The sequence below is a fragment of the Ctenocephalides felis genome, unplaced genomic scaffold, assembly GCF_003426905.1.
Source record: "Ctenocephalides felis isolate EL2017-DRISC unplaced genomic scaffold, ASM342690v1 CF-g0.4_SCAFFOLD_03571, whole genome shotgun sequence".
Classification (NCBI taxonomy): domain Eukaryota; kingdom Metazoa; phylum Arthropoda; class Insecta; order Siphonaptera; family Pulicidae; genus Ctenocephalides; species Ctenocephalides felis.
Window position 1 is genome coordinate 43,220,902 of NW_020539725.1, and position 60,948 is coordinate 43,281,849.

A 60,948-nucleotide genomic window follows, 5' to 3' on the forward strand; every position below is an offset into this window, starting at 1 on the left:
ACATAAGAGCTTTCGTCTTATTTCTAATGGCATTTCTCCACTTTCCAATAATAATACATTTGTTGGCGTTGACTTCATTGCTCCTATACATATTCTAAGACATCGATATTGAATCTTGTCTAAATCTTGAATTTTTCTGCTGTTACTAAATATCCAAGAGCCATAATCTAATTTTGGTCGAATTAATACTCTATATAGGTTTAATGCTGAACTTGGATGTAAACCATTCCAAGTTTTATTTAACATTCTTAATATATTTATACTTTTTTCTGTCTTTTTTTTAATACTTTCTATATGTGTCTTGAATGCCAACTTTTGATCTAGATAAATTCCTAAAAATTTATTTATTTCTTGAACTTTTATATTATAATTTTTTGTTTGAATGCTTGTTGGGAAATTTCTTTTATTATGTCTAGTGAATATACCAATCGTACTTTTTTCTTCTGATAATGTTAAACCATTTTTGCTCAACCATAAATTGTATAAATCAATATTGTTTGTCATAATCTCCAAAGCATCTTTTAATGTTTTCCTTTCTACATAAATCACAACATCATCAGCATATTGTAAGATCTTTGTTCCAGGTACCCAAATTTTTTCTAAGTCATAAGCATATAAAGCATATAATAAAGGACTCAGTATACCCCCTTGCGGAAGTCCTTTGTATAAGTATCTTTCATATTTTCTATCATTCATCTCTAAAACTATTTTTCTTTGGAAAACATTATAAATTATACTTCGTACAAAAATTAATGGCAAACCTAACTTTAATAATTTATCCATTAAAATATTAGGTATTACATTGTCATAAGCTCCCTTTATATCACTAAATAGTGCTACAACATATGTATTTCTAGAAAATGCCAAATATATGTCACTAATAAATATACTTAAATTATCCATTGTACTATGTTTTCTTCTGAAACCAAATTGAGTTCTTGGGAATATTTTATTATGTTCCAACCACCATTCTAGCCTCCTCTTTATCAATCTATCTTTTATCTTGGCTATGCACGAGCTTAAAGTTATTGGTCTATAGGCATCTATTTCATTTCTATTTATATTTGGTTTTCTTAATAAAATCACTTTATTAATATGCCAGTCATCAATTAATTCAGGCCTCTTCCAATATTTATTAATTATCTTTAGTAATATTTGTTTACCTTTCTCTGGAAGGTTTCTTAACATTGAATATTGAATATTATTTAATCCAGGCGCTGTATCCGTTCTTTTATTCCAGGTTTTTTCTAGTTCCCATTTTGTAAACGGTTTACTTAATAAATCATTTTCCATTTCCGCATACCCATTTAAATCTTCATCAACATTGTAACTAACTCCTGGTGGTGCTATTTTGTCTACTAGAACATCTAATACATCATCACTACATTTTGATACATTTCCCGATTCACCTATATTTAGCATAGATCTTACCATTTTGAATACTTTCCTAGCGGGCGTTTTAGGTTTTATATTATTTATATAATTATTCCAGCTTTCTCTTTTTTTCAATTTGAAAATTCTTCTTACTTTTGCCTTGAATCTATTACATTCCATAAAGTTTTCCCAGTTCGCATTATTTCTGTATTTTGCTTCTATTTCTCTTCGTTTTTTAATTAATTCCAAGCACTCATTATCAAACCACATTGGTCTTCTGGTTTTATTCCTCACCTTGTTAATTTGTATACTGCTGTTAGCTGCACTATCAATCCAATCTAATAATTCACTATAACTAACTTCTGTTGTAGAATTATCTATCTTTTCGCATTTTTCTTCTATAACGGATTTATATTTATCCCAGTCTGCTCGTTTACAATTCCATTTTCTTACTGATGTATTTTTATATTTGTCATTTTTCACATTAAGTTCAACATGGATTGGAAAATGATCAGATCCCAGTGACTCCTTTTGCACTTCCCACTTTATCTTGTTTATTATTTCTGATGAACATAAAGTTATATCAACCACCGTTTTTGTATTTTTGAATACCAGAGTCGGACTTCCATTGTTCACTAAATATAAATTGTTTTCTTCAATTGATTCCAATAGTTCATTACCATATCTATCACTATATGAGCAACCCCACGCATAATGGTGAACATTAAAATCTCCCATTATGATACAAGGTTTTGGGATTTTACAGAATAATCTATTCCATTGCTCTTTTGAAATATTCGTTTTTGGAACAACATACAATGATATCAAATAAATTTTTTCCTTATTAACGTTAACTTCTGCTGCACACATTTGACAATTATTATCTTCGACTGATTCAAAATTTATTTCATATTCCCTACTATCTATATTTTTATTTATAAATAATGCCGACCCTCCTTTATTATCGTTCCTATCTTTTCTTATACAATTATAATTTTTTAGATTATACTGCCTGTTCTTATTGAACCAGGTTTCTGATAATGCTATTATATCTAATTGTTTATTATATAACCACTCTTCTAAACTTTCTTTATTTGCATAAAACGATCTAATATTCCATTGCATTATTCTCATAATTTAATCCTTATATATATAAAAATTAATAACAATAATTAATTAATTAATTTAACATTACTTGACCAAATAAACAAATAAATACAATAGAACCTTAACTATCTTCTTATTATTTCTTTTTCAATATATATTTATAATTTTTAAATTTTAAATTTTAAATTTATACCTACATACTCACACATTAATCTTTGCTAAACAAATAATTAATCAATTCCTTCAGAATAAACCATTTCTAATGATTTTTTTTCACTACCTTTACCTAAACTTTCTAAAACTAATTCTAATTTTGTTTTTATCAAATTCATATTTTCTTCTTTATTTACATCTATCCCATATCTCTGATCCTCTAGTTTTTTAATTATATTCATAATATCACTTCTCAATTGTATCCTCCGTGCAGTTGATATTTCTCTAATCTCATTTCTTTTATTCCTTCTGTTTGAGTTAGTACTATCATTTCTTTCTACTAAATCTACCCCTGACCGATGTTCAAAATTTCTGTTGTAAAAATTTCTCATATTCTTCCTATTATATGGCTTATTTATTCTCATTAACACTTCTCTGTCATAATATTCTTCTTTTTCCTTCCAACTTGATAGTATTTGATACCTATTACTACTTGATGTACTTGAATTCCGTGCAGTGGTATTAATGATTTCTGGGTAACTAATTTCATATGTTTTAAACTGATTGGTGTTACCAACTGCTTCAGCGTATCCATTGTTTTGCACTATCTTTCTTGTTTCGGAATATGTTATATTCTGCATTGCCATAATCTCTTTAATTTTTTTATTTTTTAAGTAAACCTCACAGCCTTTATCATCCGCTAGATGATTTCGATAACATAGACCGCATATCACTAATTCACTTTTACATACCTCCATTTTATGTTCCTCTGCACACTTTTTACAACGTATTTTACTTTTACATTGGGCCTGTACGTGACCATACCTCCAGCAATTGTGGCACTGTATTACTTTCTGAATAAATGGTTCAACCCTACAACTGACTGAATGTATATAAACTCTTTCCGGTAATTTATTACCTCTAAATACAATTTTGACTCGTTGTGATCTAACCTTTTTTGTTTCATTATTTCTACCCTTTAAACATTTAATTGCTAAAACTTCACAATCACTTCGAATACTGCTCAATATTTCTTTTTCATCTATTTCTGGGTCAATATCAAAGATAATTCCCGATCTCATTAATTTGTGTCTAGGTATATATGCATTAATGTTAAATATTTCTAATAAATTTTCTCTTATTATTCTATTTGCACTCTTATAATTTTTCAATACTATATTTATTTTATTTTTACCGATTGATCTGATTTCTTCTATATCTTTACTCAAATTTATTAAATGTTTATGAAAGATTCTTCCTACTGCCATTGGGTGAAATCTTCCAATATTTTTATCTTTACTCTCAGCATGCACTATGAATGGGCCTTCATCCGTTTCTTGATAAAATTTCATTTCTTTAATAGTTTCCATGTCCTTTACACACATATTATACCAATTATTATTGTTTTCATTGTTTTCATTTACTACTGAATTATTTCACTAGTTTGATTTGCATTTGCCCCTTCAATTACATCTGCTTTTAACTTTTTATTTGTACTTTCCGATCTGTCATTTATTGAATTATTACCAGTCATTACATTATTTTCATTATAAATTCTATATGTTTCACCATCTTTCCTATTAATTATTCCCGATTTATCTCTAATATTAGTAGTATCATTTACCCAATGAATTTTGTCACCTTCTGTGACATAATATGTATTATTATCCCACTCCAATTCACTTTCACTACTTGTATTTATATCAACATCTGATAACGATTGTGACTCACCGCCACCCGGGTCAGGTGGCTCGGTATCCATAATAACCCGTTATAATTTCTTCTATTCACTACTATCAAAATTATACTATTAAATAAATATTTTGAACGATGTGCTCACTACGGCTGCCGAAACTCGACTGTCACAAATTTTCAAAATAACTATTTGGAATTTTAACTTGTCGAATGTAAGATTTATATAACCCTACGTGTTTTCATGGTGAAAATATTCGCAGAGTACTGTTACCAAAATAGCCTAAAGGTTTTTCTTACATAAGGAAGATGTTCGGTATAAAACGTTAGTTACTCTTACAAAAAAAAAAATAATAATTGTGAATTCATACAAAAATATAACCCATGGGTAGAGAATACCAGTATATTTATTATAAAAAATAGAATATTTGAATATTATACCCCTGAGGGTAAATAATTTGAAGAAACATTATGAAGAACAGCGTCAGAAGAACCGTTAATTGTCCGAGTCTTATAATTATATATACACATTATTTGCATTGAATTGCTCGAATTAAAGTTTTGGTATTTCTCGTATTATAGTGCACATTATTTCCGCTTTTAAATGCTCCTATGCCTTCAAACAAACAATTAAACTTCCAGGTTTATATCAAATAAAACAAATACCGCCCGTCTTTTAATAGTTGGCACAATGACATTATGCATATTCATTAGATTTCTCTGTTGGATTCTCTTAGAATAGTTTTAATTTGATTATATTACATTTTTAATTTTTTACTTATTACAACGTTTACTACTTCTATACTATACGATTTTAAATTAATTACTTATGAAATATTTAAGCGTGCAAAAAGTAAGCTTTGTTATATTTGACATTATCTTGTGAGATTGTGTCGGCTGGGAACCAGGTTATTTCTTTTATTGTTTAAATTTTGCACAATGTTGTATTTTCATTGCAGATTAGGGTATGGAACCGACATATTTATGTTTAGATCTGGATCACTTCAAACATTCCACTTCCAAGGTGATGGGAAATAGTTATTTATGCAGGTAGTCACGTAAGCAGTTTATTGGTAAAAATAATTATGAATTAATAACTTAATTGAAACGTATAGAATTTGATGACTTAAAATTCCGATAATGAGATAAACTAGTGGTGTAGGGCATCGTGTCTTAAGGCAAATTGCTGGATCTTCTTAAATGTGTTCAAATAGGTTATTATAAATACTGTAACTTTTTCCAATATTTGTAAGAATTATTTAAAATGCATTATAAAGTTAAAATTATTTATTTAAAGTATATAAGTGAGCTTTAAAACTTTAGCCAGAATTAAAATTGAAATCTGAATTATTTTATATGTGCAAAAAAAAACTAAAAAAAAAAATCGAAATAAAAAAACCAAAAGCAATTGTTTTGTCAACAGAAGTAGAAAGTTTTTGGAATCATTCAAATCAGATGCTTAGTTCTCTCAAAAACTTCCATTTTTTGTACATTTAGCTCTGTATCTTTGAAATGGCTGGACCTGCCTCTGCCAAAAACTAATCACCACTACTGCCAATTATTACAATTTGAATGTTTTTTCGATAATTCAAATGAGATACTCCGTTCTCTCAAAAACTCGATTTCTATTTACTGCACTCTTTGCTCCGTATCTCCGTAACGAATGGACCTGCCTTTGCCAAAAACTAATTAGCACACCTTTTTATCAATAGGCATCGAATGTTTTTTGAACCATTCAAATCGGTTGATCCGTGCGTCCGAAAACTTGGCAAAAAATTGCGGACACACACATCCATTTTTTCTGAAGTATGCCAAAATTTTCAGAAACCTCAGAAACGTGAAGATATGCAACAATTTTCATTTTCGATTTTCGGCCCTACGGGAAGTTAAAAACTAATTCATGCAGTCATTGCCAATTGGAAACTGCCTTTACATCGTTCCTTACATTTAAGATATTAAGAATTTTGTTATGAATGTATAAAGATAATCATGTCAGGTTTTTTGTATCTAATTTTTCTATTTAGCTAATATAATGCTATATACCTAGAACTTTATCTAAATTTAACTTTAAAATATTCGTGTGAACATGCATGAGATAACTGTTATCAAGGTAATCTTCTTTATTCTTTCATAATGTGAGCGCATTATAATTACCCATGTGTGAAAACATATTCCAATGAAGGCATAAAGAATCTAAGCAAAATGCGGAACGAAATGTTGTACTGATTGTGAGAGCTCTCTACAAATGCTTATGTACTAGGAAATATGCATAATATTTACGTGCAAATGTACTATACTCATATAATTATTATTATTATACATGGCAAAAAATTTGTTTTGTTTTACATTTGCAAATATAATGCTAATTCAAACTAGGGAACTGCATTGTCATAATACAAACCATGAAAGTAAATACGTAAAGTAATTAAGAATTCACTCATTAATTTGGTAAACACTATTAGTAATGTTTATTCCAATAAAAAGCACAGTTGCTCGTTTCAGTCGCTCTGAAAAATCGCATTTGCCCATTAAATAAAATAGTTTTTTTGTTCACATAATGTGCATTTATTGTTTTTCGCGGTTTCTACAAGAAAGGGTGGAGTGGACAACTTTGTTTCTTCCTCAAATATATTTGATGGTATAAGACTACAGATTTCACCTTCTTGTACAAGAAGGGAAAATACAAAACATTGAAGGTGAAAAGGATAAAAAATTGTGATATTTTTCATAAACTTGTCTTAGGAAAAAGCACCAGTATATATGAATGCTAATATAACTTTACATTCAGAATTTCATAATTATAATCCCTCTCTCCTTAACACTAATTTCAAACAAAAATCATTATGCTAGAAAATATTTCTACTTCAGCAGCGTCCACTGTTGTAAATGCTCTTTATCAGTTTTATAAAAAGCGATAAATTAATCAAGAACGATCAATAAACTTTCCTGGCGTTGTTATTGTAGATTTGCGCTAGTACACCGACAATAATTTGGTATCAAATAATAACATATTTAATTTTAAAAATATAATTATCATTCGACACAATACCGCTTGGTCATAATATTTAGTATTAGGAATGTTGAGAGAATAATGATATACAGAAACAATTAGCAAAGTCATACCTCTTTGTTTATTTACATTTCTGATTATCGTCAGTTAACTCTGCATGTTTTCCAGCGATTCATTGGCGACAGAAATTCTATAACATCCAATGTTTAAAAAACGAAGTACATTACGGTATAATAATATGAGTCACATAGACTGATTGTGAAAAAACCAAACGAAAAATAATACAATTAAAATTAGAACTGAAATTTAGTAAATCGCATTTAAATCATTCGATACTGTTAAAATTTTTAGTAAGTTGGTTTCTAGTCACAACTCATTCACTAAATCTGCATGAGTACATTACTCTATATCAATTATAACTTGTTATTTATAATGCAATATGGCACATTTTACCCATATTCAAATTGAAGAACAAACCAAATGCTACAAGTATTGACAAGTATTGATACAATACATAAATGACCTCTTCGATGACCAAGTGAATTACCCAAACGATATCAAAAGACAAACTTAGAAGAAATTATTACTACTACTGAAAACTAAACTTTCATAATTTCATAATTTCAGTATTTGTGTAATAATCTTATTAAAATATATTTGTACCTTTTGGAGCTGCCTTAGTTTAGCATTGGTTTAGTATATTGATATTAAATTTGAAAACTAAGAAAAAGAAATTGAAATCCAATAAGATAAAAGTTAATGTAGATTCTTTCAAGCTTTTATAATATATTAGAAGCTGTACATAATTTTGTATTATATTAGCTACTAATGTTTTGTTGTTCATCGCCATTGTGTCATGAAAGGGTGACAGTAAACCTTTCTGGTGCACAGATCTGGCAATTAAACATCCTGCACTGCAATATTAAAATAATAGAATATTCGCACCAGGACCGCCGTTCTCTCCGGAGTTATCGGCCATCAGTTTTGATGAAATTATTATCAATATTTGCTAAAAACGATTCTTCTCTAATGTGATGTAAAAAAATAGAAAAATGATAGGCAAGAACTATGGAAGGAGATAGTAAAGCAAAAAATCTCGCTCCCAACCAATTTTAAAATATTATTGACAAAAAAGAATAAATGGTGCGCTATATAATTATATACAATAAAAATAAAATAAAACTGCAAAGATAACTTATGAAATTTGTATGACTAATGAATGTGTATACAATGTAAAAGATAAACAAAAAAAAATGTGATACAAAGTCATAAAGTCTTTTAAAAGCTCGATTCTTTCTAAACTCACTTGTACATAATTTTTATATTGATCACGTTACTAATGGCACCTTCTTCTAGAAATAGCCTTTACGTTACATTTCACTTTCTACAAAAAAACTAATATTTCTCATAATTATTTTAATGTCAAAGTCATATTACTCTGCTCTTTCACTTTGAATCCCAACATCCAGTATGCCAGGTTATAACCTGTATACTCCCATAGTGTATAAAATTATAACATTAAACTTCTAAAAAATGTAACAATATTATAGCTGCTCCAAATATAAAAAACCGGCTCAAGCTTGGCCTAACAGAAACTCAACATTGAAGAATTAGTAAATACTTAAAATAACAAATTAAATTTGTAGCAATAGCAAAGTCAGTATTCGCCAGATCAATGCACTGATCCATGGCGTTTCTAAAAATACAATAATTATTTTTTTTAATTAGAAAAATACAATAAGACTATTTAAAAAAAATAAAATATTACTTATACACAAACAAAATACTGCAACTTAACATCAGCACTTGAGGAATAATAATAAAAAGTAGTAGTAATAAAATAAAATAGGTAAGAAAACACTATCAATGGATTACAACAATTGTGAAATAGCAAACAATTTTTTTTCCTTTGAAAAAACTATTATTTGGTATTGATACAAGATGAAGTTTAATTTGAAGACGTTGAAAATGTTTTATGAAAATAACTAAAAAAGCGTTTCACCAAACTTTTGGTCACTAGCTATAATATAATGTGGAAAGTTAGAAACTTTAGCTTAAGATTGGATATATTAATATTGAAAAGCAAAGATAAATGATTAAAATAGCTAAAATTCAAATATTTTTTTCATATTTTCGTAATACCAGTGTCATATTTTAAAATAATGTGAATATATGTAAATATATAATATTTATATATGCCTTAGAAAAAAACGTATAAATGTATCCCACAAAAAAAAAATAATAAAAAAAGAAAAAAAATTAAAAAAATAAATTAAAATAAAACAAATCATTCGATCCTTATTGATTTTGACGATCCATTGATTTTCAAATACTAAATTTAACTTCAAAACAAAATTCAATATTTTCACAAATTCACAAGCTTTCGATCTATAATTTCTTTATAGAGATAATAGAATTGGCAAGTTACATTAATAATTCAAATTATCAAAAACAGCACAATTTTATTTACTAAGAGGGCATTCTTAAACCAGGGGCTTTAACAAAAAATCATGAAATATCACGTGAGGGAGTGAGTGGCATAGCAAGATATCACGTGCATTTATTTTGTATCTAATCTATGTTTAAATCCAAACATTTTCAAAAAAAAATATTAAAAATTTTACCATTCTTCTCGTAACTAAAAATACACGTGATGTTTGGTGGAAGAAAGAGGGTAATTTTGAATATCACCACGTATCATCAGGTGGGAGGGGGGGGTCCAAAAATTCCTAAAAAAAACGATCACGTGATTAATGAACGCTCCCTAATTGTGATTATAATAACAAGCTAATTATGTATCTAATAACAATCTAATGCGGAATGAGTGCAAATCAAAATCAAATGCAAAAAAGTTAAATGTTGAATTCAATCGAGAAGAAACAATGGGATGCAAATACGCACCTGGCCGCGCCATTTGACACTGAAGGTCAAACAATAGTCTGGCCGCTGAACCACGCTTAGCGGAACGTACACAAAAAAGATGTCAAAAACCTCCGGTATGATGAATACAAAAGAGAGCTTCCTTCATACAAAAACACAATCGAAAATAAGACAAATATTCAAATAAAAAATAACACCGATTTCAGGTCTATACAAGTTAAAAATATAAATTGGATGTAGGATGTAGGTGGCACCTCGTAGGTTGCTGAACTACAAAAAACTTAATGACATGTAAAACTGAACAGCCAGCAATGAACCCAGGAAATAATTTTATGTAATTTAAATTTTTGGATCAAATCTATTTTAGTTTAACAACAATAATATTGGGACTTTTGATATGCCCTTTCTATTTATATTAATCAAAAAAAAAAATACTAGATGTCATATTTATAGACAGTTGTAATTACTTAATGAAATAAAAAAAAAATTATCCGTTCCAATTTTGGAAAAAAAAATCGAAAATACATTTCATTATTTTCATTGCATTGTGACATTACAACCATTCTGTTGCAATTTTGCTGGACTTTAGAAAAAAAAATAGTATGCATATGTAATGTGAGCTTGATATACCTGGTGTCCGGAATAATTCGTATGTCTGAATTATATAATATATGATGTGATATAATAATTGCTAACTTTGTTACTAATGAATGACTTATAACTTTGTATACTAATAAATTAGAATTTTCAAACAAATGATTTCGAATCTAACAATAAGTCAAACCTTTCAATTTTGTTTAGAACTTTTAACACGAGTATATTGTTCATCGATCTCCGTACCAATATATTGAAAAATTTTAACAATTTTGCGACACTCAAAATCTGTTATGCCAACAACGTACTTTTTCAAGTTTTTTGGGAACTGAGGTTCATGGTTGATACTAATCAACTAAAGTGCTCTATGAGCTATTGTGCTCACGATTAGAAATCTAGAATCGATTATGCTCAGAAAGATCTACCATATCTTGTACTCAGAGAGATCTACGATCTCTTGTGCTCAGAGAGATCTACGATCTCTTGTGCTCAGAAAGATCTACGATCTCTTGTGCTCAGAAAGATCTACGATCTCTTGTGCTCAGAAAGATCTAAGATATCTTGTGCTCAGAAAAATCTACGATCTATTGTGCTCAGAAAGATCTACGATCTCTTGTGCTCAGAAAGATCTACGATCTGTTGTGCTCAGAAAGATCTACGATCTGTTGTGTTCAGAGTTCTACGAAATCTTGGGCTCACAAGCTTATCAGACTTCTACGACTTCTTGTGCTAAAGAGCTTCTTTTGTACTTCTTCATTAGGAGGTAACCCAATGGTTGTCTTTTTTGAAGTATTGATATTTTTCAGGTATGCCGTAAAAGCTATCTTCACTTATAATTTTTTTCTGGTTTTATTTTCAAGTAAACTTGGATATCTCTACATTACTGCTCATTATCACGTTGTCGAAAACATAGATTTAAACCTGAGACTTGCAAAGTGATTATTGCAAATTCGCCAATTTGATTTTACGCAAGTTTTCAGTAAACACAGTTTAAATTTTCATTATTTGTTTAGGTTTAAAACTTTTATTATTTGTTTCTCTAAAGCTTTGAGATAGTAGACAGGTACTTTTTGCTATTTAGCAGTGATATTGAAACTGTGCCGAAAATGACTGAGAAAATATATTTTAAAACACAGTATACAACAAACTGCTAGAGTATAAGAAGTAGCTGAAATAATTCATATTTGATTGAATTCCTGTTTGTATACGAGAATAATGTAGCATGTTCAAAATATTTTTAACTCTAGTCTAAACTAATTTACAGCGTCTGATTTATGTAGAATCTAATAACAAGCAGAACTAAACCAAATACTTCTATAATGCTATTTCAATTATACCAAGTAAATGAAACACACATACACCAATGTAGGTTGAATTAGAGTTTTATTTGCGCAAAATAATTTTACATTTATTAATTAAAGTACTGTGGAAGTATATCACCATAATTCAAATCCACAATATACTGACAAGAAGTCGGCACTTCTGTTGGAATTTTTACAATGCTACGATTCAACCAACAAATAGTAATTTCTTGGTAGATTTTATACTCGTCCTGAAATTGAATCCAGGCAATAACTTAACGAAAAGTTTGTATTCGATGGAAATGCATGTTAGATAATATAACTATCAAAAAGCAGTTGGAATCAGGGTTGTTGCCGGTAACGACTGTCTGCTCTGCAGCGTCTAGACAGAAGAAATTTCCGTACTTTCACCCCGAACGTTCCATCCGTAATTTCTGCTAGCATTTATTCTCAAAGTAAATGATATACATATGTATATATGTATGCATATATATATATATATATATATATATATATAATTAAATAATTACTTGAAACCGTCCAAGAACAACTAGGAATAGTAAGGTGTTAAAATTAACCCATGAAGTTCGTTGACAACAAATTTTTACATCACTCAGCAATTTATTTTTGAACCAGATAAAACAAAACAAAAATTAAATAGGGGTTGCACAATCATTTGTCTGATATTTTAAATAAAAAAGTTAAAATGTGTTTTTTTTAACAACAATTTTATTTATTTCTTCATTTAATAATAATGAAACTTTTGAAGCATTCCGAGTATTAACTTATGAAGTATGTATATATTATGTTTATATCATTTATAAAATATTCCTGAAAGACTTTTTACATTATTTTCAGAAAGCTGAGAAAGAGAAGAAAGCTCGAGGTCGTCGAGTTAAAACTAAACATTATTATGATAATAATGTTACATAAATTTCAGTGTTACTGACACTTCCACGACAATTGCATCTAGTTTGTAAGCAGCCTATTAGTCATGTATAAACGGGACCAGACTCCCATGACTGTTTCCATAGTACGCAATAGTCAATTACTAGGAAAAAATGTTTTGCATTTATTTTATATGAATAAAATAAACTATGGAAAATTAATATAACCTGAGAGGATGTATAAACTATTTTGTATAAGCTCAGTAGTATTATTTAAAATTATACACAACTTCCAGAATTCAAAAAAAAATCTGAGAAACTTTAAAAGTAATCAATAAGTCGAAAGACCAAAAATGACTTGGATTGGATTATACCATGTTTTCTATAGAAAGTGTATAAAACTTCCAGTTCGATTTTATTAACAAAATATAGACAAACTAAAGGAGTTTATTGTTTTCATAATACCTCATTGTATATAGCATTCAAACAGCACATCCTTATACACTTAAAGTATTAATATTTTTGATTCTCTAGAAATTGTTTAGAATATACCTTACTTAGCAAAACAAAGTTTGGCGGGTCAGGTAGTATAAATATAAATATCATATAATTCTTAAGTGATTCTTCATAATTGTGCAATGGAGATCACATTTTTAACACAAGTGGATGCATTATCGAAAAGAAAGTCTTTTTCACACAAAATCTTGTTTAAATTGTTTGAAAAATAATATATATACAAAATTGATGAAAAGAAAATATACAAATACGCAATTTATTTTGCAAAAGTTTCAGATAAGTGCACAAAAAGTAATTGCTAAACAAGTGATAACAAGTTTACTAAATTGAAATATATGGAAAATATGAAATAAAGAGTATTATAGGCTTAAACCGTGAAGTAATATAGATAGTCAAGCGAATGTAATTTAATTGCAAATGATTGCAATCTTCTAATAATACATACATACATACGTACATACACATTTGGAAAGAGGAATATTATTAGAAGAATAGCAATAATTAGAAGGAAAGTATAATTTCAGAGAAAAAATTCTAACACTCTAGATCCTCCCCCTACGAAGTAAGGTCTAACGGCGGTTTCCGTGGGGACCAGAAGCAACAGATAAATGGAGGTTTTAGTCGATATTATACTCAGGCGGTAATGAGTCCGTCATACCCAGACAAAAGACCCAGCCAAGGACGGATAAACGCATTTCCTTAAAAAAAAAAACAATTCTCTGAAAGTCTTAGCTCTTAATATTGTCTTTTAGATATAATAGAGCGCAATTCAATCAAAGTTTTGTATGGAAATAGCATGAAAAATCTTCAAAAATTTTGCAGAGTGTCGAATTTTCAATAAAAAATGACACGAATTTTCACTTTTAATTCATTTGTCGCTAAGTTACACACCCAAAAATTTTCTTTTTAATTTTCAAAAAATTTTCCATGCTATTTCCATACAAAGTTTGATTGAATTGCGCACTATCTAAAAGTTAATATTAAGAGCTAAAACTTTCAGAGAATTGTTTATCAATTTGGAACTATTTGAGCCCTCGGGAGCAAGGAAATTCGAATATGTCCATATTAAGAACCACCCAAATATATATATCTGTGGGTGTGTTGTGTGTTGTGAGGTTTCTAATAATATTTGAAAATGCATATGAATGCGTAGAGAAACTCTTATCTTATTCAGAAAATGCTGTTTTAAAGCACTGTGTTTGAAGCCTACGAATCTGGTTCATTTAAGGCATTTAATTTGAATATTTGAAAAATTTTGTAAGCAAAAATATCATGACCATAAAACATAATTGTCACAACAAAAGCATAAAATCGTTTGTATCAAGCGATTTTATTTCTGATTCAAATTATTCTTGCGCAGCAAACCAAAACAAAGCAACATGTATCTATAAAACCTTTACGTAGTCATGATGAAATTTTGGCGAATACCATCACTAACAAAGTAAGTCCGTGACAAAGAGTTCAACAGCCACAAACAGCTCTATGCCGGGCAAAAGACGTAGACCGGCGAGCGCGGTGAGGCGATCGACAGCGCAAGCGGTGGCGGCAAATGAACCCGCAGCCTCGGCCATTGCCCTGCGCAACTTACTGTTCAAGATTATGCCACCCGCGTATATAAACGATCGTTGATAAAAAAAATTAAACTAAAAAATGTACTCAAACACCGAGTATTGCTATAAAAAGTCAGACCTTAGATATAAGTCGCCGGTTTTTGAAGTTACTTGGATCTACATTCTAATGATGATGATGCATCATAAAAAGTTAGATTAAATTAAACATTGTACGTAGCATTATATATATATATATATATATATATATATATGTATGTATATATAAAATAAAAAAATTATTATTTCATTAAACGTTTCGACACTTGATGTGTGTCATAATTCAGTAATCAAACCAGGAAAAACAACAGAAAAAATTAATTATGATGTAAAATTGATTGAACACTAAATTTGTGTAAAAGAATAATATACTACTATATTAACAACGAGAAATTAAAAAAACACATATTGCCCTCCAATATTTTATGTTTTTAATAGCGGTGCATTATGAGCACTGATCAAGGTTACAAAACAAGTGTAGTGATGAATCATCACTACATTATTTTACACAAATTTAGTGTTCAATCAATTTTACATCATAATTTTTTCTGTTTTTTTCCTGGTTAGATTACTAAATGATGACACACGTCAAGTGTCGAAACGTTTAATGAAATAAATAATTTTCAATCTTTTTTTAATTTGACGATTGGGTTGCAAAAATATTACAAATATATATATATATATACACATATATATATATATATATATATATTCGTTTATACATGTTTATATGAGTATGTGTTCTTGGAAGCAATTACACCCAATTCACGGAAAACAAAAAATAACAATTAACAATTTTATTCTGTACGCTTCAAAAACGCAAGAACACAAGAACGTGTCATCATTCAGCAGTCAAAATCAGATAAAATATATAACCATAATGAAGATCGAAAAAAAAGAATAATAATAAATAAAATATAACAGATGTTGGTAGACAAAAGATAAGTTAGGAAGAAAGAGGATACAAAATTATAAAAATACACTTCACACCATGTGACTATATACCGCCGAGAAGAGGCATAATGATAATAATTATATTATAATCGGACCTAATATCAAGCAGTAGTGATATCCATTTTTTTAAACATGTATTTTTTCCACAGCAATCAGAACTTAACGAGTCTTATGTAGTCTTTAACCCATGTGGCCTTATAGATGGCAACCAAAACGGTTGTCCTATCGCTATCTGATTATTGTATTATGTATTTTAATTCCTGAAATACTGTTTTCACATTGATGCAGCAATGCCGGGAAAAAACTATTTTCACTAAAAAAAACATAATTTACCTGTATTTTCAAAGGAGTACTCGGACTACCTTTATCAGGATGTCCGAGGCCTTTATTGAACCTGGATTAAATATCGGAAACTCTAACGACCAGACAACGGTAAAGTCCATTGGAAAATATAGATCTGATGTTTAGATTCTAAAGCAAGTTTTCAAGTTAAAATATTGTGTGAGCTATTGTGAATGATGCTTACTCGATAAGTTCAAAATGTAAGGTATGAAACCCACAACCTCTGACAATCTTATTAACTTTATACATAAAAATGTACGTAAACACACTTACGAAACGTTTTTAGAATAAAACCACTGTAAGTTATGTTTTAAGCATGTTGGGAGCAACCTGGGCATTTTAGTAATATATTTATATGACCCGGATTGCAAGTTACACCATAAACAGAATAAGGCTTACAAAGACAATACTTGTTAGCCTTAATCATGAATTTTGGATTTGCAGTATAAACTTACAGCATGTAAAGTTTAAGAAAACACATTTTTCATGATTAATTTCAAAAAAATGTTTCCAAATTAAATATAGGTCGTTGACTTTTTAGTGAATCGCACGGCTTATTCATTTATGCACTAAATTGTAACTGCATGCATTTAAAGCCAAATTGAATCCACAAATAGACATAATATTTCGATCAGCATAATTTTATAGCTTTAATCATAGAATGATAGCATCGTTTGAAAGCAATATAACATCACATGCACAACATAACATTGTGCATGGTTTACAGAACCAAATATGCATCTATAGCAGCAAATATTGCCATAAAATTTTAATGTTAAATTTGTATTCATAACATTAATTTACATCTTAAATGAATATTAGATTAACGATACAGCTGTGCACGTATGTGCAAATATTGCTCCATAAATTTGAACATAAAGTTTAGATTTATGAAAGTCACTTACGTCTAAGAGTTACATCTTAATAAAAATCTTGCATTTGAATATTACAATAAAGTTGCGAGATAGAAATCGGAATAAGTTTTATATTGGTAACAAGGTTTTACTGACGAAGCATATATTGCGTTATAAAATATTATTATTTGCACTGTTTAAAAAAAACCAGATCTTGTAATTTTAAAATCAAAACTCGACCAAAACTTATAGTTTATAAAAATTAAATATTTATAAAATTAAGTAGCTCATTCTGCATCTTAAAAAACTAAAGCTAGAAATTATAAAAAATACCGTGGCTTATCTTTTGGCTACACTGTCTTAACACTTTGTTGACCGGCTATTGATATCTCAATATTTTTTGCACCAAAAGTTTTGGCGCTAATTGTAAGACCAGGAATTTATTATGAAACTAGTGGGCGCATGGCATCATGCCTTAAGGCAAATTGCTGGAACTTCCCGTACGAAAAATTATTTTTTTTAAAAAAGATTAACATTTTTGAAAACAAATTACTCTAAAAAAATTAGATTTTTGAGAAACTATAAATTTTTGACAAAAATTTACTTTTTTTTGAAAAAAAAAAAGACTTTAAAGAAAAATTTATTTTGAAATATTTTGGAGATTCTGAACTTTTTTTTAAAGCAATCGTACTGCTTTAACTGCATAGAGACGAAATATAGAAGCGCGTAAGCACCGCGTCGCCGTCTTACGGATAAACATTGGTACGGAACCCATAGGAATGTAAACAAAATTTATACTTGTTAAAATCGAATACTACGAACCGAATGTTTTTTGAATTATTTAAATCGCTTCATTCGTGTTCCCGAAATCGTCGACGAATTTTTGTGTCCGCACACACATACACACACACACATACATCCATTTTTTCTAAGGTATGCCAAAATGTTCAGAAGGTTTTGAAACGTAAAGATATATAAAAATTTTCATTTTCCATTTTTTTGCGATTACTATAACTTGCCCTACGGGAAGCGGAAGTTAATAAGTAACGAAGTAATATTCTTATCACTATTATTTTTAGATTCTTATTAAATTGTTCCTAGATTTTTCTTAAGATTCCTGCACAATTATTATTCTAACAGGGGCCTATCAGATATTTTTCGGAGCCTCGTTAGGTGTCGATTGGATTTCTATCATTGTTTACCAGATTCCGTTTCTATCATATTTTTATAGGATTTTTATCAGATGTTTAATATTCCGATCAGATTTGTGTTGCACATTCATTACATTCTGATTAGATTCTTATCTGATTCTTATTAAACTCCTATTCCACTTATTGCATTCTAATTTGTTTTATTATTTGAATTCTTGTTTATTCTCATCACATTCCAAATTCGTGATAACTCAAATTTAAAATATCACAATATAATAAAATAATACTAAAATCTTCTAATTAGAAGTGGATTTTAACTCGGGACTTTATCGCCAAGTACCATTAAAATCATCGAGATTTTTTTTTTTAACAATCATTTACGAAGAAACAATCTGGTCTATCTCTGTTCAAAACTAATTGGCAAGATTCTCCAATAATATCTTTCGATAGTAGTTGAATTTTCAAAATTGGATAAAAAGTTTTGGCTAAAACGCGGGTGAAAATTCCTACACTTTTCTACAATTTACATTCAGACAATGACTATATCCTGCAATACAGTAATATTTTCCTTAAATACAAGATAATTACCGGTATTTACAATATAACATATATGAGTACCAATTAAATGTAAAAAAAATATTGGCTACGCATCTAGTGTGAATTGCAGGTCAATGGCACCAAATTACATGTGCGTGGGGATTTCGATTTAAAGAATGAGCATAAATATGATAATCACAATTAATGATATTAATTATCATTTTGCAAGTAGGTGTAATTTTGTAATATGTAACTAGTGGTGCATGGCATCGTGCCTTAAGGCAAATTGCTGGAACTTCCCGCACGGTAATAAAATATTCGAGAAATTTTAAACGTTTTCAATTATTACAAATATTGTAACTTTCATTATTTTTGCTATCTTGTTAGATCTGAGCAAATGAAATGTAAATCATAAATCATTTTATCTCCAGAACATCATTAACAATCGTCATTTCATTTCGAATTCAATTTCAAAAAAAAAAATAGTTGCCTAATTTTCACAAAATTGAAAAAGTGCCCCCGTATAGTCACAGTCTAAACGCATTTGCAAATAATTCTGTGCGACATTTTCACTTAAACTGTGCTTAGCTTGGTGGCATTTTCACATTTTTTAATAGTTTTTTTTTCACAAAATTGGAAAAGTGCTCCAGAACATAAACAGTCTAAATGCACTTGGGTAAACATTTGTACCAGAGTAGCGCTTAGACTGTGCTTAGTCTGGGTGATTTTTTTAATTTTTAATCCAAAATTACAAAAATATTTTTTGGAAAAAAAATTAGAAACATTTTTTTCCAAAAGCAATTATTCTGTTGAAACAAGCAGAAAGTTGTTTGAATCAATTTTTTAAACCATTCAAATCAGTTGATCAGTGCGCCCGAAAACGTGGACAAAAAAATGCGGACATACAAAACATACACGCGCACACACGCACACACACACATTCATTTTTTCTGAGGTATGCCAAAATGTTCAGAAACCTTGAAAACGTCGAGAAATGCAAAAAAATTTATTTTCGATTTTCGGCCCATTACTATAACTACCCTACGGAAAGTTAATTAATAAAAGGTGAACCAACCTTTTAAAATTCTATGTTATTTGTCAAATTAATTACTCAATGTCTTTCTATATAGACAGATTGTAATTTACAATAAAATAAAAAAAAAACTAAAAAATTGCTATATTTAGCTCCGTATCTCCGAAACGGCGAAACCTGCCTTTGCCAATAACCAATCAGCACGTTTCCCCATCAATAGGAATCGAGTTTTTTTTTTGCATTATTCAAATCTGTGCATCTGTGCACTCGAAATCGTGGTCGAAAAATTGTATAGATACAAAATACACTACGCACACACACATCCATTTTTTCTAAGGTATGCCAAATTGCTCAGAAACCTTAAAAACGTATAGATGTGAGAACAAATTTCAATTTCGAATTTTGGACGATTACAATAACTTACCCTACGAAAAGTTAAAAAATTGCACTAAAACAACTTACGTATTGTGTGTAGATTTGTGTTCCATTAGTTGTTGCACATCGGAGTTAAAGCACATCGGAGATTCGCAAGAAAAGTCCAATATAAAAAATCCCGTTTGTCATCAAACAAATTTAATTCCGAATGATCCGAATCACGAATCGAAAGATATACAAATGATATCTTAGCGATAACAACAAACTGTCGAAATATTTGTTGGCAAAGCAATATGCATACACAACATTAATACCCTTCTACAGTTCACGAAATGTATAACAGAATCTCTCCCGTCTCCCTCTGACGCGTCATATGATCTCTGTTTATATACAAAACAAACGTCCGCGAGAAAGAGTTAGCGCGCACTGTGGACGTCGTGCGCATATCGAATATGCGCAGCTGGAAACATAACAGCTGACTGCCATAACAAAGTGCAGATATGCATTTTTAACAACTATACTAAATATTTGAACTACCGTCTCGAACGGGAGATGATGACTTTAACAATTAAATTATGATAATAATACACACTCAAATAAAACAATCGCCAAATGTATAAATAAACGAGAACGAAAAACATTCGTGTTTACACATGTCATTTACGATTATATTTTAATTAAATATTTATCGACATAAATGAAAAAATGACCTGCATTAACAATAGTCGTATACAGGCTGGTTTGATTAAACGGAAACAGATATCAAAACAAAGACATTTTCGAATGGCTAAAATGGCTGTCTTGTTCTGTCACTCGGACGACGCAGATAACTAACGCATAAAACTAAATGTTACTAACCTCCATTATTAATTTGGCTTGAACTAAAATAAAGACCTTCTCAACAGGCACCACTTTATATACAGTTTATTGATAATCACTGTTGATGAAAACAATTATCCCGATTTAATATACGAGTAAACACTACGCATTGGCAAACTTAGCTATTCGATTATTCTCATCTAACTGTTCGAGCAACGCGATGCGCACACTTTTGCGCAGCGAGCACGCGCTTTGGATAGAAATCACGTACGTCATTACATGAATGCATTTATTCGAAGATTATAGTTATAGTCTATTTTAGTACAAAATCCAAATATTAAATCAAATATTAAATAATCAGCTTTAACGAAAAATTAGACAACTCGCAATGAATCAACTCGCAATTCATTAATTAACTATAACTATTTGCATGAGTAACTCGACAAGTAGGTCAATTAGTTTTCAACTTTGGTAACGAAATGCAACTTTTTATGCAATTTTAATTAACGTATTTTATGCAAAAACGCAAGGACCTGATGTATAATATAATCATGCATTAAAACGTCGTGCCATCTGTATCGTGTTCCAAGTTTTTACCTTTGATAAAAAACTTTTTATTTCAGCCAAGAGACGTCAGTTCTTGTGGGTCTTTGGTGTTTTTCACCTCAACGAAACGGTTAACGGATTTATCTAAAAATACTGTTTTTTTAACTATTGTTGATTTATTTCAATTATTAGATTTTCAATCATTTATTTCGAAAAGTCCAATTTTTTACTTGAATTGGTATTGAAAGTGGTACTATGTACTGCATACGGAAAACAAAAATGAATATAAAAATGATAGAATGATTCTTATCATACTCAATGCTTAACTTCAATTAAAATAAATAAAATATATCAAATAATATTATATCAATCTATGTGTGTAGCCTACAATAAAGTATATGTTTTATTTGATTACATGCAAGTAGCTTCGTATCTCATTATACATTATATATTTGTTATAAAATTTGAAACAATCTTCAACCAATATCATCAGCTTCCTGAGGGTAAGTTCATACTCTTACCCTCTTACATACTCTTCTTTTATCTATGGGTAAGTTATTGTAATCGCATAAAAATCGAAATTGAGAATTTTTGCAATTTTTCACAGTTTGAAGGAGATGTGCTGATTAGTTTTATAAGGCAGGCCCAACCGTTACAGAGATACGGAGCAAAGAGTGCAGAAAATAAAAATCGAGTTTTTGAGAGAACATAGCATTCTATTTGAATAATCCGAAAAACATTCAATTTGTAATGATGGGGAGAAGTGGTGATTAGTTTTTGGCAAGAGCAGGTTAAGCCGTTTCGGAAATACAGAGAAAAATGTGCAAAAATGGCAGTTTTTGAGGAAAATAAGCATCCGATCATAATGATTCTGCTTGGGTTGACAAAACGATTGCTTTTGGGAAAAGAAAAAAAAATTAATCGATTTTAATTAATTAATTTTTTAATTAATTTAATTTAAAAAAAAATAATATCCAAAAATTTTCAAAATTTTAATTAGGTACGGAAAGTTCCAGCAATTTGTCTTAATTAACCACTAGTTAATGTTTTTTTATTGGCTATTAATGTTCATTCGGAAAGACCAATATATTGGTAGAAGTAGTATCTTCAAGATTGATTATTAGCAAATATTTGTGTATTTACAATATTATCAACAAAACAATACTCTAGCATGAGTAGCATGATGGTAAGTTCACGTTTTCACAAAAATCAAGAAAAAATTTCAAAATTTAAGAACCGAAATGTATCAGTTTGCTATCGTGCTGTTTAGTTTTGGAAAAGATTAGCCGAGTTGTTTCTTCGTAACTAAATATCAATAAAAAAAAATGAAACCTAATATGGCTATAAGGTTTACGGTCTAACCAAACATCCTAAAATATTAGAGGCCTAAAATATTAGTGGTCGAATGATAAAAAATCATTGATATTTGGAATAATGAGCGGAATGAGCCATGCTTTTAGGACATACAAACACGTGTTTGTGTATTATCATCAATATAATTACATATATTATGTTGTAAGTTTTTTTGAAAAATATCAATTGGTTATGATTTGGCGAGATCACTACAATTAAATTTTGATGAAAACTTTAGTTTCGATTAAAATCTCGATGTTTATTGATTAATTTCTTTAAGGCAAAATGCCACTTACACATAGTTCGATTTTAAAATAACAACGTACAGAATTAGAACATTATATAGATATGTGATACAATAACTGATTTGAACCTTAAACATACAAACTCTCGTTCCTGAAATTAATGAATCGTTACTAAACTGTATATAGATTATATAATAATTATTTTTTAAGTATTCAAAATAATTTATCACGTTAATATATCAGACATTACGACATTTTACGAGGGCCTTATAAGTAGAATAACAAGCACATAAAAAATATTAACAAAGTTATTGTCCTGAAGAAAAATTGTTTAAGTTATGTCTCATATTAAATTTGTGCTTTTAATGGTTTCATTAATTTATATTTACAAAATTAAAGAAATAGATTGCTCGGTAAGAAAATTTATAATATATATTTTATAATTTTATTTTACTGAACTAAAAACCGCTGTCGTTTTAATTAGAAAAGTTTAACTAACAAGTCATTAATATATGTAATTTTTGGTCTGGATTCCGCTAATATAATACATATTGTATGTTTCATTTGTTAAGGTGAATATTGTTTGAATATGAATGAATGATAAATTATAATTTTTCTAACTTGTTTTAAAATACTGAAACTTGGAAAACAGTTCGTTATGTTAACTATCGATGTCTTATCAGAAACTATAATCAATAATCTTATTTTATTAACATGTTATTTTTATGTTGAAGATGATTAATTGAGATGTTTATTTTCAGCGTAATTACGCACTGACTCTTAGGTCAGCAAAAGTTGAATATCTTAATGAAAGCCAGGCTATAATCCACGAATTCAACGTCAAAAAATTAAATCGAACATTTTCAGTATTAAATTTTAATGCAACTACCAAAATCGAATATAAAATACTATATGTGAGTATAATGTGCAATGCGACTCTATTTATTATATCAACTAAAAGTTATCTAACTAATGCAATTCCTAATATTTTATGATGGTGATGTTAATTTATTTCATAAAATATATTTACAGGCACATATTCAAATGTACCACTATCGCAGCAACACTTATTTTCCGAGTATCATGAACAAAACATTTGATGCATGTCATATTTTGAAAAACTTGAATAAAATACCATATGTGCATTTGGTTGCAGAATTAATACATAATAATGGAAATTTTGCGAAGAAGTGCCCGATTAAAGCGGTAAAATGATATAAATATATAATTTGATTTTTATACAAAATCATCTTCATGAGAATTTATGGTAATTTTATTAAAGATAATTTTTTTTAGTCGCGAATGCTTTCTTATTGAATTTTGTTTATAGTGACTAAAAATATTGCAAAATTTTATAAATCAAATATTAACTCATAAGGAGATGAGTGTGATTTTTTGTAACTTTGTTGATTTATACGTATATGAAATGATTAAAAACTCTAATTTAGTACCATAATAAAAAAAAATTGTTTATGAATAAAACTTCCCTTAACAATATAGTAGCAAAAGTTCTCACGTCTAGTATTCATTTTTCATCCAAATTATGTTGTAAGTTGAATCATATTATCTATTTGATTTTACAAATATAGATTTAAATAAATATAATATGAATATTTGCAATCTTCTAGGGTGTGTACTTTGTGAAAAATATGCACGTGTATGAAGATCGTTTACCACCTTTTCTTTTGCCTTCGGGAAGATGGAAAATTCAATTGACAATTCTAAATGAAAATATGTCAGTTACTGGTACTGTAAATGCAGTATTTGATATAACCACTATCGTATCGAAACATCAGCAAATATCATAAATTAAATGTAATCAATAAGGGGAAAAATACATGTTCTCATTATTTTTTCTATAACTTTAAAATAAATTAAATTATGCTGTAACTTTTGATATGATCCCATTCATGAGTATCAATGATACCACAGGGTAGTCTTTTTGTAATGTCTTTTAAAAGACTATGATTATGCTTAATATAGATTGTAATTTACATTAGAAATTAGCTTTGAGATGTTATATTGTAAAAAGCTTTTTTGCATTATTTAACCAATAATAAATAAATAATTTTATGTCAATGCTACACTTGAAAGTTTTATTTTGCGTGAGTGAAATAACTTATGTAAATAAATGATTAATAAAGGAAAAGAAAATCTTGCTTCAAATGCGAGTCTCTTTTTTCTACCGGTGGATTCTTTGGTCTGTTTCTAGAAATTATTTCTTGCATACTTGGAATAGAATTTAAAATAAAATCACCTTTGACAGGTTTAAATTTATTTTTTCTTAAACCTGTAATACTTGCAAAGTTATAGCTATGTGATTTTGTCCAAAAATGAACAAAAGTAAATAATTAATAGAAATTCCATCAAACACCTAACATGAAAATCGATTGAAATCACTTGTTCTGACATTGAAATCACTAGTTCTGACTTCATTTTATTAGAAATTATTGCAAATATCAATAAATAAATCCCCAAATCCCCAAAAAACATGTGAAAAATACCTTCAAAATGAACTTATGAAGGCATATACACGTTTGACCTGATTACTGCCACAAGATAGACAATGACGCTCAACATCTGACAGGATTGAGAATATTTCTTAACGGCCACTAGACATTTTTCCACATACACCCCTTTTGTACTTATTGGCTCTATATTACTTTTTTGAAGTGACGTTATATTATGTTATTCAACAACTAACCGTTATGAGAACTAATAACCTAATACTAGAGAAAAAAAATTATAAAACATAAAAAATTAGGTCATGATATAATAAATAATCAAAATAATAATGATATTTCTGATAGTAATAAGAATTGTATAAAATAAATTTAATCGATAATACAAAAATGAATCGCATAATGTGTTGGTAAGCGCATAACTCAACAACGCCTAGACCAATTTGGCCAATTGTTTTTTTAAAATGTTCGTTGAAGTCCAAGGCTTACAGCGAGAAAAAATCGAATAATTTCCGAGAAAACCCTAAAAACAGCATTTTTCTTTCTCACCTACAAACGTTAGTATTTTCATATTTCTGCCATCGGATACGGAATATTTACTCGAGTAAATGGAGCGTTTTGGGTCTGAATTTTTTTGCTGTGCTCCAATTCGTATGAAATTTTGAACTTAGGTTTATCTTGCTCTGAACTTCAAAAGTGAAAATAATTTAGACTCCTTCGCCATTTCCCGGAGGGATGATATACCTCTCAGTGGTGTAATTTCATTTTTTTTAAATAACGTCGGATATCGATAAAAGAACTAATTATAAGAAAAAAATGTTTTATAATGTTTTTCAAAAAAGCAAATTTCATCATTTTATTTTAAGCAGTTCTAAATTTAAGATCCATATGGTTGGATGTATATACATTTCGGTATAGACTGTAGTGTAAAAAAACATAATAATTTTTAATTAATTGGTAAATAGTACAGGTTATTTAAAAAAAAAACTGGAACTTTTGAATTGTAAACAGAAGTACAGGGCAACGTATGTTGTGTCATCTAGTTATTCATGAAAATGTCATGTTAAACAAAAAAAAATATCTTAAAATTATTTATCAAAGCAACAAATTCGGGATTATATTTTGTTTCCATGGCGTTTTCACTTAAAAAATGTTTTCAAATATTTCTAAAATTATCAATATGAGTTACTTTTGCTCAATGTTTTTAGTATCAGTGCTTCAAAATCTACATATCGTATTTATCACGGAATCCGTTAAGACGACAGAATGTCCAGGACTAGCTACTAATATATTTACCATGGGCACGCTACTTTTGGTCGAAGATTTCATTATAATGCCGAAGTTTATAAAAAAGTTAGGCTTTATACCTGTCATGATTTTGGAACTTCTTCAAATGAAATTATCCAATGAAATTGTTGAAAAGTATGCCTGGAGATATTTGATTGATCTGAGCTATAGGAAGATGCCATTGATGATAGAAAAATATTATTATGAAGAGCCCGAATGGACACAAAGGTATATTTATGGTCCAGACAGCAATGAGCGGGTTTATGAAAAGTATGGAGGTGTTTTGCTGTCGGCTGCAGCTTTGTACGTTGTTGCCCTGTTTTATGCTTTAACCGCTTTTTTTATAAAGCGGCTAAAAAGAATGGCATTCAAAAGTGCTTCATACGTATTGGACTCAACATTATTGGGCTAATAGTGAGATTAGATGATAGAATTATGAATGAAACTGTCGACAAGTGTAATAATTTTATTCAAATTATATTTTGTACATAATGTTTTTTTACCTCACGAATTTTTTAAATGAATTTTATAAATTTTAATAAAAATGTCGGTTTAGCAAAAATCTTGAGATCTTTTTATTTCTTGTGAAAATTTAGAACTATGAATTAGAATAATTACAGTAATTCGTCTTAAATGAGCGAATGCATAATTATGTAGCAATATTTTCATAAATCTCTGCTATCCTATTATATATGAAGTGGCAAAATATGTGGACGATTGTTGTCATTGTTAACAAAAGTTGCATGCACTTCTCACCGTGTGATAATGATTGGTTAAGATGTAAGAAAATATATACACAATATGACAAAAAAATGGACAAATGTTAAAAAATGTTTATAATTAAACTACCTGTCGTAGGCCTACAATGGTTTAACATACTCGTTGAATTTGAAAAAAAATAGTAATTTAAATTAATAAAATAATTACTAAGAAATGACTCGGCATATCCTTATCGAAAACTCTGCAATCACGATTGCCAATTGATATCGAAACTGACATCTTTCGAACGGTTTTCAAATTTCAAATTAGGTTTAGCATTTTTTAAGTAAACTTGTTGTGAAATCTTTGCTGATAGCAAAATTAGTTAACGCAAGTTCTTATCGAGTTTCACCAAATGCCTTTAATTTTTGAAATCGGTTTTGAGTAAATCCCGATAAAAGACCAAATTTTGGTTCACATACTCGCACATATTTTTCAACTTCCCGTAGGGTAGTTATAGCAATGGGCCGAAAATTGGAAATGAATATTTATGCATTTCTCCACGTTTCGAAGGTTTCTGAACATTTTGGCATACCTCAGAAAAAATGGTTGTGTGTGTGTGTTTTGTATGTTCGCATTTTTTCGTCCACGTTTTCGGGCGCACGGATCAACCGATTTGAATGGTTCAAAGAACATTCGATTGCTATTGATAGGGAGATGAGCTGATTAAATTTTGGCAAAAGCAGGTCCAGCCGTTACGGAGATACAGAGCAAAGAATGCAGAAAATACAAATCGAGTTTTTGAGAGAACGGAGTATCCGATTTGAATTATTCAAAAAATATTCAATTTGTAATGATTGGGAGAAGGGATGATTAGTTTTTAGCAAAGGCAGGTCCAGCGGTTTCAGAGATACAGAGCTAAATGTGCAAAAATGGCAGTTTTTAAGAGAACTAAGCGTCAGATTTGAACGATTCAAAGAACTTTCTGCTTGTTTCAACTAAATAATTGCTTTTGAAAAAAACAAATTTTTGTTTCAAATTTATTGTTTTCAATTTTTTTTTCAAAAAAAAAATTTTTTGTATAATGAAAATAATTCAGATTTTAATTTTAATTCTGTTCCAATCTACTTTAAACAAATTATTTCAATTATGCAATTCAATTTATATATTTCTTATAAATATTAGACAATGTCACTATATTTATGATAATCTATTTGAGAACATTTCGTTACGGTGCTGGAAGTTCCAGCAATTTGCCCTATGGCACGATGCCGTACATCACTAGGTCTGTTTTTGGTTTCATACGAACCAGAATGATATAAAAAGTCTAGAAAACAAAATCCCACTTCTTAGGTTTCGGAAAATGAAATAATTTCATAATGAACTAATAAATTATAATATAATATATAGCATGCCGGCTTAATAAGTTTCAAATGCACGATTCTGCAAATTCTAAAATTAGCGATTATCGTTCTTATCAGGGTATAGTATCTAATTGTAGTACAACGATCCATTCAGAAAAGCTGCAAATCATGCACACCGGTGATGTTGCTATTCTATATATATTAAGTAATCAAAAACGTTTTTGTAATATAAATATAGAGTAGGATATCTTTATTTTAAACAGAAATACAGGCCCAAGTTCAGTTCATAATTAACCTATCATAATAATGATATTAATGGTTTTTTGAATCATTTTAAATGGCTAATTGGATTTTATGAAATCGAGATTTCAGAAAAATAGAAGTAGATATAATTTGATTTAATGATGATTTAATGTCATGTGATCTTCTATCATTCGATTGCTTGTTTCAAGCAGTTGTTTGGAAATTATTTTAAAATCTACAAAAAACGCCTATCAAACTTCTATCAGACTTTGAAATATGACATCACAATTTTTTGTTAGAAATAAAAACAATCTTAAAAATTTTAGAAAATATGGTTTTTGCAAACATAATTGAACTCAATAAATAAATTATAATACTTCAATAATATAATTGAATTCTGAAAAGTTTAAAACTGATCAATCTTAGGTTGGGCCCACAGATAAACCTTTACATTCAATATATGCATATGGAATAATTATGATAGTATAATTAATATTATATTACAGATATTCAGGTCAGGTACTTGGCAAAAATAAAAAATCAAGAAATGTTTATTAAAAAGTGATTTAAACTTTAAATCACTGCTCAAACAATGAAACTTTCTTCACCTTATATTATGTAGTGAGTAATCTGTTCGTTAGCCTTTCTTTTGCCGAAGCTATTTTTCTCCTAAAGTCGTCCTTGAAATTCACATTTGACATTTAAAGCGATAGTCTGAAAACAGATGGTTTACTAAAATCTCTTACAACATTTTTAGCAGATGAAAATTTCTAACACAATTCAACTCAATGATTTTACTTAGACATTTCCTAAATCTCAACAAACTATATAATATTTTTTGTGTGGGATGTTTGCCAAGGGATTGTGATACTGCAGAAAATTTATTTTAGGGCAGTTTTCCAAACGATCGAATAATGAAATCATAAAATAATTATAGATGTTTTGTGCAAAAATAATCGTCATTTATTATTATTATGGGGTTGGGGGTAGGGGTATTATAACTATGTGTAACATGACGGTATCATTCTATCTTATCATAACTTGATCATCATCCAAAGGTTTAATTTTCAAAAGAACCGTTGTCCATCATTTAGCATTTTAAATCACTTAAATTTATACTATTTAGAAATAATGTAAAAGATTTATTGATTCAACATAATATTTTTTTAAACAAAATACTTTATCTTTTTTATGAGAACTAAACGAAAATGATTTTCCTTCTCTTGAAATGTATGTAAATTATTGAATACTTAAAAATTTGAACATGTTGATTAATATGCTTTGTTAAAGTATTATTTCTTTGCTTGTCACATATTACATATGCAAAAACTAATTTTATTAGTTTTCAAATAAATAAAAATATTGTTATACAAGTTTAATTTATCAATTGTGAATAGTATTTATAAATAGAAAATAGTAAATTTTGTTGCAAACATGCATTTGCCAAATTAATTTTGTGATTTCTCATTTAAATAAATAAATTTTGATAATACTTATAGGGTAGAGCAGTAATAAGCATGTTATCGTCAAAATACTCGAAAATCTTTTGAAAATTTCATTTAAGTACACCAACTCACGACATTTATATATTACCTAATTATTTTCGTGCTCTTGTCTCAAGTTTATGAGATCGTAAATCTGCTGAAAAATATCAGAACGAAGCCTTTTAGTACGAAATTTTACTGTGTTCTATAAATATTCTATTACAAATTATATATTTTAACAACATTATATATGGTATACTAAAATATTTAACCATAATAGTGTTGTTTTGTTTTACAAATGTTTAAAAAAATCTCAATCTTTATGAATTATTAATGAAATACTTTGTAAAAAAATTATGCAACTGTATTATAGTTGCAAATATATTGTCTAATTTATTTGACGTAATTATCATAAGTAGGATATTGTATGTTGGAATTTGTTAAATTATTTTTGTGCATTTTATTCATTTAGAAATTCTTAAAAAACTGCAAATGAATTACAATTATAATATATAATAGAAAATACAAAGTGAATTAACACTAAATTAAATAATACAAAAAAACGTATCATTGAAAGTAGAAAAAGATAACTTGTATATATTCTAATTAATTATTTTAATAATATATTATGAATATCTAATTAATAATTAATAGCTAATTAATTATTTTAATAATATGTTATGCCATTAATTGATATAAAGTTAAAAGAGATTAGTATACTATAGATGAATTACGAAAAATCTTAGGATAGAAATGGAACACTTGAAATGATGTGAGATCGTAACAATAATTTAAAAATGTTTTTTTTTATTTATTATTTTGGCTTCTGATTTACATTATTATGCCATTACTAATTCAGAAATGTTAAAAGATAGTTTTGGTTATTGGTCTGTTTATTAAAAACGTATAAAAAGGAAAAATATAAGCATTTTGTATTCAAGGTTTTGCAGTATTTGTTTTTCTAATTCAGTCAAAAACTTTTAAGTATTCGATCGATTTATTTCCAAATTTAGAAGAACTATTATAAATATATATCAACCGGGCTGTATAACAATATTAATTGAGAATTGACACCTCTTATTTGTTTATATCTTAAGTAATCTAAAAACCATTTATTTAATTGTAAGATGATTATTCATGTTTTACACAAATTTATACATTTAATTATCTGAAAAGTATAGTATATTCTGAATACTTTAAAGAATGAAAATAGAAGCTAGTATATTGATATACCCTTAAGTCAATAATGGTTAATATATTTTTAATGACTTTAAACCGATTAATATAAATAAGCAGGTATTCGGATGATTTTGACGAAGCTGAGAAAAATCTTTTTGAATATTTTGGAAAAACAGAAAATAGGAGTTAGAGCAAATGACAAAATGAAAATAAAAAATTTATCAACTTCTTGTAGGGTAAGTTATAGTAATCGCAAAAAAATCGAAAATGATTTTTTTTTTATCTTTACGTTTCGAAGGTTTTTGTACATTTTGGCATACCTTAAAAAAACTTAGAAAAAATTGATGTGTCTGGGTATGTGTGAGTATGTATTTGCGGATACAATTTTTCTTGGACGATTTGGGGAACACCAATCAACCGATTTGAATAATTCAGAAAACATTAGATTCCTATTGATGAGGAGACGTGTTGATTAGTTTTTGGCAAAGCCAGGTTCATCCGTTCCGAAAATACGGAGCCAAAAAAATGCCAAAAATAGTATTTCAATTTTTGAGAAAACGGAGCGTTCGATTTAAATAATTTTTAAACATTTTATTTGTTTTCTTTGAAAATAATTAGTTTTCAAAATATTTCATAGTTTAAAAAAAATCAAATTGTTCAAAAAGGTAATTTTTTTCAAGAATTTGATAAACTCAAATATCTTTTTATTTCAAAGTTCTGAAAAAATTGAATATTTTTTAAAAATTTTAATTTTTGGTTCGGGAAGTTCGGGCAATTTGCTTTAAGGCAAGATATCATGGCACCACTAGTTTATTTATTTATTAAGTCTTGGCTAATATCAAAGCTTATGCCGCATTTTAAACAATTTTATAAATTTGTGTTATATTACAAATAGACAGTGTTAATGTTGTCTTTTATAGCAATATGATATATGCAATAGGTATGCTCATAGATAAGGAAATGGGTATGGCGGTATGGCCTATTTATTTATAGTATTCTATGTTCAGTTTTTCTGCCAATTTGCAAAGAAAATTATCATTAAGCTAGTCCGCATTGTCATAGAAGCTTTTTGCAAAATTTAAATCACGAATTTTTGCGTAGCAAATTTTTTTTTACCTTTATCTGTTTAGCATATTCAACGATAAGGTACATGTCTCATTCTCATGTGAAGTAAAATTTATTTGAATGTGCACGAAAACACGGCATGCATTTGCTTAATTATTAACTTCCCGTAGGGTAAGTTATAGTAATCGCAAAAAAATCGAAAATGAAAATTTTTATATATCTTTACGTTTCAGAGGTTTCTGAACATTTTGGCATACCTTAGAAAAAATGGATGTATGTGTGTGTGTGTGTGTGTGTGTATGTGTGTGTGTATGTGTGTGTGTATGTGTGTGTGTATGTGTGTGTGTATGTATGTACGTGTGTGTATGTATGTGCGGATACAAATTTTCGTCGACGATTTCGGGAACACGGATCAAGCGATTTGAATAATTCAAAAAACATTCGATTCGTATTGATAAGGAGACGTGCTGATTAGTTTTTGGCGAAGGCAGGTCTAGCCGTTCCGGAGATACGGGGCAAAAAGTGCCGAAAACGGTAACTCAGTTTCTAAGAGAACGGAGCGTCCGATTTTAATAATTCAAAAAACATTTTACTTGTATTGACAAGATAAAGAATTGATCAAATTTTCATAAAGGCAGGTCTAGCGGTTTCGGAGATCTAAGGAAAAAAGTAAAAAAAATGCCATTTGGCGGTCAAAAATGATCATTAGACATATGCACATCGAATTTTCAGATATTTTATAGAGATTTTAACAATAAGTATAAATTTTGTTTATTTTTCTATGGGTTCCGTATCAATGTTTACCCGCTAGACAGCGACGCCGCGCTTACGCGCTTTATATTTTGTATCTATGCAGTTAAAGCAGTACGATTGCTTTGAAAAACAAGTTCAGATTTTCCAAAATATGTCAAAATGAAGAAAACATTTTTTTTTTCAAAAAAAAATTTTTTTAAAAAAATTTTTTCTAAAAAAAAATTTTTTAAAAAAAATTTTTTTCAAAAAAAAGTAATTTTTTGTCCAATTTATAGTTTCTCAAAAATCTTATTTTTTCGAAGTAAATTTTTTTCAAAAATGTTAATCGTTTTTACAAAAAATAATAATTTTTGGTACGGGAAGTTCCAGCAATTTGCCTTAAGGCACGATGCCCTAATTGCCTTAAGACAGAATTCCACTTACAGCTAGTTTCTGTTCCTTTTGTGTGTTTACGTGTCCGTCGTATTATCCTCTGCCTTTAGTTTGCCCATGGACATTGATACATTTTATCAGTGTATGAATCGCGGTGCAAAATTCGATAATGCGGCGTCACAAGCCTGAAACGCGCTCTGCTCATGCGCACGCACGCACCGAACGGCTACGATCGTAGAGATTCTAAAATTTTTCCAACTACGAAATGCTACGTCCATCCACAAACAATAGTAATGGACAATTGATACTATACTTTTTACCGGCGGACAGGTGTATGATAATATCTGGATTTTAAACTTATGTATCCATTTATTGAAGCTTTGAATCTCGGGTAAAAATGTTTTTTGAATCATTTTAATCAGATGATCCGTTCTCTCAAAAACTGCATAATCATATTTCGACACCTTTCGCGCTTCGTACCTCTGAAACGGCAAGACCTGCCTTTTATAAAAACTAACCGGTACGTCTCGCAGTCTAGAAGAACTTTATTTTTCTCTGACGCAAATTATTAATTATCTGCATTCTTCATTGGCATGAAGGGAATTTCCTTCATCATATGGATACAATAGTTTTGTTTTAGTTTATAAAACATACTAATAAAGTTCTTCTTTCTTTTATCAACTGTACATTTTTCTCTAGATCAATTTTCAAAATTTTACTATATTTTATCTGATTCAATTTTTCAATTATGAATGACTATAGTCATTTAACTTCTCGATTAGACAAGTGATTTAAATATTCCAGTTTCATTTAAGTTTAGGAATTTTAGTTTATAAATATTCAAACTTAATATTACACTACCATGTACCAATTTCTTTCTCTTGGTTACTTTTATATTTGATGAAATATGAATGGAAGTAATTAAAATAATAAGATAAAGAAGAGCTTATTTCATAATATGTCTGTGAATAATCTTCTATTTAGCTATAATTGTAAACTTAGGCCTTATTTGTCGACGAAAAGGCTGGATTAGTCGACAAATTGATCTAATCTCGATTAATTCATTGTATTAGTTTGTGATTTTTCGTAATTAATTTATTTGAAAATATTTAATGGCAGTTGATAATCAATCAAAGGATAGAGTTTTATCATAGAGATTTTTTAGATGAAATCTATCGATGATTCTAGTCATTCATTATTAACTAAAAAACTATAATAACGGAAGCACTGTTCGATATATAAAATATTTATATGAAGTACTTTTAAAAAATAATATTAAAATAAATATCTGGACTGTCTACTTTCATTTGCAATTACATTTGACTCATAACTTAGGAATACAATAACATTATTATACAAAATTGCATTGCTTCGCAGATATATATAGAAATTTTACAGTTGTATTGGGTAAAAAACTTATATAAATAAATTAAAGATAAATTGGTAAATAAATTTTCTGTTGAAAATGATTAGTAATTAAAAACTCGAATTTTTATACTAAAAGCATAATATGTAAAAACTACGGTACAGTGATAATTTAAAAGCTCAATATAATTATAAAACATAAAAGCTACATGAATTTTATTCAAAACGAAAAACACTCTAAAAACAAATAAATTTAAACTGATTATATATAAATTTGTAGTACAATTATTAATCAGAATATAAGTAGAAAAAATACTTGATTTTAAAGAACGCCATGCCAAACCATACCTGATCAACCCATAGCAAAAATAAAAAAAACGCATGTCTTTGTGATTTTTTTTTGGAAAAATGCAAAACTTTTACTTTTCTTGCCAAGTAAATATAATATACTGTTTTTCTATATCATATATAAATGTACTGACCTACGATATCTATCAATGCAAAAGTATTGATGTAAAGTATTGACAAGGGTGGAATTCTTATGTACCAATTTCCGTCTAAGTATTATTAACTTCATATAATGAAATATATGTTTCTTGAACTAGAACTTAAAGATTAAATTGCAAACATTTTGAGACCATTGATAGTTTTATTAAAGGTGTAAATTTAAATTCATTATTAATGCAATTAATTTAAATTCTCTATAAATGCATTGCAAAAATCAGTTGTATGCCTATGTGATGGTTATAATAGAGTTACAAAAATGAAGAAAAAAAATTATATAAAAAAAGAGAAAAGGATCCGCATGTATTTTGAAATGGTTTTCAATCCGTATGATGATGCAATACATTTTCTCTACATATGAAACACTGAATATCGATAAAATTAATCTTATTTCCCTCTAATGACGTAACGATTACATAACAGGTAACCGTAACAGTTTGCGTGGAACGGTTTGAGAAACGTATCGGAATTCCAGCAGGATTCCCTTGAGTTTTTCGAGTACTAGGACAGTCAGACTTTGTGCTCCAATCATACTAACCCTATCCCCGTTATTGTTAAGTGGAATAATAATATATTTAAATTTTACACAAACAACATTTATAAATAAAACTAATAAATATTGTTATGTAGTTTTAATATAATCGTATAAATATTATAGTGGGCAAGTATGACATTTCAGCCATATATAAGTATTGAATAATATAGGAGGTGATAGTTTGTTCAAATGCAGTGACAAATCAAAAAATTTAATACAAGTGTTGAAAATGTAAAAATATTGCACGCAATTTAATTACGTAAGCTCATTCTTTAATTACTTTGTTTGAGTATCTTTATTCATGAGGGCGCATTTTATACATGCAAAGATTACACACACACGTATATATAAATATATATATATATACCTTTAATTTTTGCACGACATTGAAACATATAATTAAGATATTTGCAGCCAAATTGAGAAATTACGTGACATACTACACAATCCTATTTTTTATTTTTGTTTTAATTTTATTTTTATTTGTGTCCATTGTTTAAGAAAAAAATAATATTTATTTCTATTTTTATTCTTCCAAGTATAGTATGCACATTCATTTAATTATTTTTTTTGCAATTTTAGTATTTTTTTGTGACAATATTCAAAGTATAGTACAATTTTTCTAAAACAGCTGAAAGATGGCGCTTTTCGTTTGTTATTTAAAAAAATTGTCTGCTCAAAATCTTCATTAATTTAATGAAAATGGAACACAAGTATTTTGTATTCAAAAACAATACCAAATATTAAAATTAACTCTTTCGCTACGAATGTCGTCCATAGACAACATGTAATCGACTACCCGCGTATATGAGTGTCGTCCATAGACGACATCCGCATTCTGTGCTTTTAGTACGGATGTCGTCCATGGACGACATGTTCTGTGGCAGTCTTTGCTTCAAGATTTATCACTATGAGTTGAATACTGGTAATTCCAATTTTTATTGTAATTTTTAGTTTATTCGAAATGTATTTTGTCAACATATTTTCATTGATGATGATTGAAATATCTTAAAATATATCAGTGTACTAATGTAGGGAAGAACATTTTCGTAGCAGAAAGGTTAAATTAATAAACAAAATATGTTTTGATGAGTAATGATGATTCGTACATTCTATATCTAACCACTTCCGAACGTTTTCGGTATCGTAACTTTTATAATTCAATCTGTAGTAATCATTTTTAGTAGTAATTGGTAAATATATACATATACATACATGTATATATACACAAATATATTTATATATAATACATATATATTTATGTATACAGTGTGTGTAAATATATAGATAGTATCTACTAGGTACTACATACATATCTGCATGCTTAATTTAAATAAAATTATAATTGAGAATGACACAATTTCCTGTTGATATTAATTTCCAAGTATTAAGTTGATGCCATCGTTTTTCACTACTTTTGATACAATTTTGAAACCATTTAGTTACGATAAAACTTTTAAAATAATTATAGAATATTCATAAAATATTCTAGATTAAACAAGAAAGTGCAAATTTATTCAAATAACCAATACAGTGATAAACGCATGAATAATTAATACCCAGCAACAGTTCAGTAAAATAATGTTTTTTTGTTCAGTGTTGGAAAAGTGAACTACGATAGGAAATACTGACTAACTAGTTAATATATTGAGAGTTTTAGTAATTTAAAAACAGTTAAATTATATAGGAAGAGGAACGAACAAAGTGATATTAATTTATTAAGATGGGTAAAAAGAATTCCAAGCTAAAGCAAGACACTATAGATCGCCTTACGACGGATACTTATTGTAAGTTGAATATCAGATTATATAATTTAATATGGATATATATATATATATATATATATATATATGATTTAGTAGTTAATTTTGATGTTGAAATATGTGAGTGAGTTCTTGAGGGCGATACATCAAACAAAGAAAAGCCAAAGATTTATAAAATAATCTTTATTTCCAAATAAAGATTATTTTATATATCTTTGGCTTTTCTTTGTTTGATGTATCGCCCTCAAGAACTCACTCATATATATATATATATATATATATATATATATATATATATATATATATATATATATATATATATCAGAAGTATTATGAGGTTATTCTAATCACTATTAGGTTAGAAATATGGATACAGAAGTCCTTGTTATCTGTTGTAAGCTGAAGATTGTACAGCAAATAACAAGGATTTCGGTCTCCACATTTTAGTTATTAGAAATTTTATTTCACAGCCAAAGTCTCAAATTGTCTGTGAAATTAAAATTATTAAATAAGTGCGAAAACAGCACTGTGTATAAAACATATATGTGTATATATATACACTTTTTAACAATAAATAAAAAAGTCACATATTAACTAAAATCACGTAACTCGAAAAAAAAACAAAATTTTTGAGTGAATTGCAAATCTTGAATGAATCGAAGATATGAAATTATAGCCTTTCATAAACTAATTGTAAGACATCATACATTTCATTCGGTAGTTTATATTATTTCTTATATCTGAAGAAATAAATACAATTGTTCTTTAGATATAGTTCGCTTGTATTTTTATCTATTTTTTACAATTATTGTTACCTAATAAAGCCGTATTATTAATCAATAAATAATGAAGATTACAATACAAAATTCAATTTTTTCTGCAAATTTCAATGCAAAAAGCTATCGATAAAATTCATATAACCTCTACAGTTCTTTAAGCCATTATTGTAAGTTTCAAAGTAATATATTATATCTACTTCAAAACAACGCAAAGAACGTAAATGTTTCTAATAGATAGCATTCTTTTATTGATTGAGTTTATTCAAAGATTGGAGAAAATTGAAATGCACGTAAATAAAATATATTTTATAGCAGTTTTCTAAGAATTAAGTTATAAAGGTATTATTTAGATTATTAAGACGTTCGTGGACAGTAAAAGTATCAACAAGATACAGAAATTGATAGTCCGTCAAGTCAAGTACAGAAATTGGTTATGATGATATCAGAAATTTAATTAAATACCATTCAAATCGGTGTAAGATTATTATCTGTCAATCGTTATATATAATGCTATAGCATCCACCGTCAAATATTACGCTTCTATTTTACGCGATGTGATTGCCAAAGGTAATTAGTGACTACGGGAAAAGATAAGATAATGAGAAAATACTTAACGAATAAGTTAGTTATTACCTATCTATGTATGATAATTACAAAAACATAAGGTTATATAAAATTAAATGCACAATAATGGACTAAAATTTTAACCCTTTAGTATCAGGATCATTCTGCATCACAATAAAAATGAATGCTATAGCATTCACGTTTGCTAAGGTATTAAGAGTATTGAGAAGGTATTAAGTTTGTGCCAGTAACGTGATTATTAACCAACAGAATGTTACAACTTTAGCACTTTGTACGGATTTTTAACTTCCCGTAGGGTAAGTTATAGTAATCGCAAAAAAAATCGAAAATGAAAGTTGGCATACCTTACAATTAGAAAAAATTAATGTATGTGTGTGTGTGTGTATGTGTTTGGAAACAATTTTTCGTCGACGATTTTGAGAACACGGTTCAACCGATTTCATTGATTCAAAAAACATTCGATACATGCAGAGGAAGGTTTAACCGTTTCGAAGATATGGGGCGAAAAGAGCCAAAAACGATAACTCAACTTTAGAACGGAGAGTCCGATTTTATTAATTAAAAAAACATTTTACTTATACTGACAAGATGAAGAACTGATTGAATTTTTGGAGGCAGGTCTGGCGGTTTCGGAGATCTTTAAAAAAACGTAAAAAAGTGCCATTTGGCGGTCAAAATTGATCATTAGACATATGCACATCAAATTGTCAGATATTTTACAGAGATTTTAATAATAAGTATGAATTTTGTCTTCATTTCTATGGGTTCCATAACATTGTTTACCCGTTAGACGGCGACGCGGCGCTTACGCGCTTTGACATTTCGTAAAGAAGTACGATTGCTTTGAAAAAAGTTCATAATTTCCAAACTATGCCAAAATAAAAAAAACTTTTTTTTTTCAAACATTTTTTTTTTAAGAAAAGGTAATTTTTTGTCGAATTTATAGTTTCTCAAAAATCTAATTTTTTCGAATCGTTTGTAAAAAAATAATAATTTTTGGTACGGGAAGTTCCAGCAATTTGCCTCAAGGCTCGATGTCATGCGCCCCACTAGTTATTAAAAATGTTACGACTTCAGCTCTTTGTACAGATTTTCAATATTTTCATTAAATACTCTATATTGCTGACCTGGCGAGAACGGCTATTGAGCTAATATTGCTCAATCTGCGGACGGAGCTCGAACCCGCCCACTGGGCCTAACGGTCAGAGGGTTGAGTTCGGCCTTTACCCTTGCTCACCCGGGCACTCAATGCTTTCCGTATAAGTATTCAAGGTAATGTTCAAGTTTCTGCCCTAAATAAGGTGCGAGTTTTCAACAAGCACTGTGAAGACACTATTTATGGGGGAACAGTACAAAAAATAAAAAGAATATATAAATATATCAAGAAGAAATATAAATATAAATATACTGATTTACTATATTATTATTATTATTGTTATGGCTTGCTTGTATATGCTTGTGTAAATACGTAATGAAGATACTTCATGAATAAATTATTCACTTCAGTATGAGATTATATAGATACATTTGATAAAAAGTAAATATTTTTAGTTATAGGAACGTTGCGTTATTTGTTCGTTTATATTATAAATAAGTTAAAGTTGATATGCAGGTACTTATATTCTGAATATGTAAGAAGTCAAATATTGTTTTTGTAAATAAGTATAAAATTAATCTACAAATACACATTTCAAAATTGAAACTAAAAATTTGAAAAATAGGTATTTCTAAATTAGTCAATATTTAGTAAGTGAAAACTAAACTGTGAACTGGAGCAAACTAGCTCCAATATAAATTGAGGGTGCTATGACTTTATATACAAGTGCAAAAAAGTGTATCAAAAATATCGATGTCTAATAAAATCATCAATGAATTGGAAAGTATTGATTTTTAACTAAATCCGCCTAATTAGCGAAATCCAATTATATCAAATAATGAATAAAAACGTTGCAAGCACAACCGTGAAGTTGAACAAAGAATTATTTATGGAAAAGCTCTCCAACGAACAATTTATGAAATTATATATATTTATATATATATATATATATATACGAGTATATCCAACTAGTTGAACATATTACAGATTTTTCTACTTGTTGTATCAAAATATAATGAAAATACTTCAATAAATTTTTCATTTTAATATCGGGACATTAAAGCATTCTTTTTATATAGATAAATATTTGATAAAAAAAATTCTGTTTTCTTATTAGGAACGTTGTGATATTTGTTCGTTTTTATTAGAAATAACTTAATAGTTGGTATGTAGTTTTTTATATTTTAAATATATAAGAAGTCAAATGCAGTTTTGTAGATGAGTATAAAATTATTCTTCCACACACATATTTCAACGTAAAAAGTGAAAATTTGAAGAAAACAGGTATTTATAAATTAGTCAATAATTAGTGAATGAGAACTAATCTGTAAATGAAACAATATTACAGATTTTCACTATTATTTTTCTATCAAAATATAATGAAAATAGAAGAGAAATTATTTCTTTCAATATTGCGCTATTGTGGCATATAGGTATATTTGATAAAAAAAATATTCTAATGTACCCTTATTAGGAACGGTGAGTTTTTTGTTCGTTTTTGTAACAAATAATTTAATAGTTGGTATGGAGGTTTTTCGTATATTTCGAATATAAAAGAAGTCAAGTACTGTTTCGTAAATGAGTAAAAAATTAATCGTCAATCACACATATTTCGAAGTAAAAATGAAAATTTGAAGAAAAAAATATATTTATAAATTAGCCAATAATTAGTTAATGAAAACTAAACTTTGAACAATTTACGAAATTATTTATACATCCGACTAGTTGAACATATTACAGATTTTTCTATTATTGTTGCATTAAAATATAGTAGAGACTTTGATATTCCTAATATTTAATAAAAAATATTTTAATGTATCGTTAATACGAACGGTGTTCTATTAGTTCGATTTTATTACAAATAAATTAGTTGATATAAACAAAAAATCAAGAAATTTGAAACTATGAACAGTTTATGAAATTATTTATTCCTCCTACAGTTGAATATATGATTTAAATAAAAATTAAGAAATTAGTACAAAATACAATCGTATAAATAGTACAAAAGTTCACCGATATGTCATTTAAAAATTTACATATAGATTATTGCAAACGTGTGATTTACAAATTTGGTATTTTTAATGTTAATATCTCATTTATAGGTGTTAAACTCACAAAAATTATTATTACTTTATTATAGCATTATTATAGTATTTACTTTAATTTGGCATACATATCGAGGTACTTACAAACTTTATTCTATAAACTTCTCACAAACTTAAATTTATTTCCAAGATCAATATCTAAGCGATACCTAAAGTATATAATTAACTCAGTAAAGTAAATAAAGAATTAGATCAACCGAGTAATACTATAGTTGTAAATCGTTTTTTATTAACTGGAATTATTTGAACTTTAATAAATGTAATTAAAGTACTTTTTTAATCAAATAAAATCGAACCAGCAATAATTTTTGTACTTTTAAAAATTTCAATATTGCGAGTACATATATAAATTCTCAGAAAACAAAACTTTTAAATTATTATTAGTCAAGGGTATATCAGAATCTGGATATCGATCAAATAGAATATTTATGAGCAAAAGTAATACAATTCGTGTATGGCGTTTTATAATCGCTTGACAATATCATGAAATATTGAATATTTTATGAGTTCTATGATTTTTTAATGAACGGATTTTTGTTTATATTTTGATAATTTTACCTTTTTAAATATTTTAAGAGAAAATAGATAAAAGTACATAATCTAATTTGATATTTAATGCTCTTGAACCAAGAAAATACTTTTAGCCGTTAAGAAAATGAAAAATGCTTTTTATTTAACTATTCTGGATTCCTAAAGATATAACCGCCACGTGTCTGGAATTTATGTGCACTCTGCCATAATTTGAATAATATAATAAATACAACACGCACCTTTTATGACAATATTAACTTGACATATTGCTATTCTACGTTCTTTATTAAATATCTTTCATACTATCATCAAAATATAATTCGTTATAAATGCTCATATGAAATGACAAATATTATTAAAAGAAAAAAACAGTGCGCTCTTATTTTTCATAGATATATAGTTGTGTAAGAAAAATAATTTTATAAAATTAAATATTGTATTTTAGAAGCAAGGGGTTGTTTATACACATTAGCTAACTCGGTAAATATTTCTAGAATATTATTTTTAATTTTTAATTATTCTGAATATAGAAGAAAATGGTTTATAAGTGAAAGGGGCAGCGAACACAAATTAAAATGATGATTTACTTGGCCCATTGCAATATTAATAGCCATTGCAATTGATTTGGCACATTTTGATATTCAAGGTTTTCATTTATGTATTATTATTAGATATATTCATCAATTCATTAATTTTTTGATTACGAAGCAAACTACTAAAATTCATCATTTGTGTCATGCTAAGCGAATCGAGCGTTGTTTCAAAATCTTTAGAAAATTGTCCAGTTCCCTCAGTTTTATGTCCAGATTCTGATATTAAATTTCTACATTTTGTGCTAAAATTTCTCCTTCTGCAGAAACTATTTACCATTTGAGCACATCGGAAAATATTTGTATCTTAGAATAATCCGGTAAATCAGAGATTATCCGAGAATTGATCGATAATTTGATGTATCTAGTTTTATCGATGATAACCATCTAGTCGCCAATATCTAAGAATTGCTTTGAAAATTTTGCAATGGATAGGGGTAATATATTCAAGCTTTTCTATAAGCTCATAAATATTTTGATCGAAATTCAGTGAAAAACGTTCACAAAAAGACGATAATTAATCTATATATCTATACTATATGAAAAATAATTGGGTTACCAATGAAAAATTAGGGCCAAAGTATTTTTTAGTTAAGAATAATAAAAAAATTAAATAAAAAATAGAACCAAAAAAAAAAATTAAGGGTAGCAAACCCTTACTTCTTGAATGAAAAATAGATAAGGCATATAAATATTTATAAATACATATTTATTTCTTTTATAAACATATAGAGTATTATTCTTGATTCCCACATATCTGTCACATGATGTACGTAAACGTATTTACTAATACACTTGATTTAAATTATTCATGGCTAAACTACTATAATAATTATTGAGATAATTGCTTCGACGCGTTCCATAACTACTGAGGTCATTACTGTTATCATAATTGATCGTAAATACATACTTGTGGCAAAATACACGCAAACGTTCAATTTAATTCAATCACAACACCATTTTCGTTATTATTTTTTTTAAATATTTAACATGAAATAGTAAAATTTTATAAAAATAAATAAAAAAATATAGCGCGTGATTTTATTAATAACACAGAAAAGTAATTGAACATGAATCCGTTATTATTTCACTAGTCCATTACCTCTAATGATTATTTAATTACACGATTTCAATTATTCTTCGCAATTAGATTTTACCCGAACCAGTTGATAAATGTTTAATTTAACCGATCGTGCTTTATGCATTTAAATTGACTTTATATTATTTTATTATCAACAATCAAAAGATGTAACCAATTATGAAAGCGACAATTTATAATTGAAAATCAACTTATATTAAAAATTATGAATAATATTTCCACAAATGCAATCATCTTCAAAAATGTGATCAAGTGACCAAAGCAAAACATTTTTTGTAAAAAGATTTAATCGAAAGTATTTACTTATATAATAAGTATAATATTTATAATAAATAAAATATAAAATATAAATATTATTGATGTAAGAACCAATATTATTATTGAACTTTTCAATAAAAAGAAATATCACTAGAGACTTTTAATAAATAATATGCAAAAGAGCAAGAATATTTATTGTTGCAGTTACTTTTCGTGTAGAAGTTATAAAAACAATTTAAATCCAATATTGTGAAAGAATCTGAATTGTTACCATAAAGTTTTCACAAGCAAAAACCCTTTAAATCTCCTATACTCATACAAGGGTTTAACTTCAGGAAAGGGTACATAAATCCTCAGTTCAGTATAAAATATAAAAGTATATACATTTGTCTACACAAAAGATATATATATATATATATAAGGATATATTTCAGATATATCTAATCTCAGCTTTCAATGCCTATATTTCCTCTTGTCTTGTTTATCAATTCAATCAATCAATCGGTTATCAATCATCTGTATTTTTTTTCCAATCAAGATTTCTTTTCGTTCTAAAACCTTATCCAAAGAGTATAAAAATAGGATGATATGTATGATATTATACAGTAAGAACTTTAAGAATATAGTATTAGGATAGTTTCTATACAAAGGATGAAGGGGATGAAGTGTAATATTTTTGATTAATTTTCTAGTATGAGCTTTGTATATGTGCTCTTATTCATTAATATTGAGGGAAATTATATTCGGGCATAATTTACTGATAATGATCATAATGTATTAATGATGACTTATGATACATTATTTGTTAATAGTACAATGGCAGCGATTCTTTATGTTTATTTAGTATTTTAATGTAATTATAACTTGAAAACTTAGTTTTAGAGGCAAACTTTGAAAATTGTTATAAAAATGAGATATAATTTTAAATGAGAAGCATATTTTGCCAAAAAACTAATACTTTCCGTTCTATAAAATCATATTTAAATGATTTTTTTTTCAACATTTTCAAATAAATCAAACAAAATGTTGAAAAAATTAGAAAATTTTATATGTATTATATAATATGTAAATTTCAACTAACTGTTCATATTTTTGTTTCAGTTACAGAAAAAGAAATTCGACAATGGTAAGTTCAATAAAACAAATTCAGTTATATATATATATATATATATATATATATATATATATATATGTGTGTGTGTGTGTGCGTGTGTGTGTGTACGTGTGTGTATATGCATAAAATTATGAAAAACTTAATTTTTGGGCATAAAGAATTCGATTTAATGATGTGATAATATTTTACATGATATCATATGCTTACAATGGTCACGGATTGGTTATATATTAAGATTCTCTTCACATTGTTGTAGGATGCTTAATAGATTCTCGTCAGAATCTCATAAGATTCTTATTAGATTCGATTTTATATATATTTCGGGTATAGAATTACATTTACTCATTATAGAAAATAAATGATCTTAATCAAGCAAATAAAATTTGAGTTATTTAAGTTATTTAACCCAATTAAATAATAGTAAATTCGTGCTAACCCACAAAGATGGTCTGGGAAAGTGATATTGGTTTCAAAATTTGAACATTATTTTATAAAGTTTATTTAAAATGGTTTACAATATTTTTGTCTTAAAAATTATATAATTTTTACTATTTGATCTCTTTGTTCTGTTTCGTATTCAGATTGGAAAAAAAGGAAATTTTTGGTAAATAAAATTCTAGTTTGAAGTCAAAATCGAATTTGAAAATGTTGCCCTCGTAAAGGGGCGTTCAATAATCACGTGAAGTTTTTCGGGGAAGGAGGGGTTTGACAAAAAATCACGAAATATCACGTGGGGGAGGGAGCGGTATAGTAATATATCATGTGTACTTATTTTTTTTCTGATTTTTTTTTTAAATCCAAATATTTTCAAGAAAAATCAAAAATTTTACAAATATTTTTCGTAACTAAGAATACATGTAATGTTTGGTGGGGGGGCGGTGGTAAAAAACGGGGGTCGAAAAAACCTTAAAAAATCGATCACATGATTAATGAACGCCCCCTAACACAAATATTTGTAAGGATTAAATATCAGTCATCTCTAATTAGTTTTAAACGAGATTCCACAATAAAAATGAATGTTTTCTTTATCTTTAAAACTTGTAAGCAAAACACATCCTTTGGACAATTTGCATGATCTTAATAACGTTTTTGGGTTCGTATCATCCGCATATTGCTTTTTATGTATGCTGATAAAAAGCTGTTGCGTAAGACGGAAAGTATGATAAAGCTCTAGCATGCATTTTGGAAAAAAAAATCAACATACCAATATCTTCTTGTTTGTCCCCTTGTCTTATTTTTACTATACTGCCTCTTAGAAAGCTCTAGCTTTATGTGTTTTCCTTTCTTTTTGGTTATTTGCTATGGGGCTTGCTCGCAAATATTTGTTACATGTGTTACACATGTTGCCTTTCTCACCCTTGCCGAAAATTCTGTAGACAGAAATTGTATTTAGTAACAAGAAAAATGCAATATATATATATATATATATATATATATATTTATATATATATATATATATATAATTTTGAATTGGATTCCTGAGAGCAATAATCTATATAATCCTAAGAACAATAATACAATCATGTATAGATCTATAAAAACATGATTTTTTTCAAAATATATGAAATTATATGAAATGAAATACCATAAATTAATTGATAATTTATTTTTACTAATAACAATAATCTATGCTATAGAACTACACCTACAAAACAATTATAATGATTAATATATAATGTTTTATATATAATAATGTACTTCATAAACATAAACATAGCTTTCTTAATAGTCATAGGTGTTTTAATAGTTATAAAATTCCTGAATCATCTTAATTAGTTTGTTCATCGTTTCACTCATCGTTTTTCATCGCGTTTGCATTCTTAAGATTCATATTTAACTTGGTCTTACACCTCACCCTTTTTTCTTTAGTATTTTTTATAAAAAAAAAATCTCGGGGTTTTTGTTATAACTAAAACATATAATAATCTGGATTAAATTTTTTAGACCTGGATTTATAACTGAAATTTAAATTATTGGACATGACATAGGCAAAGATTGTACCAATGGCCAAGCTACTACTCTATTTAAATACTATTTATTTTTATTTTACTGCACTAATGTTTTAAGCATTTTTTTTTCACTCTTTTACATGATTAAATAGATAAGGAAAGTAAACTTTTACCATCATTATGTGTATTTATAAACTGTTGTTCGGACGTATTTTCGTTTTATTATATTGGCCATGAAGGTGACAACCTTCAGGGCATTAAGATTTGCACAGAATGGTTTCTACCCCAGGTAGAGGGATAGCGGAGTGTTTTAATTGAACTAGTTGTTCACTTGTAAATGTAGTAACTAATCAGTGATTGTAATTAGATCTGCAGCAAATACATAATATACAAACAAATCAGTGTTTAATACAGTCCACAGCTACAAGGGTTAAATTATAACCCAACAACCTGAGTATCGAAGGAGAGTTTTAATATATTTTATAACTACGTTACATAAAGACAACTGTAGAAATCTTATTCATGGTTTAAAGTATTAATGACCCAGAATTGAAATATTGATCCAATAAAAATATGAGAAATACTATTTGAATATGCCTACGTTAAAATTAAATATAACATATCGAAATTTAGATTGAACGAGAATAAATTTCTATTTTTTTGCAGATTGGGATCAAATACAATTTTATTTTTCTTCCATACCATCTCTGGTAGGATATTCGCTCTTAATTTAATAAAGAAAAAATTTGTGATATAAACCTACATAAAATTATCTCACATTTTTTTATTTTAGAACATTGTAAGACTTTATTAGATTAAAGTAGATGTATAGTTTCCTCAAATAAGGATGTACCAGCAAGACAATAAAAGTAAAAAACAAGGAAGCTTTTTACAAAGAGCTTTCATAGCACGTCTATTATATACCAAATATAAAAGATGGCGTAAAATGTGAAACGTGATCGTTCCCTTAAGTAATGTTCTCTAGCGATATATTTATGGCTTTATAAGCTACGTTGTTTTCAATTGAGTTATATTAATAATATAACGAGAATTCAAATCGACTTGCGTGCTGGAATACTAAAGTGCAGAATAGGTCTATACATTGAAGTTAATTAGATGTCAGACTTTGTTTTATTCATTGGCTTCTGTCGAACGGAATTAACCCCAAGAATTATTTAGCCAATACAAATGAGAGGGAATTGCGGTGAAGAAATAATGATCGTGTTTGCAAAAAGTTTGCTGGGCGCTATTATAAATTATAAATGGTTGTTGTAAAGAAGATGTAACAAAGTCGGAATATTAATTGGTTGACTACATACATACAAATGCAAATGTCCATTAAAGAACAAACAAATGATTATTTGATGCTAGTGGTGCATGGCATCATGCCTAAGGCAAAGGATTTTTTTAAAAGATTTTTTTATCATAAGAAGACTCTCAAGATCTACAACAATTAAACTATTTGTATCTTATTACATTTTTTTTTCTTCAAGTTATTGTATTAGATATTACTAATGTTAGGCTTAATATTGTTTAATAGTTGTATTTTACTGTAATTAATTCAATTAAGATAATTTATTTTATTAATTCAATAAACTAAAAGTTAAATAATAAAAAAAAGTGCTGAAACTTCCCGCATCGTTTTTTTTTTTTTTTTGAAAATGTTGATAACTTTTTTTCTGAATTTTATTTGTTTTAACTTTTGTTGTGTTGCAGTCTTTAAAGTTGAACATTATTATATTACATCTTGGTATGGAACCCATAGAAATGTTAACAAAATTTGTACTTATTGTTATAATATCTGATAATTTGATATGCACGCCTAATGATCATTTTTGACCACCAAATAGCATTTTTTTTAATCTTTTTATTGGGTCATCGAAAATGCTGGACCTGCCTTTCCAATACAAGTGATTATTCATTCATTTCCTCAAGTGATTTTTTTTTTGAATACGGTGCGGGTTTTTTTATTCCGTATCTTCGAAATGGCTGGACCTGCCTTTGCTATTCAGCATGTCTTCCAGTAATAGGAATCGATTACTTCTTTAAATCATACAAATTGGTTGGTCCGTGCTCTGAAAATCGTGTACATTTGTATCCAAATATACACACATACGAGTATATACTCGTATATACTACATACACGAACACAGACATGGTATATGCACAAACACATACATTCATTTTTTCTAAGGTATGCCAAAAAGTTCAGAAGCATTTGAAACGTAAAGATATGCAAAACAATCATTTTTTGGATTTGTTTCGATTACTATAACTTATCTCCTACGAAAATTTAAATTTATTTGTAATTAAAGTTAGTAATAGGTACGAATAATTTCATTAATTTTTTATTAATTTTTTAATTTTTATATATCTTCAAAAATCATTTAAAGCAGCACTTTTATTGAATGATTATAGCTATTATTACTAGATTTTTTTTAAGTTTAAAATAAATTTTATAAATCAGAGTCATTAAATTTAATTTAATCAGGGTTATAAAGAAAATTTTATAACCCGCTCACAAAAATAAAATTGAGCATGCGACTAAAGTATCAAGAATTAAATCTTTATGTTCCAATAATAATTTTTTTTATAACTTATTAATATTTATAACTCAATAAGATTTAATATTTAATATTTCTCATTAAAATAAACATCAATTTTATTTATTAACGTATTAATTAAATCTGCAAATTTAAAACAAAATTATAAATTTATTTTTGAAGAAAAATAGAGAAATTATCATTAAAATTGAAAATGAAACAAATTTCTGGATTACAACAGTGTAGATTCAATTGTTGTTGTAATTATGCAAGATATTTAGTTCTTTCGACTCGGATGCCGTGGCAAAAAAATTAAAAATAACACTATAAAAATAATAATGTATTTATATTAGACTGTAAGTAGTAATTGTAATTGTAATTTAAAAGCCAATAAAAATAAAAATAAAATAAAATAAAGATAATAATGATAATAATAATAATAATGTAAATTATTTAATAATAAAACAATAGAATATTCATTCTCAATGATAAAAAATTATTTTGGTTGACTTATGTTACAGATTTTGGGGCTATCTTTCCAACTATTTAGAATTCGATTTTACTTCGCAAACGCGTCGACAATAATCAGCCCATATTTTTCTTTATCAAAATACTTATGGTCAAATAATATTGAGTTGGGATAAAACCAAAGTTTATCGAAAAAACATAAAAATAATACGGTTCCGAACCGTAGCATTAAATCTGCAATAAATGCTTTAAGGTGCCCTTTTCTCCAGTCAAAGTTGAGACCACAATATATAGAGGGAGGATTACAGGATAGACTTTGCACCCATATTCGCACAATTGCTCATGTTTCTCTGAAAGTTTCAAGTGGAATCTCAAGCACGGTATAATGTTCAAGTCAAGTGCTCCACTTAGAAAACATAATGACTTCAACCTCTCGTTTAAATAGTTAGAGTTAGTGGGTTGAATTAAAGTGACTATAATTTCAACTTCCCGTGGGGTATGTTATAGTAATCGCAAAAAAAATTGAAAGGGAAAATTTTTGCATATCTACGTTTTAAAGCCTTCTGAACATTTCGATAAACCTTAAAAAAAAATAGAAGTGCGTGGATGTAACCGATTTCAATGATTCAAAAAACATTCGAGTTTTTTGATGGGAGAGATTAGTTTTTGGCAAAGGCAGGGGGGGGGGGCAAAAGTGGAAAAATTGAAATCTTTGGGGAAGGCAAGTCCAGAAGTTTCGAAAATCCAAATAAGAAAATATACATTTCGAGACAAACCCATAAGTGTACAATTTTTAAGGAAAAGGAGTTTCATGAATCTGTATTAAATAAAGACCCAAACATTTATGTTTCTATACCTATTTTTTCAATTTATGACAACCATGACGATCAAACTGGGTATAAGCATGTTAGTTCCATAGATCTTATATCATGCAATGGTCTTGTAAATTATTTTGCCTAATCTCCATCTAAAACTAGAGTTTCTATAAAGCCTTAGATAATGTGCAAAGGTGAAACAACCAAACAAACAAAGCAAACTTTATAAAAAGTTGCTTTTTATAAAAACCTAAAAAAATGTAATTTGCGGTAAAAATGATTATTAGGCTTATATACGTATGTGAGTGTGTATTTTAGACAAAAATTTTCATTTTGTGAGCATTTTTTTGTACCACGTCTGCACCAATTTCAAACATTTAAAAACCATTTGATAAAACTCGATAATAAGGACTCGATTTAATTAGTTTATCGCTGAGATCGGCTGTGTAGTTTCTTCGTAATTTATTGTTAAACTTTTTTTTACCATTTTATTTAAACTTTGCATATCAATAGAGATCATGATCATAGTCTTAAAAACATCCTAAAATAATACAGACCCTTCACAACAAGTGCCAAAATAACACTTACACCTTGTTTCAATTTATTTGACTCTACCCTTTATTATTTCATTAATTTTTAATATACTTTGTATTTTAGCATTAACATATAGAAACTCTTCTAATATCTAACAGGGTTTAATACACGTTAGATATACTGATGGATGCTTAATTTTACTAAATCTATCAAATATTTTATCGTATCACATAGAAGTTTACACCAAATGACAAATTGCATTTAAATATGAAGATGACACTATCCCTAAAACAATTATCATCACCCAAGCTTTTCTGTCTTGAGAAAATAATGGAATTATATAATTTAACAAGAAGATCCGAGGATTTTCTCATTAGCAATATCATAAGATAACAGCATTTAATTTGAATATATTTACTTTCAGGCATAAAGGTTTCTTGAAAGATTGTCCAAATGGTCTACTCACAGAACAAGTAAGTAATAGTATAATAAGTATTCAAGGTAATTTTATTTGTACAGGAATTTAATTCATCATTGAAAATAGTATTATGTTTTATTATGATTATCATTACTATTTGGATAGAAATCAGAACTGTGTGTTCTGTGAGCTCTGAAAAATGTAATTCCATAGACTATTATTACTGTAAAGGCAATCCAATGGTTGACGATTCTCTTTCTTATGAACATTAGGTATTTTTGTAATAGGAACGTGATATATATATATATATATATATATATATATATATATATATATATATTAGGGTGGTCCTTAAAATGGTCATTGTCGATTTTCCTTGCTCCCAGGGGCTCAAATGGTTCCAAATTGATAAAAAACAATTCTCTGAAAGTTTTAGCTCTTAATATTAACGTTTAGATAGAGCGCAATTCAATCAAAGTTTGTATGGAAAGAGCATGGAAAAAATTTTGAAAATTTAAAAAAAAATGTGTTAGGTATAACTTAGCGACAAATGAATAAGTTTTATTCATTCATTTGTTCGCTAAATTACATCTAAAAAACATTTTTACAATTTTTGAAAAATTTTCCATGCTATCTCCATACAAAACTTTGATTGAATTGCGCTCTATCTAAACGTTAACATTAAGAGCTAAAACTTTCAGAGAATTGTTTTTTATCTATTTGGAACCATTTGAGCCCCTGGGAGCAAGGAAATTCGAAAATGACCGTTTTAAGGACCACCCTAATATATATATATATATATATATATATATATATATATATTGTGGCTATAACTCGAAAGTATATTTTCACTCTATACCTTACTCTATGGTCTGATATCACTACTGCTCGATTTCAAGATAAGCGAGATGGGTATCGAACCCATATCACTCGTTTGAACTAAAATTCAAACCTTAAAAATATAGATCAAAAATATGTTTCCAAGAAAATGAAAAAAAAAATAGAAATGAAAAAATACATAAAAGTTATGTAGACAAATAATGCTCTAGCAAAGCTAAAACAGATATAAAATAAATTTTAAATAAATTTATTAATAATTTTCCAAATCAAAGAAACCAAAGTGAAGTTTGAATATATTAACTTATTATTATTTTACAGGGGTTTATCAAAATATACAAACAGTTCTTTCCGCAAGGTGATCCAAGCAAATTTGCTTCTTTGGTCTTCCGAGTTTTTGATGAAAATAATGTGAGTGTTGTCTTATTTTCCTTTCTTAGTGCTATTGTAAAAATTAAAAAAAAAAAAAATAGAAGAAAATTGGAAAAATTCATTTTATATAACCATATAACACCAATTTTAAGTGAAGAGTTATAATATTTTTACAGGATGGCTCTATAGAATTTGAAGAATTCATCAGAGCACTCTCGGTCACGTCCCGTGGAAATCTGGACGAAAAACTGCATTGTGAGTATTTTTATGCTTTTTAAGCTTAATTTATACAATGTCATCCTTAGACTGAGCAAATTTTAAAGATTTTTTAAACCGCATCAATCCTCAAAAACTAAAATTCCCGGTGACTCAATAATTCAACATCAATTTTATTCTTTTTTATCCCTTGTGATTAATATAGTTTTATTATTACTATCAGAATTTATTTTCGTGTACTTTTATAATGTTTGTTTCTTGGATTTATATTATAATAATATCATTAGACCGGTAATTTGTCCTTGAATTTCTTTTTATTTTGTTTCTACTCTAATGAATTTATGTTTGTTACTCTAATGAATTTTTTTAATAAGCATCTATTGACTATTGCAGTAATAATATTAATTTAAAAATGTACTATGTTATTTCTATGCATATATTGGTGTAATATAATGCTATACTGTATCCATGTATGATGTGCAATTTCAGGGGCTTTCCGACTTTATGATGTGGATAATGATGGATTTATAACAAGAGACGAAATGTACAATATCGTCGATGCTATATACCAAATGGTGGTATGTATTCAACTTTTATACAATTCTTAATACCGATAGCAAAATTTACGTTATAAATGATATTCAGTTGGAAAAATAAGATAAGCTCAAACTTTGATCAGTAAGTTAATCTACTGTAGTGGTATTCACCCTTTACAATAGTTATAAATAATATTATAAATTCGATGTAACGGTCAATATGAAAGACGCATTACGTTGCTGACTCACAGCTCATAGATTGTATTAGAGATATGCAACATTGTATGCAGGCCTGTAACGGTTTTCTTCGATAACAAACCACAAAACTACGTCTAAGTAAACAGGAGTGAGTCATTGTAACGTATATTTCTAGAAGAATGATTGCGTCACCAACGGAGATTATAAAAAGCCGGAGGACGGGCAAAACGTGGTCACTCATAGCTTACTTGCCAAACAGTTCACATAACTCTGATTTAAAATATCAATTGTGTATTAAGTGTAACTAAGTAATGAATTAAATAAAATTTATAAAAGTCTTCAGATGTTTAATTAAATATTTCACAGTGGTAAAGTTTATGAAAAGCAGCAGAAGAACCTAAATTTTCATTGTTGGCATCGATTGGACGCAACATAACTGTTGGTGACGGCCTCAACATAAATTGTTGTAAACCCAGGGGTGCACAACACTACATATACATAAAAGGTCGGGTTTTCCTTCGTGACGATATAACTCCAGAATGCACGAACCGATTTCGACAAATTCGTTGAAAAGTCTCGGGTTCCGCAAGATCTATAGCTAAGAAAATTAGTGGTGCATGGCATCGTGCCTTAATGCAAATTGCTGCAACTTCACGCACCGTAAATAAAAATTCGAGTAATGACATTAGTTAGAATTATCAGAATTATGCTTGGTTAAGTCAACGAGCAATTCCTGCCGCAAAGAATAATGATGTACACGCACTGAATTTCACCATTCAATCAAAAATTGCTGACGATTTGGTGACATATCAATGATTCCGACTGGTCTTCCGTTTGACTTCAAACGATTGCAATTTCCAGTTCGCCTTGCGTTCGCAATAACAAGTCTCAAGGCCAATCGCTTAGTGTTTGCGGAATAAATTTCAAATAGATTATTTAGAAAATCATTGTTTTTCACATGGGCAGTTATACGTTGCCTGTTCACGAGTGGGGAAACCATCCGCTTTGTTTGTGTTAACGTCAGGCCAAAAAACAAAAAATATGGTTTACCATAGAGCACTTCAATGAAACGGATAATTTGCTGATTTACTTTCAATTACTTAGAGAAGTTCAACTAAAAACACTTCATTTTTGTAATCGAAATAAATTCATTACTGTTGTGTAATAAAATCAAATTTTTCGTTTTTAAATATAAAACAAACAAAAAATTTCTTCATATTTCTCACGAAATCATCTGGTGGCGAAACGGAATTTGTCGGGTTTGCTAGTATATATATATATATATATATATATATATATATATAATACATATATCACAGTCAAGAACTTTTCTTGCACGATTGTTCGAAATAAATGGATGACGACGGCGATTAGGAAGTTCGGACGTCTATAGTTTGGCTTCTTTGTGAAACTTGCAATCATTTTTAAACACGAGTTGTTCGAACTTTTTGTTCAAGAGTGTTTCATGAATGACCACTTTTTCTGAAACTACGAAAATACGCCACTTTTTGTAAGCTCTGCAAAATCACGCTTCGTAAAATCTTGCTCATTTTATATAAAAAATCATAAAAAAATCAAATACCTATAGCTTTTTTGCATTATAGTTTAAGTGATTTTTTATAAAACAATAATTAAATAGTAATCAGAAAAAAAATCAAACTATTGAACTAGTTTTTAGAATTCCAGTAAAAGAACTGGAATTCTATATGACGCGATGGAGTTTACCACAGTGGGTTTACTGCATTAGGTGCTTCTTCTTCGATCTTCTAATAGAAGCAAATTTTGTGTACGAGTAACTTAATTCTTTTTAGGATATGTGCACATGAAAATCATCAAACAAACTCAAAGTTACTAGACCTAGTCGCAGTTATTTTCGAAATAATTTGAAATATCTAAATATAAACGAGATTGAAATCTGTTTTTCAAGATATAAGTGATATATATGAACAGTGCTGCCCAAAGTTTTTTTTTAAAAATGTATCGTTTCTTCTATCTTATGACAAAATCTTAAACTTCTAGATATTATAAAAAATTAAAATCATATCTACTTTGGAGCCGTTCAAATATTACGTAAGACTATAGGGGGGCGGGGTGGTTGTTGATTTGCTTATTTTGCGTTGACATGGGGAGCAGGGGAGTCTGGATGATGATTAAGTCATAGGTAGTATTTTTATTTTTTACATTAATTGCAGAATGTTTACGTAAGCATGGGGGTAGGGAGTAAGAGCTTTGCTTACTTTTGCTAACAAGGGGGATGGGGGGTAAATAATTGTAATAAATCTGCTTACGTAATACTTGAACGATCCCTTTCCATTATTACCTAATTAAGTTTATAAAAATTCTGAATATGCAATTCTTAATAAGATATTGATTCTTTATTACAGGGACAGCAGCCTCAAGCAGAAGACGAGAATACGCCACAAAAACGCGTTGACAAAATTTTTGATCAAATGGATAAAAATCACGACGATCGCCTGACGCTCGAGGAGTTCCGGGAAGGAAGTAAAGCAGATCCACGAATCGTCCAGGCCCTTTCATTAGGCGGCGACTAACCAGAGTAGATCGATCCGCACGAAGGGGCTAACGGAGTGCGGCGTCGGTAATAATAGATATATGTACATATGTTTATTGATATTTTCAAGTATTACGTTGCCAAATATCTCCCTTCCGCTTTTTTGCTCTTGGTTTATAATACTATTTTACTTATATTTGACAACCTAATATTTCGAAGAATTTTTCTGTTTTTCACATTTGCTATTTTATGACCATCCACAATTGCAATAACTTTATTTCTGTTCTGTTCTATAGATGATATATTTATTGATCATTTATTACATATGTTGATACGCTACCTTTAGTTCAGAAATGAGAAAAATAAGTCTGATCCAAATTCGCTACCCCCTCTAAAGGGTTTTTTTTTAAAGGGTAGAAACCATCCAATGTAAAAGCTCAATGTCATGAAGATTGACGCCTTCATGGCCAATATAATAAAATAAAAATACATCCGAACATCAGTAAACGATCAAAATTATGCAATTTGCTTATAAGAATTGATCTTTTAAAATAAGCATTTGCCATTATTCTATTACAAATTTTTAATATCTTAATAACTTTTGTTTCCCATTTAGCCCTGGGTCTAATGGACCCCACTGCCACATTTAGAAAGCATTTAAGGTGGCTTGTTTCCGAATATTTTACAGTTTTTAAATTTTTCAACTTTAAAAATGTACGCTTCCGTATTATAGATAGATTAAATTTTATTTTCGTTTTTCTTTTTGTCAATGGAATCAATTATCAATAATCTGTGGGCTTGCAAAAAAATGGACGCCTGTACTTTTTATATTTTTGTAGATAGTTTACATATTAGCCTAGAAAAACCTACTTTTTCTATATATATGAAATTTAACGTCAAATTTCCAACAGCTTCCTTGTTCAAACCTCTGTATGATTTACTGACTATGATTATGAAAATTTTAATTTGTGTAATTAGGCTTTTTTGATTAGTTATTAATATGTATATGATTAATTAATCTGGTAAAAATATAAATACTGCCCCACTAATATAAATAAAATATTTCATTCTTCTTCGGTTTTTGATAAATTTATATTATTTTACAACCTAGTATCTTTATTGAAAATACATTTTCAGAAAAGTAATATATACATATATATATTAGAGTAGTACATATAGTATTAGAGTTTCTGGGGATCAAAATAAGATACTTTGCGGAAGAAACCATATCTCTAAAATGAATTCTGATGTCACGTGCATTGACCCAAAGATTGGATCAAATTTTGAAAAAACTCGTTTTGGCTCATTTAGAGCCCCTCTAACATCGGAAGGCCGATCTGGTTCACCCCCTGCGACCTCCCCTTAGAGGTACCCATACAATGTGTATATATGTGTGTGTGTATGTGAGTATACTGCGTATATTGTATATTTATATTTAAGAAAGTAATTTATCACCCTTTTCCAGGAAACTCGTGGAATAGTTCGAAGCAATGAAAAAAACTTCAACAATTTCAAGCATTTTATTAATTCAACCTATGACTTTATTTATTATATTTGACTGGTTTCTGTAAATTTATAGTTATAGGATTTATTATTGATTTATACTATTCTTCAATGTTATAAGTATTCGTATAAATACCAAAATCATTGACGAATGTATTTAATAAGCATCCAAATTAGATATAATGAACGATTGCCATTATGAATATTTTTTTATTTTCTATGATCTGAATTATTTCAGACTTACCATATATCATAAAAATGTGAAGTAAAATACTTACGAAATGAATCGATTTTTTTATTTTCGATCTATCTTTATGACCTAATATACGAAATAAAAATAATGTACACACATATATCTCGAAGTTATTGAAAACAAGAAGAAAAATCGATTAAGACTATCATGGGTCTAGAATAAATAATTATTGTTAGTAAGAAAGTACTGTGAGTTAGTAAGTGTGTATATTTACTCCTAAACTTTACTATATTTCGCTTAAAATTTCTCTAGAAAGTAATAAATATTAAAAATTGTTACAATCGCATCGCCTATTATCTACAAAATTTATTGTACACATAAATATGCCTATTATAAAATAAAAAATAACTAGAAATAAGTATTTATGTTTGAATGTATGTTTTCTAAAATGTTATAAATTACCATTGGTTAAGCACATGCAAATAATAATAATAATTATATAAACTGATTTTTTTCTATCGACTCCAAATATTTTATCAGACTAAATAGGATTTAAAGTATGAATTTTAGTACTTCAATGAAGCCCTTTTTTGTTATTTTTAATTCGAAAATTCAATTGAAGATCTAAATGTAAATTTATTTTTTCAGAATAATTACAACAATCATAGAATAATAAAAAATAATTAAAGTTTTAAACAAAAATGCACAAAAATTAAATTTGCATGTGCTTGATATGGTGTAAATAATATTAATCTATTATCTTGATACCTCATGATCCACGAAAAATTTTATTTTCGAATTAAACGGTTATGTGAAGTATTTTTATATAATTTATAACTTACGTAATATATAAATTTATATAGCATACGGGACAATAAGTTAATAAAAGATTTTCACCATGTTACAGAATGACAATTTTTTAAAATAATTTTCAGTTTGTTAAAAACATGAAATCATTTGAAAAATATTTATGACTGTTACGAAGTTATCTAAGAATTGTTGTTAGATATTTAATACTTGGTATATAAAGCTATGCATTTATGTGATATATAAAGTTTATAAAATTCATTCACAATCAATATTTTTCATTTTTACTATATAATATAGTGCAGATTGAAGGAAAAGCCTATATATAAACCTGGATATTTATAAGTCGAAGTAATGAATTTTGTCTTTAATACAGTGGTTCCCAACCTTTTTCGCACCCTGCTCTAATAAAAAGGTTCCGCTCTTCTTAATTTTTCCAACAGTTTAATTTTATAAATACTTAACTGATATTTTCAGACTACAAA

General features: G+C 28.1%; 1 protein-coding gene across 1 annotated transcript; it reads left to right on the top strand.

Moving 5' to 3' along the window:
* Positions 1-38,365: 38,365 nt before the first annotated feature.
* On the top strand, positions 38,366-58,000 carry LOC113384556 (frequenin-1). Its single transcript, XM_026622291.1, has 7 exons — positions 38,366-38,429; positions 46,550-46,574; positions 53,296-53,344; positions 54,448-54,537; positions 54,675-54,753; positions 55,204-55,292; positions 57,833-58,000. The coding sequence occupies exons 1-7, from the start codon at positions 38,366-38,368 to the stop codon at positions 57,998-58,000; spliced, it is 564 nt and encodes a 187-aa protein (XP_026478076.1).
* Positions 58,001-60,948: the final 2,948 nt, after the last annotated feature.

Coding starts and splice junctions, on each gene's coding strand:
- LOC113384556 (XM_026622291.1), top strand. CDS start 38,366: ATGGGTAAAAAGAATTCCAAGCTAAAGCAAGACACTATAGATCGCCTT. Junction 53,345..54,447: donor ATGGTCTACTCACAGAACAA/GTAAGTAATAGT, acceptor ATTATTTTACAG/GGGTTTATCAAAATATACAA. Junction 55,293..57,832: donor ATGCTATATACCAAATGGTG/GTATGTATTCAA, acceptor TCTTTATTACAG/GGACAGCAGCCTCAAGCAGA.